This window comes from Gastrolobium bilobum, unplaced genomic scaffold, assembly GCF_033153095.1.
Source record: "Gastrolobium bilobum isolate Gb01-03AN ecotype WA unplaced genomic scaffold, APGP_CSIRO_Gbil_v1 utg5369, whole genome shotgun sequence".
NCBI classification, from domain to species: domain Eukaryota; kingdom Viridiplantae; phylum Streptophyta; class Magnoliopsida; order Fabales; family Fabaceae; genus Gastrolobium; species Gastrolobium bilobum.
The window spans coordinates 218,797-290,885 of NW_026899621.1; the positions used below are offsets into that span (position 1 = coordinate 218,797).

Here is a 72,089-nt window from a genome sequence, read left to right on the forward strand (position 1 = left end):
GGGCCTTGGTAGCATTTAAGGAGGAAAAGCCCAACAATTCTCCCTTTTTCTAACTTCAATGTGTCAGCATCAGCACCATCCCGACACCTTCACACCAGTCTTCAAATTTTCTTGTTGGTACCGGCTTGGTCATTGTGTCGGACCAATTCAGGTCGGTATTCACTTTTACGGGTTCGAGCTCTCCATCTTCCACCACAACCTAGATCCAGTGATACCTCACATCAATGTGTTTAGTGCAGGAGCGATAGGTCGAATTCTTCACAAGATGAATTACGCTTTGGTTGTCACATCTCAGCTCGCACTTGTGTCGATCGTGGTCGAGTTCAAAGAGAAACTTCTTCATCCACAACATTTCTTTACTTGCCTCAGTCGCGACTATATGCTCGGCCTCGGTCGTCGAAAATGCACACACTTCTGTAACTTAGATTTCCATGAGATAGCTCCTCCTGCAAATGTCATTAAATATCTCGTTGTTAACTTCCTCGAGTCATCCTCTCTTCCTAAATCAGCATTTGTATAGCCTTGCAAATCGGCTTTACCTTCTCTAAATCGGAGGCATAAATTTGTTGTTCTTCTGAGATACTTGAAAATTCATTTCACTACTTCTCAGTGTTTTTTGTCGGGGTTCGACAGATACTAGCTTACCATTCCAACTGCATACATCAAGTCGGGTCTTGTACAAACCATTGCATCCATCAAGCTTCCGACGGAGGATTGGTATGGGATCTTCAACATCTCATCTTTTTGTCATCATATCTCGGACACTGCTTCTGACTAAGCTTCATGTGTCCAGCTAAGAGGGTGCTCACTGTCTTGGCTTTGTCCATACTAAATTTCTTCAGAATCTTCTCAGTGTATTTTGCTTGACTCGACCACAGTAGCCTTTTAGGTCGATCTCGGATAATCGTGATTCTGAGTATATGCTTTGCAGGGCCAATGTCCTTTATTGCGAAGAACAAACTCAATGCCTTTTTTCAGAAGACTATCCTCATATTGTCTTGCCCTACAATCAGCATGTCGTCAATATATAACAACAAAATTAGAAAATCTCTGGCCTCATACCTCTTCATAAATATGCAATGGTCGATGTCTGTCTTCACAAACTTATGATCAGTCATGAAGAATTCAGACTTCTTGTACCACCGCTGAGGTGCTTGTTTTAAGTTGTATAGGCTTTTCTTCAAATGACAAACCAAGTCTTCTTGTCCCGGAGCTCGGAACCCTTTAGGTTGCTCTATATATATATATATATATATCCTCTTTTAGGTCTCTGTAAAGGAATGTCGTCTTCACATCCATTTGTTCCACTTCGAGGTCCATTGAAGCCGTCATGGCTAACACGGTTCAGACCGAAGTGATCTTCACCACAAGGGAGAATACTTCTTCAAAATCAACTTCTTTCTTTTGATTACAGCCTTTTACCACAATCATGGCTTTGTATCTCAACTTCTGGCCTCTTTCTTCGTGCTTAATTTTATACACCCTCTTATTTTTCAGAGGTCGTCTTCCTTGATGCAACTCGGTCAATTCATAAGTCTAATTTTCATGCAAAGATTTCATTTTGTCCTGCATTGCCTTCTCCCATTCTTCTTTCTCTAAGCTCATCATGGCCTCATAATAACTTCATGGTTCTCCCTCTTTAGCAACAACGATATATTCATTATGAGGGTACCTTGTAGAAAGTCGTCTCACTCGAGTACAGTGTCTAGTCTATTCTTCAGGTTGAGAATCCAGCTCATCATGTTTATCTCAGATCTCGTTATCCTAGACCTCAACATCTTGGCCTTATCAACTTGTTCATTTTCAACATTTTCTTCATTTTTTTTATCTTTCCCCCAGCTTCAGCTCAGACAAGAGGGTTAGGTTCTTCACTTCGGCCAGCAACCTAGACTTTAGGATTCGAGATGTCTTGAATAGTCTCATGAAAGATAATATCTCGGTTTCTCACTATTTTCTTATTGATTGGATCCCAAAGTCGGAACTCGAACTCACATCTCGAAAAACTGAAGTAAATACATTCTTTAGTCTTTGCATCAAGCTTCACCCTTTCATCTTTAGGAACATGCATGAAAGCTCGACATCTAAATACCTTAAGGTGATCATACGCTACTTTCTGACTTGTCCATACTTCTTTAGGAATTTCTCCTTTTATTGGTCGTGATGGTGAGAGGTTTATTAAGTAAACAACAGTTCTAATAGCTTCGCCCCAAAAAGATTTAGCCAATCCAGCATGTGATACCATGCTTCAGACCCTTTCTTCAATAGTCCTGATCATCCTTTCACCAACTCCATTCAGTTGAGGAGTCTTCTCAAGTCGGATCCCGACGCTCTACAATATGCATTAAATAGGCCGCAATACTCACCACCATTGTCAGATCGGACCACTTTCAGCTTATTGTCAGTCTCCCTTTCCACCATAGCATGAAATTCTGTGAAGGCTTGGAGTACCTGGTCTTTAGATTTCAACTACACACATACACTTTGAGGGAATGATCATCAATAAAACAAATAAAATACTAAGCTCCACCAAGGGATCTCTCCGACATGAAACATACATCAGTATGGACGAGGTAAAGAATGTACCTGTATCGTCTGGGTTGATCCGGTCTCACAAAAGAAACTCGATGCTGCTTTCCAGCTAGACAATGTGTGCAACTCTCCAACACTTGGCCCTTCAACCTGATTAATGATCATTGCTTATTCCAAATTTGGAGCCCTTTCTCACTCATATGGCCAAGGTGTTTATGCCATAACTCCATACTAGGTGCATCTCGGATAGAATTGACTTCTCCACCATTTATCTTTCTTTGCATCACGTACAAGGAGCCTTATTTCTTACCTCGGGTAACCACCAAATTTTCCTTGGCCAATTTCCATCTACCAATTCTGAAGTAGTTTACTAACCCGACATCGTCAAGCTTGCCAACCTAGATTAAGCTCAAACGCATGTCAGGCACATGCCTTACATCATTCAACACAAGTTGGCGTCTGACATCCGTGGTCAGGGTTACATCACCGACACCAATAATCTTACTCGTCACTTGATTTCCCATCTTCAAGACTCCAAAATCACAACCTCTATATAAGGAGAAAAAATCTTTGTGTGGAGTGACGTGAAAGGAGGCACCAAATCAACAATCCAGGTGCAGTCATCATATCCAACATTCAAAAAATTATCTTCACCGAGAATTTCAATTCATATTTTGGCCAAGACCGAGCTCTGGATTTATCACGTCTATCACGACCCCGACTCTTGCTACGAGCCTGGGTTTCAGACCTTCCTCTATTATTGGTCACATTTCCCTTAGATATGTTAGTTACACCTCGCTCCCTTATCTTGGATTCCTCATTCAGGAGACTGTCTGTCACGGTGTCTATCTTTAATTTTCCATCTAGAGCCGAGTCACTCAATGTCAATATCAGAGCATCCCAACTTTCTGGCAACAAGCTCAGTAGCAGCAATGCCTGCATCCAGTCATCTATCTTCATCTCGGCTTTAGACAATTGATTCACAATACCTTTGTAGGTGTTGAGGTGTTCAATTATGCTTATGTCATTCTTGGATTCCAGTTTCACAAGTCGACGAACTAGGTGTGCTTTGTTCCTGAGAGTCTTCTTTTGAATCATGAACTCCAACTTCGTCCATAACTCGTACGCGTTCGTGAAACATGCTCAAAAAGGCTTTTATCAATGTATTTTCTGATCATGGCCACCGCCTTCTTATTCAGGATCTCTCACTCCTTCTCGGTCTTGCCTTCAAGCTTCTCTTCATGGACGATGGACTCATATATGTCCTTGCAGTACAGGTGGTCTTCCATCATCGGTCTTCAATAAGTAAAGTTGTTTGCGGTCAGCTTGAACATGTTGCCGTTATGGGCTACACCACTAGTCTTCATCTCGTCTCCTTTAGAACCCATTGAACTCGGGCTCTGATACCACTGTTGGGACGAACTCGGTCCCTCAATGTCGATGCAAAAGCCTTTGCAGATGTTAAACGTCGAGCTATGAGTTCAGTACAATCAGAGGTCAACCTGAGTCACCAGGTCAGCCAGTGCAGCAGAAACGAAAAACGCAGAAGGAGAAAGAAATAGGTAAACATAGAAAACTTTTAACGTGGAAAAACCTTCTCCAATGTGAAGAAGTAAAAATCCACGGGACACTAGTCCAGAATCAAACTTTCGCTATGAAAATAATGGGTACAAGATATCAAACTTCACCAATAATGGTGATACACTCAAACCTCGCCTACAATTGTGATATTCTCTCAAACTTCCCTAAGGAGGTTTAACATTCAAGCTTCTCTTTAAATGTTCTCTCAAAATTGTTTTCAAAACAATGTTATAAAAATCGGACCGACCCGGCCGGGTCGACCTGGAAACCGGTGAACCGATCATGTAACCGGTCCGGTTTTCATATTGAACCGGCCATGTTACAGAACCAGTGTGACCTGGTCGACCCGACCGGTTTTCGTAAAAACCGGTGACTCGGTCGGTTCAACTGGTGACCCGGCCCGGTCTATATAAAAAAAAACTAATTTATTTTCATAAACTAATGTCTTCTATTTTTTTACTCTCAAACACAAATGATTTGTTTTCTTTTAAAATATTTGAGTGATTCGTAACTTATTAACTTACATAGATTATGTACCTACAACACTAATATTATCTTGATTATGCAATATGCATGAAATTTTGATTTGATTTATAGTTAGAGATGTCGTTTACTGAACCTAAAATACTAGTATCGCAAATATTATATGTTTGATTGATCTTTTGTTGGACAACATGATGTGTAATTTATTATTTTCATATTAAAATATTTGAATTGATATATTTTTTTACAAGTATTTAAGTATATTTATAGTTTTTTTAATATAAATTGTAGATTTACATATACTTATCGGGTCATGCGGTTGAACCAGTGACCCACTGGTTGAACCACTGACTCAGTACCTCGACCGGGTTTAATAACATTGTTTCAAAATGTCAAAATATCTAACTTTAACCTCTCACATAATACAAGCTTATATAAGAGAGGAGAGAAGATTTTAGAATATCAAAAGTGTGAATTAGGGTTACTTGAGCCCTAATTTCTTTGAGTTTCTTGAGCCCCATTCACCAACATTGAGCCTTGATAACATTTAAGGAGGAAAAACCCAATATATGGATTTGGATACTCTCATGTGAAAAATCACAAGACCATGTCATGTAGGAAATCATAATCATACAAAGATAGATCAATAGTAATAAAGGAGGAGAGAAAAAAAGGGTTAAAATAAGTAGTTACAAAATCATAACTGTTGATTTATCTTTGTATAATTATGATATTCTCACATGACCATATCATGTTTTTTTCTTCATAATATATATATATATATATATATATATATATATATATATATATATATATATATATATATATATATAGAGGAAGGATATTCTCACTACCAAAATTTTTCACTACCAACCGTTAGATTAACATTTTCTCTCTCTTCAAAAACTTTTTAACATTCTCTCTCTCTTTGATCCAATGGTGATGTGATGGGTAGTAAGTTAGTAGTAAAAAATGTTAGTAGTTAGAATATCCTTAGTTATATATATATATATATATATATATATATATATGAGGTAGGATCTTTTGACACCGGTGTCAATTTTGAAGTTTGACACCTCGTCTGAGAGCCGTTAGATCCTAAAAGATCTATGGTGTCATATGCTTACAAATCAGAGTCGTTGATCTTTTTGGATCTAACGGCTCTGAGATGAGGTGTCAAATTTCAAATTTGACACCGGTGTCAAAGGATCCTGCCTATATATATATATATATATATATATATATATATATATATATATAGAGAGAGAGAGAGTAGTTCGATATCATAAGGAAAATTTCTCTTTGATTGAGATTTATCGAAATTTAGTTTATGATTTCAAGATTGGTCCTTTGATGAATTGGACTTCATTTTTTTAATAATGGAGGATTTATTTATTTATAATTATTTTCCTGTTATCGATTCGGTTCTCTTGTAAAGTATTATTAAGAGTAAATACCCTTTTTAGTCTCTGGCAATATCCACGAAGGCGTTTTCAGTCCCTGGCAATAAAAAAAGGGACAAATTAGTCCATAAAATAACAAAAAAAAGAGCCACGTTAGTCCTTCTGTTAACTCCTCCGTAACGGCTCAACTAACGGTGCCCATGTGGCACGTTAGTGTGATGACGCAGCTTGGACGTTTGATAGCATGGATGAAGAGACGACGACGTTTTGTTGCAAATGAGTTGAAAAGCTTTCCAAAGTAGCTTACGACGTCATTTCTTGGTTTTTGCAAGAAAAGAAAAAGAACACAATTATCTTGCTTTTGTTTATGATCTTCAAGAATCCCTTCTTAACCTTGTGATTTTTCAAACTATAGCTGCATAGGTGTTAGCGTTCCTCTCCAATAACAAAATATCTTTAACCATCTGGTAAATTTGATCGTTTTCTTAAATCCAATAACAAAATAACCTTGTCATCAGTTACGTCTGACACTGTCTTCCAAGAAACGAACTCGAGCTTAATTTGCAGTGTTGCATTTGGTGGAACTACACCTTTGTCACTATGCGCTGGTTTACCCTTCTCACCAAATCCATCTATAAACCAACAAAGAAATGCATGAAACTTTGAACTAAAAGAGTAAATGGAGATAATATCAATATTACTTGTCATATAGTTTTCCAAAAAATAAAATAAAAAATAAAAAATTCATATCACCATTTACTAAAGCATTATGTAGATAACTTACATTGTGGCTTCACAGTCAAAATAACTCTCTCTCCCTTCTTCATGGTTTTAACAGCCTTTGACAAAGCAGGACAAAAATGACCTATCATAGAGTAAAACATTAATGTAAGATACCACACAAAAGCAAAATTAGAATAAGAGATTAACAAAATTTGTAGGCACTGACCTTCTTTAACTGTGAACTCCACTCCATCAGATTTCGTTACAAGTGTTCCATCATCAAGACGTGCTTCATACTTAACTGCAACACCAAGAGTACAGTTTATAGTTAAGACTAAGTTAAATAATACAGCGATAAAATATCAAGGATATATGTAAGAAACATGTATACCTAAGACCTCATCAGGATCCTTGGGATTCTCCCATTTCTCCCCCTCAGTAAGTATCTTCTTAAACAAACCTTTATCCTTACATATGTCCTTCACACTAGTCTAAGACAGAAGCTCAACATCAATTGGAGAGTCAGATTTACCATAAGCTAGCTCAGGTGGGATGGTGAAAATGGCATTTTCACCTTTCTTCATGGTTTTAATACCTTAATCCCATCCTTTAATAACTTCGTGGATATGAGCGTCCAAATGAGGGAGCCATTGTGAAATGTAATGCTCATTAATGTGAATGATGATTTTTGCTTTGTTAATGGACCTAGAATGTGTTTTTGGTATTTTCTTCCTCCTTTTTCATCTTTGCAGTGAAACTAATTGGTAAGCTGCAAGATGGTACTCTCTTTCTGAAGAAGGGCCATGATGATGAAGGGCAGCTGTTTGAATTCAAAACATATGAAGGTAATAGGAAACGTCCCAATGTTTCTTCCCACCTTCCATAAATTTATTTTTATGCTAACTACAACTAATGTTTGATGTGTTGAACAGAGCAAGTAATTGATGGGCTTGACAGAGCTGTGTTGACCATGAAGAAGGGTGAGGTTGCATCGTTGACTATTGCACCTGAGTATGCTTTTGGCTTGTCGGAGTCCCAGCAGGAATTGGCAGGAAACGTCATGTAAACATAACAGATGGATTTAAGAAAACAATCAAATTTACCAGATAGTTAAATATATTTTGTTATTGGAGAGGAACGCTAACACCCATGCAGCTATAGTTTGAAAAATCACAAGGTTAAGAAGGGATTCTTGAAGATCAGAAACAAAAGCAAGAGAACTGTGTTCTTTTTCTTTTCCTGCAAAAACCAAGAAACGACGTCGTAAGCTACTTTGGAAAGCTTCTCAACCCATTTGCAACAAAATGTCGTCGTCTCTTCATCCATGCTGTCAAACGTCCAAGCCGCGTCATCACACTAACGTGCCACATGGGCACCGTTAGTTTAGCCGTTACGGTGGAGTTAACAGAAGGACCAACGTGGCCCCCTTTTTTGTTATTTTAGGGACCAATTTGTCCCCTTTTTATTGTCAAGGACTGAAAAGGCCTTCGTGGATATTGCCAGGGACTAAAAAAGGTATTTACTCTATTATTAAATAAACAAAGACGTAAACCTCTTTCTTGAATAATGAATTCATGTCCAATCTCTTTTAATTGATAACATGTTTTGAATAAATCATTTCAAAGAATAACACATTTTTACTTCATTATTAGCATATAAAAATAGGTTCTCTTTTTCTGCAGTTACTGCAGATAAGTTATCTGCAGTAAGCCTAATACGACGTCGTTTTGGACGGAAATCATGGTATTTTTGTAATTTTAATTTATTTCAGGATTATTATAGTATTTATAATTATAATTATTTAATTTTTGAATTCCAAAATGACGTTATTTTGTGAATAAATGCAGATAACTTATCTGCATTAATGCAAAAATATTATTCTGTATAAAAATTAGGGTTTGTTTTCCTCGTGTTGTAGGAAAATAGTACCCCTTTCCTACACACACAAACATAGAGAGGAGAGAGAAAAGAGTGGTGAGAGAAAATAAAAAAAGTGGGATCCATGTGCTTTTGTGTATTTGTAGAAAAATAATACTGTTTTCCTATAACATGATACTTGACTTTCCCATAAAAATTACCCTACCCTCGTTAGAAAGTCGTACGTGAGACTCAAATATAAGAACAATTGAGCAATTTTTTGGTTTTAAGACAAACCAAAATGATAGATACGTGATTGTAATAAGAGAAGGCCATCTAATTAGACTAAGTACATGTTTGGATGTTTTTTTTTTTTTTTTTATTAAGTTAGAAGTTATTTATAAGCATAAGTTAGGTAAAACATATTTTAATAAAAGCTTCTACAATGAAAAACTCTTTTTTTTTATAATGAAGAAAAAAGTTAAAAGCTAAAAGCTCCTATGATGAGTTTTTTTAAAGCTTTTATCTACTTTTCTTAAATTGTGTGCTTTTTAAAAAAAATGAAGAGCTATAAAGATAGAAAGAAATAGTTTTATTGAAATATGTGTTTTTAAACTAAAATTTTTATGTAATTAACAAACAGCTTTTAGTCTTTCTTTAATCTTTAGCTTATAAATAGTTTCTAGCTTAAAAAAGAGAGGATCCAAACAGGCTCTACATATAAGTTTTACTTGCTTTAATTGAAAATTATTTTATTTATTATTTTTAGAAATTTAATATTTCATTTTTTATGATTTTAATTTTCATATTTAATTATTTATCTAGATAGGTTAACTCTCATAGGAAGTTAGCTTACCTGATTAACATAATCTTTCTAATAATCATATAACTTCGAATTTAAATATAAGGGTTTAAAAAAAAGTTAAGCTAATTCTCTAACTTTATAATATACTAAAATATTGTACTGCGTGTGAACTTTAAATATGACGCGTGGATGGATCAATCGGTCCATTTAGATGTAATATATATTTTTTAAATTAATTAACTTCATATATTAAAGGACATAGGATAACGATAGTTATTTATATAGCTAATGAATACATAATTAAGGTGTCCTTTGACTTAAGAGCAACTGTCCATATCCATCCATATCCATCGTATAAGAACATAACAATCGAATTTAGTGGACAATGTGTCCATATACGACGTAATAAAGAATTGCAGATCGAACTGATCTTCGCTGTATTCATCTTAATCATTTGGTCACATTTCCTTTTCTGTTATAAATCGACTAATCAAACCAAAAAAGGTATATCAATAATATTTCATTATCATACGAAAGTGTCAATATGCTTTTACTTACTGTAAAATAGAATATTTTGAAGGAATTATTAATTTTATATTTGAAAATTTCTATAGTGTTGTAAATATTCAAGCATTTTTTTTTGTAAATATTCAAGCATTTGAAAATTAGTCATACACTTAAAAAAATAAAAATAAAAAAAATATATTTTTTAAAAAAAAGAAGAAGAAAAGAAGACGAAAATCATACCCGTGAATCGAAATCTGTACAAAATAAAAAATAAAAAATCATACCCGTGAATATTTAAAAATGTGTGTTTTTGGCCATTCAAACTGATAGAAAATACGGTAAAAGACAAGAATAATAACATACTTAAAAAAAATCTATGCTAGTTAATAACGACTAATAAGAGTAACACCTATTCCCTATCACCAAACAAGAAGAAAAAATTTGTCTGTGCAATGAAAGCGAGCCTAATTAATAGGTCTCATTGACACGTGTCCCATTTTTATTGGTTGTGTACTAGGAAATACTTAATCTAGTAATCTACTCGTAAAGTCTTCAATATTTTAATAAGTGATAATGTTTATGTATTATTTCTTTTTTCCGTGGTCACATATTTTCTTCCTTTCTAAGTATATATATCTTTTTCAGTTTTCATATAAAATTAAATTAATATTTTTCTTTTTAATTAGTCATTCATTTAAAAGAAATTTTTTTAATTTGTTCAATTAAAATTAAATATAATGAAATATTTATAAATTATCAATAACATAATCTTCTATTAATTAAAATAATTTTAAAATTAAAATTTCAAACACTTACATTTTTATATTTGAATTTAATTTTTTTTCTTGCGCGCTAAAAAAGAAAAACAAAATTAAAGAAGATTAATAGATGCAGAGAAACTGAGATTCGTGAAAAAGAAAACGCTGGACGCTAGACCCACAACTCTCGTTTTTCTGTCTTGTTTGTACCAATTCCTACCACAAGACACGACACAGTCCTTTCCACTAAAAAATTATTAATAAAAGTTGGATTGAAAAATAAAAATAAAAAAATTACTTTTGTTGATGAAGAGCATTCAATCGCCATCGCTTCCAAGGCAAGTTAATGACCTCCTCTAACCTTTCTCAACTTCCTCTTTCTCTCTCTTCACTGTTATTGATGCAATGTTGCTGCTGAAGATGATGTGCTCTTTTTTTCTTCACTGACTGTACTCTCTGACTAACTCTGATTCCCACTCCCTCACACTTTCCTTTCTCTTTTGGATCTGTGTCTTCCTATCCAACGCGATCTCCTACCTTACTCTACAATGCGCCTCTGATTCCTTTTTTTTTTTTTTTTTCAGGTCAATTTTTCCATTCTTATCTTATCTTCTTGTTACGCTAATCCCTATGCATTCAAAACATTGACCGAAGCAATTCACCTTTTGCTTTCCTTTTCCTCTTTGTTTTCATGCATTTAATTACATAACAACGCCTCTCCTTTTTTCTCGCTTTGTACGTTTGTTTCTTCTGTGAATTTTCAATCAGCTCATGAGGCTCGCGAACTATTGTTTTTCTTATTTATCTGTTACTCCAACAAATTTGCAATCATATGCGTTTAATTCGGAATTGAGATGATACTTAACTTTTTTTTTTTAAACCTAATTTGTTGTGTTGATTGTTGAAGACTTGAGTGGAAGTGCGAATGGCATCGAAACAAGGTGTAAAATCGAAAAGATTCGGATCGAGTGGCTTAAAAGCTGTTAATTCGGCTTCGTCTTCGACCACATCATCTTCTAAACAGTTTCTGGAAACATCGGTTGATGGTCAGTGCTCGCCTGCATCATCATCAGCTCGGAGTAAGCCGCAGTATATTTATCCAGAAACTGTGTCTTCAGATGTACAAAGAGCCAAAGAAAATGTTACTGTGACAGTCAGGTTTCGGCCTCTGAAGTAAGTGTTGCTTTTTTCCGAATCATATATAGTTGTTGTGACTGTGTTCTGCAGATACCTGTTAATTTGACTGAGGTCTATGCGTGGAACAGTCCAAGGGAAATTCGTCAAGGAGAGGAGATTGCTTGGTATGCAGATGGAGAAACTATAGTGCGAAATGAGTACAACCCGTCCATAGCATATGCATACGGTATACTATGCAACACTGACATTTATGGATAGGATTTTTGTTGTTTACATTTATTCATTTGTTTACATTTAGAAGCATATATTATGAATATAGTGCTTTTGAGGTTGAATGTACAACATACACATGGTGATGATAGCTACAAAAAATGAAGAAATTATCACTTTCATAGTGATTTCATTGATGAAGTCAAAACGAGAAGCTTCTTATTTATTTAACTTTTTTTTTGTGGGGAGGGGAAGGGAGTTAATGAAAGAAACTTGTGTTAGAAGGAATCCACCTAAGATTAAACTACTAAGAAAGGCAGTCATCAAACTGAAACAAAGCAACTATTAACACAAAATAGCTCTTCCGTCCCTGTACAAATCTAGGAAATGTGCCGAACACCCAAGAGTGGCCAAAGTAAAAATTCTCGTCCCAATGCATGACTCGGAAAGAGACATTCTTTTTAGCAATCAGAGCTTTCCTTTTTAGCCAAAGGTACCAAAGTACAGTGAGCATAGCTCTCTGCCAAATAACATTTCCCTCCTTGCTGCTTCTGAAACCTTTGAAAGTAGTCATCAGAAAATGCTCCATGTTTTGAGGGCATAGCCAAGGATCACCTAATACTCTAAACGCAAGGCTCCCTCTAAATGTAGCTTGCTGCTGGACAATGTAGAAACATATGTGCGACTGTTTCTAATTAGAACATTATGTGATTAGCCCTTGTTAGGTGTACGGGGCCTGCTGCTTATAATTGGAATTAATCTTGTTGAGCACAGCTGCCAAACAAAAAAACTGGACCTTATAGAGAGTTTTGGATTCCAAACAGTTTCTCAAGGAAATATTTTGTATTTGGAAAATGAGTGAGAAATTGGAAGAAGGATCTACAAATTAAACTGAAAGGGACTCCAGTCCCAAACTATGTCATACAGAATCCTAGATAAATGGGAAATCCAAGAAAAGTTGGCACCGTAATTAATTTAAAAATTGATGATGGGGGATTGATGCAATGAAAAACTACCGGAGGCAAGGAAAAACTTTTGAAGAAAAATATCCCTACCCGTACATTGTCGGAACGTTTAATGCATTTACCATCACATACATCTAAGGGAGGTAGTGGTCCAAACAAAATAAGAAATATTCATCAGAATTGAATTTCCAAGGACTTGAAATGAGATGCTCTGGATTGGCAATTTGGAAACCTATTCTAATGTAAACCATATACGCTATTTATAACCAGAAGCCACCAGGAGGAAGTCTCGAGGGACATATCATAACTATTTACTAATCAAAGCAATGTGTTTGGATATCAAATTTCCAAGACCCAATCTCCCTTCCTTTTGGGCCTACAACAGATTTCCCACCTGACCAAATGATCATTCTTTTATTTCCTACACCTGATAAAAAGAAATATCTTTGAATCTTCTCAGACCTCTGATTAGTCCCCACTGGAGTTCTGATAAAGACATGCTAGACATACAAGCCTGAATCAGCATAATCTGATTTAAACAAAAACATGTTCCTTTCCCATTTTCCCATCTTTCACAGATCTTTTGGATCATGGTGCCCCAAAATGAAGCCACTCAAGGATCTTAACACAGAAGGATGCCTCACTAAGAAAAGGCCATTTGAGGACTTGGCAGTTGGCATCCAGCCAATTATTAGGGTAATGTCTATGTTAATTCTGGCATCCCACTCTTTGTTATGTTAATTTTCAAGCCAACAACATAAACAATAACAATCAAGCGGTATGCTGCTAAGTGGGTCAACATGTATAAATATTAGCCATTGGGCTTTATCTAACAAAAACCAAAACTTCTCTAAACCAGTCACTGCTAGGTCTTCTTTAATATTTTCACCTAATGTTTATGACATAGGCAGAGTAGTGATGTTTGAAGAAGAGTAATGATACTCCAAAGCTTTCGGGATCCTATCTGAAGTAAAAAGATTTTACATGTCATGAAATTGTGCAATTATCACAAATCAAATCGATTAACATGTGCATTTCATTCTCAATACATAGTTTTCCCTCCCCCTCTCTCATTTGTCAATTTTGTCCATTAAATTATTAATTTTCTTTTTCTTGTTTTTAGATCGTGTCTTTGGTCCCACAACCACAACTCGTCATGTCTATGATGTTGCTGCTCAGCATGTTGTTAGTGGTTCTATGGAGGGCATCAATGGTAATCAATAGATTGAACTTACTACTTACCCATTGTTCTAGGTCAAAGAATACCATATATTCTTGCTTTAATTTAATCATCCTTTCTTTTTCCTTAATATACAAAATTACAAATCGCTTTGGATATATGATTTGGAAATTGAAATAATACTAAATCTAAGTCTTATGTTAACCAGTTAGGTATTTGTAATATGATTAGTATAGTTTGATGTGGCTGATCAGCTCTTAGTTGGATACTAATGTTCATTGAAAATTGAAACTTTTATTTTGACTTTGGTCGTTACATCAAAAGATTTTAGAGTAATACATTTGTAGTCAAAGATATCCAGATTTTGCTTATCAAACAAGACAAAATCAGACCTATTTATGCCATTATGGTATTGAAAACCTTTTGAAAAGATTTCTGATGGACTTCCATGCCATGCATACAATTTTGATCCTTTTTCCTAGAAGTCATATGCTTTTAGCTTTGTTGATCATTCCTCTTATAATTGTTGATAAAATAAGATTGCAAACAACATGTTTGCTTAGGTTGGTAGTCAGATCATGATTTAACCCTTAGAGGCTTGAGATTTGACATCTTGGCAATCAGTTCACATAACACCTTTGTATATAGTAACCAGTAGGTTTGGACCTTTGTAGAATTCATGGAAAAGAAACTAAGGTAACTTCTTGATTCAGACCATGGAAATTTTGCGAGATTCACATCTCATTTCTCATATGGGTGGTAGTCGTGTAATTTCCTTGATATAGGAACTTATTCATTTTTAGCTCTCTTTTTTTCTTCTTGAAGGTTGTAAAAACAAAAAAACAAAAAGAACAAAAAAAATCAATTTTTAATTTTTAAACTTTCTATGATTTTTATTTATTTAATATTTATTAATATATATATATATATATATCTTTTTAGTATTTATTATTTAATAATAATTTTTTTTCTTAATTTGTTCTTGCTTTTGTATGGGTCCCATCCCAACTAGTTTGAATAAAGGTATTGTTGTTGTTCTCATCTTGAAGGTGACTGTTTCAATAAAAAGTCACTGTGCATGAATTGGAGACCGATTTGGCTGAGGAACTCCTAGATTGTTTTTTCACTTGCATACCTGGCATATTGAGTAATTAACAAATGAACTCCTCACTGGTTTTATACAGGTACAATATTTGCATATGGGGTAACAAGCAGTGGGAAGACTCATACAATGCATGTGAGACCATACTTATTTTCTACTTTCATCTTGTTGATCTGTATTTATGATAAATTTACCTATGTATATGCTTTTTAATGTCTTTCAATTTTACGATACTTAAGGTGATTAAACCACACTCAATTCACAAAAGAGCAATCCTGGACCTTTGAGATACTTGCCATTCTTGTTTCTGATATATTATTGATGGGTTGGTTGTTGACTTGTTTCTCCTTGTTGAGTTAATGATTTTTTTCGGATACGTAAATTTAGTTCCGTGATGAAGTATCTCAATAGACTTGCAACTTTATTCGGTTTTAGCTGCAGTTACAACTTTTAGCCTTGGCATATTATGAAATATATAAAATTACAGGATAACATAACCTCTTTCTGATCATTAGAATTAGATTTAATTTAAAATTGTTCATATCAGTGGGTTTTTCTAACTTAAAATTGTCAAAAATTGCCACTGGATACAGGATATGTTTTAACTTTCAAAAGCTCTAAACCTTTCTCTTTCATGCTAGCCTCTATTCTACTCCTTGTTTTCTTTGAAAACTCTGCTAGTCATGCATTGTCAAGGTTGATTTGATGGTACCTAATTGTAATTGTACTCTATTTTTATGGAATATATCTTCAGACATCGTTGTTGTGAGTTTCAATTGATTTTTTTGTGAATACATACACAAAGTACACTTGATAACAGGAGGAATTGCTTTCAGTACTTGCTCTAATTTCTGGTCTTATTTTGAGTCATAATGGTTCTACCTCTTGCTGTTAAGTAAAATTTCCAGTATTTGTTGTATTGTCTAGTTGGTTCCTTGTTGTCTTGAATTTTGGTAATTTTAAGTTGTTATATAGAATATCTAACACTTCCTTTCCCCTCTGATAAATGTATAAATGCGCAAGAAGTATTTGTGTTGTCTTTTGATTCTTAACATGTTAACTAGTATATTTGAAGCAGCTAATTTTGTTAGCTAGCTAATTGTTATATTATACTCGATCAAAATCTGCACAGCTTGTGTAAGTCTAAAATGGATTCGTTCTGTTGAGATATATAAAATCATTAATGTAACCTCACCCAACAGCTTAAGCTATTGGGTGAGGGCATCTTTAATGGTTTATATTATTCTCTAACATGATATCAGAGCCTCGATGTACCGGGTTTGATCCTCACCGCCCCCCACTTTCTTTCTAGTGGAATTTCTTTGTTCGCACTGGTAGGTGGGCCTGTGCATTGTCCACCCTTCAAGCCCAGTGGGCTCTTGTGTGAGGGGGCGTGTTGAGATATATAAAATCATTAATGTAACCTCACCAACAGCTTAAGTTATTGGGTGAGGGCCTCTTTAATGGTTTATATTATTCTCTAACACGTTTAAAACTGTAACTTGCCAATCTTTGATTTGTATAGATGGCCTTGAACATAGATTAGCTAGTGCTGTATTATATATATGCGCCAAACAAGTTTAAGGCTTTATGCCCATGCTCGCTTTTTATCAGTTGTTTATATGACTGGAGACCATTGTTAAGCTTTGCATTCCTTCTCTGCTACTTACTTTGTCATGCTGCATCATCAACAAATTAATTAATACTCTGTTACTGTAACAATTGCTGTGTTCAGTTCAGCTATGAATTCAGGTAGTTAATGTGACATTATATGCTCATAAGCTCATATCAAATCTCTTGCTGATAAGTTAATATTTGCAGGGTGATCAAAGGTCTCCTGGAATCATACCTCTTGCTGTGAAGGATGCTTTTAGCATTATCCAAGAGGTATGTTAAAAACCAGTCTGTTTGTAACACTTTTTAATATAGGAATTACATACTCTGATGTTTCTGCACACCAGACTCCAAACAGAGAGTTTCTCCTTCGAGTTTCATACCTGGAAATCTACAATGAGGTGGGCTTCTTCCTGCAATCTAGATTGTTTCTTGTGATGCTATATTCATGCTGATATTGTCTTCCACAAACTTAGCTATTTACCTCTGAACTCTCTGCATGAAGAGAAATTTGGTTTATGCTGCTTTGTTCTTCACACTGTTATTCTCAAAAATTCATTTTATTTTAGGTGGTTAATGACTTATTAAATCCAGCGGGACAGAACTTAAGAATCAGAGAGGATGCTCAGGTACCGATCATAACTTTTCTTTCCTTTTTTCTTGTTAGAATAGATATGATTAGATACAATTAGATTACTTCCTTATTCCTTTGTAATTAGTTCTGGGCTACTCACTTAAGCCCATTAGGGTCTCTATATATTGTAACTCTTTGTATCAGATTAATACACAACATATTATTTTATATTCAAGTTGGTATCAGAGCTCTTTTGTTCTGGGGACCCTCGCTTCCGCTTAAAACCTTGTTTTCGCTTTAAAACCTAAGCCCACTGCTTAGGAGTCATCTTTTCTTTGCCGTGCGTCCTTCCGGCAAGTCATCAAGGGCTGTAAGTCCCTTCTGGGTAATTTCCGAACGCTTCAGCACTTCTTACGGTCACGGTAACCACCGTCCGCCACTGTTCAGGCCGCCGGAGAAGTTTTCCGGCGAGTTTTCAGCCCGGACCATACGCGATCAGAACCCTCTCCTCCCGGCGACCAAGTCTGTGGAAGTCCGGCCACCATCGGAGCTCGCACGCGCCGTCACGCGCCGCCCAACCCCTCTGCGCGTGGGCCTCACGCGCCACCTTCTGCCGGCGCGTGTGCACTGTTCCGGCACCTTTTTCCGGCCGGTCTTGGACAGATAAGCTCGCCTTCTCCTCCTCTTTCCGAATCTGTGGTTGGTTCTTTGTGGGTCTGACTTTTTGTGCGCGCCTCTTCTTGATCGGTGATCAGGTTCGTTCCTATTTACTCGGTTTATATCTTTGTGATTTAATATAATGGCAGCAAATTCTCCTGTTCATTCGGAGGTCAGTTCTCCACCTCCTCCTGTCAAAAATTCTCCCAATATCATCTCCACCAATGTTGGGTCCATTACCTCTTCAAAGTTGAAGGGTTCGGTTAATTACAAGAACTGGGCCACCTTTGTTCGAGTTTGGTTCTTTGGACAGGGACATGGGAACCATCTCACGACTAAATCTACTGATGTTCCTAAGGAAGAAAAATCTGATTGGGAAAAGATTGACAACCAGCTTCTGAGTATCCTTTGGCAGTCTATTGATCCAGTTGTCTTGGACATCTTCTACTCCTTTCAAACTTCTACTGAAGTGTGGGAGGAAGCTAAAAACCTCTACACTAATGATGTTCAGCAGCTCTATTTCATCATCTCTAAGTTTATGGAACTGAGCAAATCATCCGACATTCAGATGGAGACATATGTTGGCAAAAGTCGATCTTTGATGCAGGCATATTTGGATATGTTACCTTACCCTTCTGATGCTTCTGCATATCGGAAACAGGTGGAACGTCTCTTTATGGTTGCCACACTGTCTGGTCTCCCCGAAGAATATAATAATGTCCGGGATACTATCTTGACTAGTGGGGAGCCTGATCTATCAATGACGTATCAGCGTCTTCTGAATCTTAACAAGAAATCTGCTCCTGCATCGTCTGCTGTTGTTGATTCCACTGCTCTAGTTTCCCGTACTGACTTTCGCGAGAATACTGACTTTCGCGGGAACATTGGAGGTGGACGTGGTCGTGGTAGAGGCCAGGAAGGACGTGGCCCAGGAGGACGTGGTCAGCGACCTCGTTGACATTATTGTCAACAACTTGGTCATTATGAGGAACGTTGCTACACAAAGTATCCTCACCTGCGACCTTCTCATGCTGCTAATATAGCTCAATCGGATTCTGCTTCAAATGGTACAGTCTCTCTCTCCTCTGAAGACTATGCAGTATTCCAAACCCTTCTCAGGAAGGTCTCTCCTCAGTCTCAGGCCTCTGCTTCAGAAACTGGTAATCCCGTTGCTTGTGTTTCTCATTCTGCATCACTTGGCCCTTGGATATTTGACTCAGGTGCTACTGATCGCCTCTGTGGTAATAAGGAACTCTTTTCATCCCTTACATATTATGATAATTTACCCTCTTTTACCCTTGCTAATGGCACTAAGGCTCCTGTTCATGGAATTGGACAAATCTGTCCAACCTCCTCATTGACCTTAACATCTATCTATTACATTCCTAACATCCCTTACAATTTAATATCTGTTAGTAAATTAATCAACTCTCTTAACTGTATTGTCACCTTCTCAAATCATTCTGTTTCTGTGCAGGACCCGGGTACGGGGAAGACGATTGGAGTGGGTCGTGAGTCACGGGGTCTGTTCTACCTGGTTGTGCCGAGTCCTTCCGTTGCTTGTCCTCTCACAGAATCTCCACAACTCATCCACAGTCGCCTCGGGCATCCTATTCTTTCCAAATTACAGAAGATGGTTCCTCTTTTGTCCGGTCTTCAGACTTTAGATTGTCAGTCATGTCAGCAAGGAAAGTACATACGCTCCTCCTTTGCTAATCGAGTCAATAAACGAGCTGATGCTCCTTTTTCACTTATTCATTCAGATATTTGGGGTCCTAGTCGTAGTGTGTCTGTTGTAGGTTTTCGGTATTTTGTTACCTTTATTGATGATTTTTCACGTTGTACTTGGATTTATTTAATGAAAAACCGTTCTGAGTTGTTTTCTATTTATCAAAAATTTCCTGCTGAAATTCATACTCAATTTGGTGCCTCTATTCGTATTTTACATAGTGATAATGCTAAGGAATATGTTTCTGTGGACTTTTCTAATTTCTTAGCCAAACAAGGTACTTTACACCAAACTACTTGTCCTCACACTTCACAACAAAATGGAGTAGCTGAACGTAAGAATAGACATCTCATTGAGACTGCACAGAATCTTCTTATTCACATGCATGTTCATCTTCACTTCTGGGCCGATGCAGTCCTTGCCTCTTCTTTTCTCATCAACCGTATGCCTTCATCTGTGTTTGATAATGACATTCCTTATAACTTATTGCTTCCAGATGCCCCTCTCTATCCTCTATCCCCACATGTCTTTGGTTGTACCTGTTTTGTTCATGATCTCACCCCTGGTAAGGACAAGTTAACATCCAAAGTTTTTAAATGTATTTTTCTTGGTTATTCTCGTCTTCAAAAGGGTTATCGTTGTTATTCTTCCGATCTTAAGCGTTACTTAGTTTCCGTTGATGTCACTTTTCTTGATCAACAACCCTTTAATTCTATCCCATCTCAGTTGTCACAGGTTGATCATGTTCTTCCTGTCCCTATTCTTGACTTGTCTTTGCCAGCTGCAGGTGCTTCTATTCCAGATGAGCAACCTATTGCTTCTATACCTGCGGAGCGTCCACTTCTAACCTATCAGCGTCGCAAACCTGTGCCTCCTGTCGACTCGACTCTTGATGACTCATCACCCACTGCTGTTGCTTCTTCCCCTCCGGATCCTTCACCAGAGGCTCTTCCCATTGCTCAAAGGAAAGGTACACGTACTACTCGTAACCCTTATCCTTTTTATACCTTTTTGAGCTATGACCGTATTTCTTCACCTCATTTCACCTTTGTTTCTAGTCTTTTTTCTATTTCTATTCCTAAAACCACAGGTGAAGCACTTTCCCTTCCAGGGTGGCGCCAAGCGATGCTTGATGAGATGACTGCACTTCATTCCAATGCACTTGGGACCTTGTTTATGCTCCTCTAGAGAAGTCTATAGTTGGTTGTCGCTGGGTGTTTACTGTGAAAGTTGGACCTGATGGCCATGTTGATCGACTCAAGGCACGCCTAGTTGCAAAGGGTTTTACTCAAATATTCGGCCTTGATTATAGCGATACATTCTCTCCGGTCGCTAAGATGGCGTCAGTTCGCCTATTTCTTGCTCTTGCTGTTGTTTGTCACTTGCCACTCCTTCAACTTGACATCAAAAATGCCTTTCTTCATGGTGATTTACAAGAAGAAGTTTATATGGAGCAACCACCTGGTTTTGTTACTCAGGGGGAGTCTGGGAAGGTGTGTCGTCTTCGCAAATCCTTATATGGTCTCAAGCAGTTTCCTCGGGCATGGTTCAGTCGCTTCAGTTTTGCTGTTCAGGAGTTTGGTTGAATTCGCAGTAAAGTTGACCACTCTATATTTTATAGGATCACATCTCCTGATAAGTGCATCTATTTGTTAGTCTATGTTGATGATATCATCCTCACCGGGAGTGATCAAGCTGGAATTCGTCAGTTAAAACAGTATTTATTAAGTCAATTTCAGACAAAGGACCTCGGGAAGCTGCGTTACTTCTTGGGAATTGAGGTAGCACAATCTAGACGTGGCATTTCTATCTGTCAAAGGAAGTATGCCTTGGATATCCTAGAAGAGACTGGTATGTTGGGGTGTAAACCAATTGATACACCCGTGGATCCCAATGTCAAGTTATTGCCCGGACAGGGGGAGCCGTTATCTGATCCTGGTCGTTATCGGAGACTAATTGGGAAGCTCAATTATCTTACAGTAACTAGGCCAGACATTTCTTTCGCTGTTAGTACGGTTAGTCAGTTTCTTGATTCCCCTTGTGATTCTCATTGGGATGCTGCTGTGAGGATCCTCCGATACATCAAAGGAGCACTAGGAAAATGTTTGTTGTATTCAGATCAGGGAAATACATAAATTTGTGGTTATTCAGATGCTGATTGGGCAGGATCACCCTCAGACAGGCGCTCTACTTCTGGCTATTGTGTTTTCTTTGGAGGAAACTTAATTTCTTGGAAGAACAAGAAACAACCTGTTGTTGCTCGATCTAGTGCAGAAGCTGAATATCGTGCAATGACAGTTACTACATGTGAGTTAATCTGGTTAAAGCAGTTGATTCAGGAGCTTCGTCTTTGTGAACAGAAACAACCCATGACACTCATTTGTGATAATCAAGCTGCGCTACATATATCCTCTAATCCTGTATTTCATGAGAGAACTAAACATATAGAGATTGATTGTCACTTCATTCGAGAAAAGATTCAGTCAGGAGAAATCAAGACCGCTTTTGTCAACTCTAATGGTCAACTAGTGGATGTCTTCACTAAAGCTCTTAGAGGTCCTCGGGTTGAATTCATTTGTAGCAAGCTTGGTGCTCACAATATATACCCACCAGCTTGAGGGGGAGTGTTAGAATAGATATGATTAGATATGATTATACCTTTGAGGTAGATTCATACTTGATCCAAGTTGGGTAGTCATATTGTTTTCAGCTGCTAAAAAAGTTTATGGTTAGTTTCCTAGGTTCTTTATTCTGGTCTGACATGTTATTGTAATCATTTCTTCAGCTTAAGTACTCAGCATGGATGAGGGATACGTGGCAAATACCACTGTGAACAGTTTTCTGTCAAGTTTACTTTTAAAGCATATTTATGGCTTATGCTGAGCACTAAAGTTTTATGAGATGAGACTTTTCGTTTCTTAAATATTCCCAGGAAAAGTTCCCAGACAATTGAGCCAAATAATCATTTGATGCATAAAACAACTTTTGGTCTACAAACGATGATTACTCGTGCTTGTTTCATGAATGATTATTAACAATGCTTGGATTTTACTGTTGAAACATCAATGAGATGTGTTTTGGAGAAATCAATCTTCTGTTCTCAATCCGGGTGAAAGCTAAAACTTAAATCTAGAGACAAAATGATGTTTTTTATGTTTTGGATAATAATTAACAAAATTGTTTCTCATACACCATTCCAACTAATTTTAATAATTCCTACTCTTGTATATTGAGCCATGAGCTTTATTTCTTGTTCTTTCCTCATATAGAATGTATGATACGATCTGAGCTGTCTGCATGTTAACAATAGTCAGACATAGTTGTTGAGATACTTATTCAAAGCTCTATAAATATAATTATTTTGAAGGAAAGCTTGTGTCTTTTGCGTATTGATTCATATGTAGGGAACCTTTGTTGATGGAATAAAGGAAGAGGTTGTACTCTCCCCTGCTCATGCACTGTCCCTTATTGCCGCTGGAGAAGGTAAAAGTTCTAGCTAAGTTTGTTTTGTTGTGGATTATTTTTGCTGGTGTGGATGTACTATATTAATGTGGGTTTTGTATTTTGTATTTTTTGGTATATATGTGGGTTATTTTGTTTTCTGCTTGTGTCTTTTGTAATTAATTAGTGATGTTTACGTAATTTTAAAATTGGGTATTACTATAAAGAGCGAGGGAGAAACAAATTATCTCACTCATCTCTTTACTTTTCTCTGTTTGGCTGCTTTCTTCTGGGAAATCGGGTATGCTTCTGCAATAAAGTACCAGGCATATTAATAGACAAATCTTAATATGATATTCTCAAAAAGTAGCTGCATATATAATGTTTTTGGCTGTTATTAAAAATTGAAAAATCTTTTTTTTTTTGTCCTGTGAATGATCATGAGAATTGGGTTCTCCTACAATATTCTACTTGATGTGTCCGACTGTTTTCTGTTATTCAATATGTCCTTTTATTTATCCTCTACAAAATTTTATTTTGGTAACAGAGCACCGACATGTTGGGTCCACAAACTTCAATCTACTCAGCAGCAGGAGCCATACGATATTTACCCTGGTGGGTTTATACAATCTTAAAGGAAGAATCATTTTGTTTTCATTGATTAACAACATGCTTCTTATATTATGTACTAGCTTTACATATTTTTTTAATGTATTTATTTTTGTGTTTGCATCTTACACCTTTGGCATTTACATATGTAAGTTGGTTGTTCTTGTAACCAACAAATGAATAAATGTGGAGAAATTCCAGAATAAACAGAGACCATCTTCCCATCCTAAACTTCTTCATCAGAATTCCCCTTATTATTGATTTATTTTCCTTTCTAAGATTGAAAAGGACCTGTTTTATTTTATTTTTTTGTTTTAAGGGGGGGTGGGGGAGGGGAGTGTTAAGAACTATATCCAAAATATTCAGCTAGATCATCACTTATAACATTCTCCAACTTTTAAGCAATTCAGGAATGAGAAAATGGAACATCAGAGTAACCTGTTTCGTTCAATTGCTTTATATATATATATATATATATATATATATATATATATATTCCTTTTATTCTTTTTAATTTTATACTGTTTTGTAACAGACCATAGAGAGTAGTCCATATGGTGAAAATAGTGAAGGAGAAGCAGTAACGTTGTCACAACTGGTAATTATTTTAAACTTTGGTTGAACTTCATTTGCTTTGTACATGTAATCTCTACTTCTAAGCTTTAACTTGGGTAATGAATTCATGTTCATGATTTGTACTTTTCTATTTTTTTACTTACATTTTTTTTGATATTTTTCTTATACATGCAGAATCTCATTGATCTAGCAGGTTCTGAGAGCTCAAAAGCTGAAACAACTGGCATGAGAAGGAGAGAAGGATCTTATATCAATAAAAGTCTTCTAACTCTTGGAACTGTGAGGTCTCAAACCTTTTTTCTGGGTATATGTTAGAGATACAATATAAAATTGTTCATGTGCCTTTACCTAACAACTTCAACTTTTGGGTGAGTTGATCTTTGATATGGTGCCAGAGCCTCTATGATCAAGTGGTCTAGACTTTGATCCTTGCCGCCCCATTCTTCTAATAAAAAGTTGAATTTTTGCACATGATAGGTGGGTGTTGGGAATGCAGCAAGTATAGCAGTCGTTGCAAGTAATAAAGTAGTGAATAAGTATCATCCCACGATAATTAGTAATTTCTAGCCCCAATTTTCTATTTTTCAATATATTTTGACGAGTTGTAAAGAAGTGAATTGGGTATGAGAATAATGAGCTTGAGGGATTTTAAATGCAAAAAACATTGAATAACAAAGCCAAGACGAAAAGCAAGAAAGACTAATTAAGGAAAACATCTATTAATACTAAAAAGTTGCAGCGATATAAACGCTTAGGGTTTCAACTTCCCTCAATTTTTGCTTGTGTAACCTAATTTATTCCCTTTCAATATTGTCAATCAGTTCAACACAATAGTTAAAATCTAATTCCTTGGTATCCTTACCCTTTACTCCCTTCCCTAATCCCTTATCATCTCTTGGAAGGGCATAAGCATTATAGTCAGTGAATTGTCAAGATTGTATAATTTCATATCTATTCCTATAATCATACAAAGATATGGTAGAATTATCCAAGTCTAGTTCATATACCTACATTCCTATTGTCATACATAAATGATAAACCCAAAATCAATCTACAACAAGGCAACTCATAGAAGCATTATAGGATAATTCATTCAATATGGAAAGGAAATATTGCATTGAAAAATATAAATCAAGTCACATCAAGTCTCAATTGGATTCCATGTAACCCTAACAATAAAAAATTAGAAATACAAAGAGAAAAAAGAAAAGGAGAAGAGGGTTGCCCCCAAGGGGTATATGATATGATATTGGTCATGCAATGTGTCTCCCTTGATCCCTTTTTATAGTGTAGAGAATCCCTATATTATTAGGATTTGGTTTCCATTTAAATTAAATTCCTAATCTCATTAGGGTTATGTAATCTCCAGGGAATTTTATTTCCTCAAAATCTTCTCTTCATTAATCTGGAAATTTCCTTTTTAAATTTTAAAACGTCTTCAACATTTCACTACTTAAATATCTTTGCGTTCTTGAGATATATTTTCTTAAAAACTTTTCCTTGTGATTTAGCGCTCATTATACTGGGGAAATTCCTGATAAGGAAATAATGAAAAATAGGAGTGAATTACCTGAAAATTCTAATAAAATAGGAAAATAATTTGTAAATCCTAAATATATCCTAAATGCATGAAATAGAGACAAATCATGATTTTGTCAATAATTTTGGAGTTTTATGCTTCTTTTTGCATGAGAAAGAGATAAAGTAGGGCCGTAGGGGATTATCAATCGGTTTGTGATCCAAAATTTTAGCCCAAACAACTGTTGCATAAGGAGCTGTGTTAAAGATGTAATATAAAATTAGTCATGTTCCCTCACTTAGTAATTTAAGCTTTTGGTATAGTTGATCATTGAGAGTTAGGGCTAGCAGATGGATGGATTGTGGATTGGACAATAATGAATGGGTAAAAATCAAAGTAATTGGTAATCGAGCTATGGATCATGCTATACAGTTACCCAAGGACCCAAAGTTTGGAAGATTAAGAACTGGAACTTTGTGACAGTGGCAGATCACAATTCAGAGAAGGGGAATTGCAATAGAGATCCCAAAATCAAAGAAATTGATGAAATGGAAGCCCTAAAACTGAACCCAGAATGCTGCAAAATGTGTGAAAATAATAAGGATAAAGAGTCCAAAATAACAATGATTGATGGAAGAGTCACTAGTGGCAGCGCTATAAAACTGATACCTTTTCATGGATGAGATGTAGAGGAATTGAGATGGAGATGGGTTTGTACATGATCTTTAAAAGGAAAACATTGAATAGTATGGTGCTGGAAAATGGAGAGAATGTGGCATTGATTAGTGTAGAAGTTTGAGTGAGTGACAAAGAGAAGGAGGATTTCTAAGAGAAAAGTTGGGAATATTTTTCAGGAAAGCAAGAAAGGAAGCTGTAGTGCAAAATTTTGGTTTAAGCTTTTGGCCTGGATTGCAAAAGGTCAATTCATTTTGGTCTAATGGTTAAGAAATAAGTTGGATGAACCAAATGGTGGCAGCTCAGTTGGCACATAGGAGCTGTTAGTAAATAATATAAACCATTAAAAATGCCCTCATCCAACACATAAATGTTTTGGGTTGAAGTGGTTCTTTACATGGTATCAGAGCTTCAGTGACCAATAAGGTCATGATTTCGATCCTCACCGCCTCCTATTTTCTAGTGGAATTAAAATAATAACAAGGTAAACCAAAAAAATTGGGCCTATGTAATATTCACGCTTCAAGCCCAAAGGGCTCTTCCGTGAGGGGGTGTGTTAGTGGATAATATAAACCATTAAAAAGGCCCTCGTCCAACACCTTAAGGTTTTGAGTTGAAGTGGTTCTTTACAGGAGCTGAGCAGGTGGGGTGAGAACATGTATTCGATCCTCTCCAGTACCACCTTTGGGAGGGGTTTAAAGCCTTAATTCTGGACCTGTCTCGAATCGGACTAGTCGCGAAACAATGAATCGATGGAATATTTCCAAAAAAAAAAAAGGAAAAAGAAATAAGTTGGATGATCTATTAACCATCCAATAATAAATGGATGGGCTGGCTAGCTGGTGTAGTAATGAATCCATTTGCCAACCATATTGACAGTGTACATAGGATTCTAAAACCTAGTGTGGGGAGGGGAAGAGTAGGCTGAAGTGCAAGCAAAGAGGTCGGCCGGGGTATTCAAATTTTGGGATCAGGCAGTCCCTGAAGGGACACGCAGCACTCGAGCTATGGCTTTGGTTATGAGGTCTTAAACTTTGTTAGCCAAGCTTGCCAGATTGTCTCTGTGTTTTATTTGCCAGTAGAGATATCTGTTTCTTTTTATTAACTTCTGTATGATCCACTGGCTGGAAATTAGTTGCCATAATTTAATCACTATTTTCTTATTTTATATTTATGTTGCACTGTCTAAAATTTCATAGAAATTTAGAAACCCTTGAAGTCTTGAACACTTCCATACAAGCATTAAACCAAAAAAACACCATAAATGTCTGTTACTAAAATTTTAAAAAAGTACAAATTAAGCATAAATTCATGGTTTTAGCAGCCTGGCACACACAGCCATAGAATTATTTTTTCTTTTTAATTAATTTATAAAATTTCTTTATTTGGATAGTCCAATATCCATGGAACATTTAAATGGGCTTCAATTTTCCCAACCAAGCCTTATCCCAATAGGTGGAGTTGGCACATTGATCAATCGACATTGGGCTCTAGTAAAAACTGAATTTTAAATAGAACTATTTAGATCAAGATCATGATTATAAGTATCGGGAAAATAATAGCTAGCTTGAGCTTTACCCAGTTTTGAAATAGCCAGCTAAACTTTATTAAATCTGAATAATAGGTTCATAAAAAAAAAACCACTCCCCATTAAACCTGACTAGCGAGTGTGGAGTGGAGGCAATCCTTGTACACGGCCTTATTTTTGCATAATTGTAAAGAGGTTGTTTTCTGGATTCGAACCCATGACCTTTTAGTCATGAAAGAAAAGCTTTACCACTGTTCCAGTTCGCCCCCTTGAATATAGGTTCATAAACCAAACCAAAATTGCAAAAGACCATTTAGTCCTCCAACTATACAAAAAAAAATATTATGCATGTGTTCATTAATAATCATGACAGTCTCTCCTTTGTCTACATTATTTTATTTTAATTTTTGAAATGGAAGACTCCATTTTTTTCAAATAAGCTTAGAAAAGCGAAATTATATTGAAAGGAGAAAAATATTTTTTTTTTCATTTTCAATTAAATGACATGGACAAATAAAGCAGCATGATATGTTTGGAAAGAAGGGGAAGAAAAGTAACAGACAGCTACATTATACTTCACAAAATATGATTGCATTGATGGTTGATTATAGTTCATAGCTAAAATATTGAAGTTAGATAGGACTTATGATACTTTTTCTCCGAACTGCTTGGATCATAAGTCCTCCTTCTCAACGAGAAACATTTTGGGTTTTATACAAAATTAAATACAATAAATATTTTTCTCTTATACCATTGATTCAGGAAATAGCCTTTTTCCAATTATGCAAGGGTAAGACTGCGTACAAGGATTTCCTCCACCCCACACTCGCTAGTCGGGTTTAACGGGGAGTGTTTTTTTTTTTTTTTTTTTACCATTGATCCAGTTTACAAGCTCCATGGTCTTCCTTTTCTATATTCTAAGGCTTGGGCCTTCTCTTTCTTTTATGAGTTTACTTTTAGGTTAGGACATGTTTGTCTTGCAATGGCCACCTGGCCTTTCTTTAGAATGTTTACAGTTCTTCATCATATTAAGGCTTTCAGCAGCCAGTTGTGTTTTCTACTGTTATTATAATGTCCTTTCTGTTATTGATAGAATGATAGTCCACTCTTTTGAGAATGATCTCTGTGCAGTAGTTTCCAAGCATATATAATTCACTGTTTGCTGTTGTGTTCCATGGACCTGTGTGTTTATGCCTGTTTTGAAGTGTAATTATCTTTTTTGCACAGGTTATTTCAAAATTGACTGAAGATAAAGCTAGTCACATACCTTATAGGGACTCCAAATTGACTAGAATACTTCAGTCTTCACTCAGTGGTCATGGACGTATATCTGTAAGGCTTCCTTTGTGTAGATATTTGTATGCTGCAACATAAATTAGCAAATCTGATAGTTTATTATCATTTAAAATACAGCTCATTTGCACAGTAACTCCTTCATCAAGTAGTACTGAAGAGACACACAACACATTGAAGTTCGCCCACCGGGCAAAGCACATTGAAATACAAGCTGCACAAAACAAGGTAAGTTGAAATACAGTATCTTTTGATTGCATTGGGAAGAAATTATATGAACCTGCAGATTTTAGAAGGGAAGGTATTTTGGGAAATCTTCTGTGTTTGCTGTCGTTGGTGATTGAAATGAGATGCCTGAATTTTTAAAATTCAGTATTATATTTTTGTCTACTTTGGAAACAAGGTGGTGTTCTTCACTTCTCTTCACTTTGCTGCTCTGCCTCTACTGTTTCATAAGGAGTTCTACATTAAATATTTAGCATGATTGGAAAGTATGATGATTGATGTTTGTCACTTTGTTGTAAGTAAAAAAACCACTCCCCGTTAAACCAGACTAGCGAGTGTGGGGTGGAGGAAATCCTTATACGCAGCCTTATCCTTGTATAATTGCAAAGAGGCTATTTCCTGGATTCGAACCCATGACCTTTCAGTCATGAAGGAACAATTTTACCACTGCTCCGGTTCGCCCCCTTTTATGTTTGTTGTAAATAATTGTAATTATTTATTTATTTATTCATTCTAGAATCTTCTTTGGGCTTAGCCCATTAGGTCGTTTAGTCTCTTTAAATATAGAGCTCTTGTACAGTTGTAAAACACAATTCAATAATATATTTCACTACCTTTTTCAAGTATGTTATTCTTTTCTACAAACCCTTTTCCTATGGTTGATCTCATCCTTTAATCTTGTAGTCTCTCTGATCCCTTTATAATTTCTTGTTTACTTTAAATTGAACCTGCAGATAATTGATGAGAAGTCACTTATCAAGAAGTACCAACAAGAGATTCAATGCTTAAAGGAAGAATTGGAACAATTAAAGAGGGGTATTGTCACAGTTCAGTCAAAAGATACTGGAGATGATGACATTGAGCTCCTAAAACAAAAGGTAGGTAATGTTACATATAAATCACAGCCTTTTCCTAGAAGTTGAGGATAAATATTAAAGGTAAAAAGCTAATTAGTTTTTTTTTTACTCCTTTAAAGGCATGGTGTATGGATTTCGAAATGAGCGTAATTAATTATTGGGAAATAAATTAACTGCACATTGAATTCATTGGTATTTTATAAAATTAACATTCTAATTTTGAATGTTTATCAATTGTTGTGATTATGTAAAGTTAGAAGACGGTCAAGTTAGGTTGCGATCCAGATTGGAACAAGAAGAAGAAGCTAAAGCTGCTTTGCTAGGCAGAATTCAACGGTTGACTAAGTTGATTTTGGTCTCCACAAAAGCATCAGAATCAACAAGATTTCCTAACAGGCCTGGTCCTCGTAGAAGACATTCCTTTGGGGAAGAAGAGGTATTTTCTCATTTTGCAATTACTCCCCGATCCACCCTTTTTTTCTAAGTATCAGGATTTTAGATTACTTTTACATATTTTGTCTCAATCCCTACCTTTTTTAATTACCAATTATGTTTGCAGCTGGCATACCTTCCATACAAAAGGCGGGATTTAATCTTAGATGAGGAAAATATTGATTTATATGTTAAACTGGAGGGAAATGCTGCAACAGCTGATCATTCTTCTAAGGAGGAGAAAAAGATAAAGAAGCATGGACTACTAAATTGGTTCAAATCACGTGTAAGTTTTCCATTGTTGCTTGCTGATGTTAGGGAATTATAAGAACATTATTGAAATATATGTTATATTTTAAGCTCTATAGCTTGCATATATTGATTATGAGGTTTGATTTGGATTCTTTCACTTTCTTCTTTTTTAAACCTATCAGACTTAAGTGACTGATCCTCTTATTCGTTGTCTGCTTCTCCTACTCTTTATGAATCTACTTTTTTTGGCAATTAAGAACTTTAAAATCTCTGTTTGACCTTGTATTTAAAATAACGTGACAGGTTGGTTTAGCAATGGCTTTTTATGCATTCATTGGTATTATTCCTTTATTCTTATTGAAACTTTAGAAATTGAAATGCATTTTGCTTCTTTATTAGGGATTGTTTTGAATTTGTATTTGACATTTGAGAGTTTTAATCATCATTCCAAAACCTACTTGACTGCATTTAACTACACAAAAATTCAAGCTTTTTCTGGGCCATGCATTTGTAAACCCGAGTTCTACTTTGTTGCAAGTTTATAATCATCATTTAGCTCAAGTAACATTTATTTTGATGCACACTGGGGGTGTGTTTGATTAGGTACCTTGTTTTTAACATCTAATGTATCCCAAGTTGCATAATGGATCGTTTTATTTTTGAGTATGAGTTAAATTTCTATTTGTTTAAGCTTGTGTGTTTCACTATTTTTATCAGAAACGAGATAGTGGCTTGACAGGCACTAGTGAAAAATCTAGTGGAGGAAAATCTACTAGCATACCTTCCACGCCTCAAGCAGAAAGTGACAATCATGCGGAATCCAGACTTTCCCATTCTCTACTTGCAGAAAGCTCTCCATCTGCTGATCTTATATCAGAGGCAAGAGAGGATAAAGATATTCACGAGGATAGTTTATTGGGACAAGAGACACCTTTGGTAAGTAATTGACCTTTTTTTTTTGGAGCCCGGAAGCTGCTCTTTTGTGATTGAAAGGTTACAGGTTCGTATTCGGAAAACAGTCTTTTTGCAAATATGCCAGGGTAAGGCAGCATACAAGTATTGCCCTTACTCCTACCCTTGCTAGTCGAGTTTAATGGGGAGTTGTTGTTTTTTTCTTCCCCCTTAATGCAGATCTGGAGAAAAATGTCTCTTTCTAGCATTTGGAAAATCTCATATTCACTCTAGTAATGAACAGGACAAAAAACCAGATTTTATGTACTACTATATGTTTTGCCAAAAGCCAGTAAAGTGATTGTTATATCAAAGGTCACTTAAATGCTTTGAAAACCACTAGAAACAACCTCAATCGTGCTAGTAATGCATTTGTGTTTTAGTATCTAGGGTTGCCCAGTTGCCCTCGAGTGTAGTTTAGTGCACAGATGTCCTTGTCTTACAAGAAAAGTTTCTCCCGATGTCAGACATTGTTTATTTGGTTTGTGGCCAATTATTGCTTCCTTTTTGTTTTCAAATATTACCATCACTTTTTCATCTGGTGATCGTTTTACTTGTCTAAGTGTTAGAGTCTAGACCTAAAAGAGTAACCATGTTTTGCATTCAGTTTGAGAATATCAAATCTCTCTTATTTGCGTGATGATATCTCTGTTTTACCTTAAAATGGATAAATATGGTGGATTCTTGGCAAAGATGTGTGATGAGTGTATATTATGTGGACATCTAAATTTTTACCTTATTAGGTATCACTTTTGTTTTTACTTTCTAGACAAGCATCAAATCAGTTGATCAGATTGATCTTCTGAGGGAGCATCAAAAGATTTTATCTGGAGAAGTGGCACTTCATTCAAGTGCTTTGAAGAGGCTGTCTGAGGAAATAACAAAAAATCCTCAGAATGGTCAGATTCATGTAGGTTACCATCTCCATCTTTATCTCATTAGATGTGTTTGTGTGAATAGAATTGTTTCTCTGACTATTGTGCCTAAAAGTTGATTTTTGTGTTTGATTCATACTAAGGTGGAGATGGAAAGGTTGAAAGATGAAATTAAGGCAAAAAGTGAACAAATAGATTTGCTGGAAAAGCAAATTTCTAATTATTTCATTACTTCAGATAAGATGGATCAATCAGGAGGTTCACAGGTATGTTCACTTGACAATATTGTTGCTTTCCCCCCTTGTCTGTAGTCCAACTTAATGCGGGTTGTTTTGTATGGCAGACTGTTACTGAGGAGCTGATGGCACAATTAAATGAGAAATCCTTTGAACTTGAGGTGACAATTATTTACACCTTGCTAATATTTTCCAACATACCATTGCATTAGACAGAAAGTCCAGATGGAACTCAATTGAAAAGTAGAAATCAGCAGTCTTCTTATGGAACATGTTGGAGGTCAAATCCATTTAATTAGTTCTTAAATACAATTGTATTGTAGTACTTTCCAATCAAAATAAAATAGATAGTAATTATGTCAATAATTTTATGATATTTTAAAAGCCATAATTCCAATCATGCAAGACAGTGGTGTTTCTTATATTATAATGTAGCATAGACATTTCAACTGCCAAAATTTATAGCAGTGCATGAACATGTGGCCTTGCTGAGAGTTGTTTTCTGATAACCGCAGTATTAACTAATATGCACGTTATTGTGCTAATTCAGGTCAAAGCAGCAGATAACCGTATAATTCAAGAACAGCTTAATCAGAAGGTGAAAAATATAGCTTAAACTTTTTATGAAATTCGTATTATTCTTCTTTGTATCATGTTCTTAGCTAAGTGATTTGGCATCGTCAGATCTGTGAATGTGAAAGCATGCAAGAAACAATTGCCTCTCTGAAACAGCAACTTGCAGATGCATTAGAGTTGAGAAATTTTGGCCCTGTAGTCAATCATTCACAACATTTTTCTGTAACCAAAGACTATCGTGGTGAACTTCACCTTGACAAGGGAAATGTGATGAAAAAAAATACCAATGAAGATCTTTTGCAAGCACAGGTATATTTTTTACCTTGTCTTTCTTTATCGGATGCTATTACAGATCTTAATCTTTCATTCCTCTCTAGAAAGAGTGGGCGTGATTAGTCATTATTTTTTCAGCAAATGAAAGGCTGCCTACATTGTCCCCTATGATACAATACCATTGCAAACTACTTGCTATAACTTCATTATTACTGTGCAAATATTTATTTCAAGTGAGAGTTCTATCTTATTATGAGAAGCCAGGGGAGCAAATCTTAACTATTGGATTTCCATGGATACTTCTCATCCTAGTAAACGTGCATGGGTCAAGATTTGTACATATTTAGAACCTCAGCCTGTCTACACTCCGGATACTTATTGAAGTTTGAAATGGTCGCAACCTACTCATGATTCCATGCATCCAATTTTGATACTGGAAAACACCTATTCTCTTACTTATTTCTGACATAAGAAAATTAAAAATGATGAGCGTATTCTGAGATTGGTTTAGATCTCTAACACCTGTTTGGGTTTGTTTTCTACTTTTCATAAGAACTTTTAGTTCGTGAAGGAAACCTTTTAAATAGAGATTAAGTTGCAAATTTTACAAACTAAGAAGTGAAAACTAATATCTTCAGTTATTCCTACGAGACAAGAAATGTCTATTAACTGATTAATTGTTTCTACCTGCCTTCTATTCTGCTGTTAATTAAGTTACAATCTTCAAACTGTATTATTTATTTTGTATATAGTCAAGTCATCATTCCCACTGGCCTTGTGCATTTCTTAATTAGATAAGTGAGATTGAAGAGCTGAAGCAGAAGGTGACAGAACTAACAGAATCAAAGGAGCAGCTAGAACATAGGAATCAGAAACTGGCAGAAGAGAGTTCATATGCTAAGGGCCTAGCTTCGGCTGCTGCTGTTGAGCTTAAGGCATTGTCAGAAGAGGTTGCCAAACTCATGAACCATAATGAGAGACTAGCTGCTGAGCTAGCTGTGTCCAAGAATTCACCCAACCAACGTAGAACTAGTGGAACAGTCCAAAATGGACGAAGGGAAAGTCATGCTAGACTTAGACGAAATGATCAGGGTGGATCAAACTTAGATATCAAGAGAGAATTAGCCTTGAGTAAAGAAAGGGAACTTTCATATGAAGCTGCCCTTTTAGATAAAGATCAGAAAGAGGCCGAGCTTCAAAGAAAGATTGAGGAGTCCAAGCAAAGAGAAGCATACCTGGAAAATGAACTTGCCAACATGTGGGTTCTGGTAGCAAAGCTAAAAAAGTCACATGGAGCTGAAACTGATATCTTAGGTTCGACTAGAGAGAGTTTGCAATTGGATGGTTTTGACATTTGATGTGATCCTGTAATAGTGACTTTTGAGTTGATCCATTATTACAATTTGCATTTAGTAGGAGTGGCTTGAGAGAGAGGTGTGTAAAGATTGTTGTTCGCAGGAAAGTGTGTTTTTCTCTTCCCCGTCACTGTCCTTTTTGGTTCATAGCAAGGGTTTCCCATTTGTACATCCAAACAATGGTCGTTTCCCTTCTCCCAGCCTTCTTTACTCCATTCCTTCAAATTTTGTGCTAATTTGGTCCCTTTTTTTATTTGGTTGGCATCTCTAGGGGGATAACGTTTAAAGTATTGAAAGTAATATTGGCTTCAAATGTGCATTAATAATGAAGTTTCGTTTGCGTTTGTGTCCCTTTTACCTCTCTTTATGCTGCTAATTGGTGGACAAACAGGTTGACACTTATTATTATGTACAACACTAGCATCTAGATTGAACAAAGTAGTTCTGTTGGAGGTTATTCCAAGCGCTTTGCTTGGGCTGTTTTGAGTTGTCCACGAGAGAGGCCGGTTGGGAAGTAGGATTCGAGCTAAAATTCCTTCAAGGTACATAGTACATGGTCAAAGAGCTTTAAGTACTTAAAGGATATCGAAGACAAGGGGATGCTAAATAAAACACTGTTCTATACGTCCAATTCCAAAGAGAAATGCATTGCTCTACTTACCTGCTATGCAGGTGCATGGCATTCTAAATTTGATTGACTCTTTGATCCCTCTTGCCTAGGTTCTAGTTTCAAGAGAGAATTTTATAGTAGGTCGTCTCATTACAGTTAGTTTCTTTGTTTCTTTCTTTTGATTTGATGATAATTTCTTATTGGGTATATGTAGTTCACGTCATGTATATCAAACGCATAGGACATCGATTCAATGTAACAATTAATAGCTAAAAGTGTAATGTGTAAGATGAAATAGTTTAAATTTTTTTGTGAGAGATGGCGTAAATGTGCGGTGAAAGAAGTAATATGAAAATATTATTAAAAAAAAAGGTCTATTTGTTTTTGCCCGTCATGTCACCAAAATATGAAGTTGAGAGCGAGTTTGGGACGAAACTGATAGTGATAGTCTGCAGGAACCTACGCTCAGAGAATATTTCATAATTCATGTATGCGAACAGGAATACTGGACCACTTGGATCTGGGTATTGTTGGCAAGTGACTGTGAAAAAGTATGTGCATACAATATTTTTCCAAAAATAAAAAAATAAAAGCATACAATTAATATACCAGAAAAAATTCGAAAAACAATCCAATAAATGTAGTTCAATTGGCAACCAGACTGAGTAGGATGGGAAAGAACCTGAGTTCTCGCCTCAAGGAAGCAATTGAGATCCGTATACCCAATTTTTTTCTCTCGAAAAGCACAAGAAAAAAGCAACATACAATTGTGTCCTAGTACAACAGGTCCAGTGACCAATTCATCCGATCATTTATAATTTTTTTCTTCCAAAATCTCTTATGCATTTACCTTTTTAGGATACATGACAAGTTGCTTATTAAGTAAGATTAATGTTATGTGAATAACATTTTATGTATATATAAAGATTATATTATTTTAAAATTTTGGGTTTGTGCAATGTCATATAAAAAATATTTCAACGAAAACTCTAAAGTTCTGCACACTTATTATCATGCTTATCTTATCTCAAATTAGAGTAGTTCAAATAACATTTTCCTTTATATAAGCAAAATACTCTCACAAGCTAATAGTGAGATTTGTGCTATAAACACATTGTGTGCCTTTTCCAACTCACCCCCTCCATTTTGCAATTTTGTTTTAAACTTCGAACTCGTAAAATACAAAAACTTGGATGGAACCATTAGATAATACTAGAAAAACATAGTGCCACGCAGAGAAAATGAGAAATTATGATTATGGTGAAATGTATTCAAAATGAACAAAATTAATACATATAAATAAGAGCTACTCCTTTTATGGAGCTATGCATTAAGATTGGTATAACTAATGTTATTAAATTCATATAGGTTGTTGATTTGGTTGAAGTGCTAGATCAATAAATTCATATAGGTTGTTGATTTGGTTGAAGTGCTAGATCAATGGATCACTAGTCTAACTAATTACTCGAATTAAATATATAATAATATATAATAAATATAAAATTAGAAATATTACAACCAATAAATAGAGTTGGTCTAGTGACAAACATGCAAGCTTCAATCTCCGAAGTCCATGTTTGATCCCTAGCATCTTCACTTTATAAATATTTTACACAAAATTCTATTGAACCGATTTAATTAAAAAACTAATATCGATTATACTGGCTTAAGTTGAGAACCAATACAATGCCTGAACCGGAACCTTAACAAATTCGGTTACAGTAGTTGCTCACTATATCAAATATTATTTGATACGAAAAAGAAACGAAATTTTATATAAATAAGAGCTAGAATTATACTTAACCCTGTTAAAAGTAAAGAATTTAATTTTTACTATGTAAATATATAAAGGATGAATTTATAAGACACTTACATTTGCAAAAAAAAAAAAAAAAAAAAACCACAAAGTTCTTTGTTGAAATTTCATCTAGTGATGTTTTAATCAGGAAGTACATACGCTTCCAAATGATTAGCATATCTTTATTTGATACATATCTTATCGTATAGTTTTGTAATACTTTTAAGGTTTTATTAATCTCATGTTAAAGGAGATAAGTTATATCATGTAATAGAGATAAACTTGTGGGCTCCACCACCTGAAAAATAAAAAGAAAAGAAAAGAAAAATGTGGCACAGTTAACGAAGGGTGTGTATGAGAAAAATTTATCACATATAGCATAAGAATAGTTTTTCCCATACATTTATATACTTGTAGCCTATAACTTTTAATTATTTTTGAATTATTATATTATTAAAAGTGGAATACTGCATCGATTAGATAAATAATAATTTATCTTTTGTTTATAATGTCTAAATTCAACTTATGTAATGTTATTGTTTTTGCCAGCACAAATATCACTATCAATATATTAAATTATATCAATCACATCAAGTGGATCTAACATCATGTCTCAATCTAAAATCTTAAGATATTGGTTTCATGGGTTCTCCCACAGTAGTCCCGCTCTCTCCCTCAATTGTGAAATCCATATTGATATGCTCCTCCTTCTCTTGGAGTACCCTAGGACCAAGTACTCAACCCACATCTACCCAAACATCAAGCTAGCCCAAGCCAAACCTGCCTCTGATACAACTGTCAGGCAGCAAGGGGGCGATCAACCATATCAAGTGGGCATGCAAATAATTATTTCAACCCAAAAGCTTAAGCTGAGAAGTGAAGACTCGTCAATAATTTTTATATTATATATCTCTAACGCACCCCTTCACGCAAACCCTTTGGGCGAAACATAGATAATACACAGACCCATTTTTTTGGTTCTACTGTGTGCTAACTTAATTCTTCTAGAAAGTGGGAGGTAATAAGGATCGAACTTGTGATCTCGTGGCCACCAACCATGTAAAAAATTATTTCACCCAAAAACTTAAATTTTGAGGTTGAATTGGTTCTTTACATGGTATCAAAGCCAACATCACTAAGTGGTCATGTGTTCGATCTTCACCTCCTTTATTCTATTAATAAAAAATAATTAAATATTATGGAGCTTCTTAACACAGGTAGATTAGACCTGATGCATCATCCACTCTTCAAGTCTAATGTGCTCTCGTGTGAGAGGGCGTGTTAGAGAAATATAAAATCATTAAATGTGGCCTCACCTAGTAGCTTAAACTTTTAGGTTAAATTGATTCTTTACACCCATTATCAACCAATGTGGAACTCTATCACACTTGAATATCTCAACAATCTTCCCCCTCAATGTGGGACTTCACATGAGTTTGCACAACCTACAAACTCAGACACCAACCATCATCATTCAAATACTCAATATACCCAGCCAATCAATCATTGGCTTTGATACCAAAATCATGCGGGCCAAAGGGAGCCCATAATTAGGGAAGACTATCATCTACGCATTAAATGGACCCAAGCGGTAAACCCACAACAATGAGAACCAAACCACATCTCAATGCAAAACATCAAGTCATTGAATTTATAGGCCATTTCACTTATATGTATCATGCTTAGCTCATTTCTTCTTGATGTGAGACTTTTTTTATCACTTACACTTGAATTCCCCACCGCATACGGGTTGAAGTGGGTTGAATGTATCATGCTTATCACTTTTTTTTAGCACATTTCTTCTTGCATCATCCACATCTCAATGCAAAAGGCGGGACAAGACGAGCCCGTTTTTTACGGGTTGAAGTGGGTTGGAGCGGACCGACCCATTTTGCCACCTCGCATACGCTTCAATCGTTTAGGGTTCTGGTACATCTCTTTTCTTTTCTTTTTTGATTTACTTTTGCTGTCTTTTTTCTTTTGGTCCTTTTTGGGACCAAACACTACTGCTTCCTTTTTGGGTTGTTCGTTTTGAACTATGGTCTATATGTGAATATTAGCATACATTTAGGCTTAAATTTGGGGGGGGGGGGGAGGGGCACTAAGGGGAGTGTGATATGAAAATAAGTAATATTATAAATTTAATAAAAAATAATTAAATTATATTTTTTAATTATTTTTTATTTTTTAGGTGAGTCCACAATAAAATGGAGCGGGTTGAGATTTTCAGCCCACATTCAAAAGGCGAGACGGGACGAGCCCATTTTTTACCGATTGAAGTGGGTCGGAGCGGACCAACTCATTTTGCCACCCCGCATACGCTTCGGTTAGGGTTCTGGTACATCTCTTTTCTTTTTCTTTTCTTTTTTGTCCTTTTTGGGGACCAAACACTATTGCTTCTTTTTTGGGCTGTTCCTTTCGGACTATGGTCTAGATGTGCTCAACTTAACTACTGCCAAACAAAAAAAATACTGCAAATATCTAATGGGCTTGACGACATGCCAATCCAGACCAATTTCAGTAACTAGCCCAAACAATATAATATATGTATAGTAAATTGACTTCTTCATCTTCCAAAATGTAACAGAATCCAACAAAACGCACTTTATTTGCAAATTTTTCCAATCGCTTCGCCTTCGCTAGAAAATTATTAATTTCCCAGAGATTATATTTTTATAACAACATAATAAAATTGTTCCAATAGCTTTATACGCCAAAAATATCAGCAAATGAGAAATAAAAAAAAATGAAAAAGTTGAAGTCCTTTTCGATGGATATATCTACTTCAAATTTCAGGAAAAAAATAACAAATTTTTTTTATTATAGAACTTGAGTTACTTATTGTTAAGCCAGCGATATGTAATAATTTTATTATAACTTTTTGCTAAGGTGGATACACTGTTATAACTTTATACGAGGGTGAGACTTCTCTTAATATAATTTCTTTAAAAAAAAAAAAAATACATGCTGAGCTTGTGACAAACTATGAAGATAATTATTAATAAGAAAATATATTATATTTAAATAAATTAATTTCATTTATATAAGTTCAATTATTAATTTTTCAATAATACCCAACATTTTTATTAGAGTAAATACCATTTTCGGTCCTCAGCAAATTTTATGATATCTGATTTAGTCCTTAACAAATAAAAAGGCTATTTATGGTCTTTAAGAAATTCAAAATAGATCCATTTTAGTCCTTTTGAGGGACTAATGTGGGTCTTTTTGAATTTGTGAGAGATTATAATTTTAACTAAATAGATTCATTTTAAATTTTTTAAAGATCATGAATAGTCTTTTTATTTACTAATACTAAGACGGACATCGTGAAATTTATCGATCACCAAAAAAATATTTAGTCTTTTTATTAGATAATGCATTTTAATGTTAATTTACAATAAGGTAAGTCAGCGGCACCATGTCCTCTGCGCTCTATATCCTGATATGCTACCCTCAGCTTTTTCCACCACCATTGGATGCAAATTAGTCTTCATTCTTCAACCTGCAACTAATATTTAATTTCTATTGCCTCTTTTAGGTTTTTATTTTTATTTTTTGGAGCTTTCCCAATCTCTCACATTTGAACCAGCAATCACTCCCAAGTGTAGAACTTTGTTCGTTTTTCAATGAATTCAGTTTCTTTAGGTTCGTTCTTCCTTACATCCCCACCAGTATGCAAGTTCCGCCTCCGTCTTCAAACGAAACACCAACCCATTTATCACCATTATTTATATGACAGTGGTGTGAATCTATCTCCCATTTCTCTGACATCAAAATCCACTAAGCACACTTTTCTGCAAGCCACTGACTCAAATATTGATGCCCCAGTTTCTTTCCCTGAAGGGGCTTCATCTTTTGTTCACATTGAAGAAATTATTGAGAAGGATTGGTCTGTGCTTGATTCTGATGAAACCAGTTTCGAAGGGGAATTTAAGGGAAGCATTGAACGCATTATATCTGCTGGAAAGGTTGAAGAGAGTTCAAGGGTTTTGGTTTCAACTGGGTCTGAAGGGTTTGTGGATTGCTTGATGGGTTCTTATTCCTGCAAGTCTCTGTTTGTTGTCCATGATTCACTTTTGATATTGGCTTGTATTAAAGAGAAATATGACAAGGTTAAGTGTTGGCAAGGAGAGATTATACAAGTTCCAGAGAAATGGGCTCCATTTGATGTTGTGTTCCTTTATTTCCTACCTGCTTTGCCCTTCAAACTTGACGAAATTCTGGGGTCTTTGGCTAAAAAGTTTTCACCTGGTGAGTTTTCTCTTTAAATTTTGAAAACGCTGTAATCAGTTTCCTCTTGTAATAGCATATTGTTCTTTCCTGTTACTGTCCATTTCATTGCATATTGGAAGGTAGAAAACCCAATAAAGCTGCTTCTGTTATTTATAATTTCATATTACCCAATCTAATATATGAACTTCATTCAAGTATAAGCAGTCATTTTATTTACTTTTTCACACTTCTTGTATCTCAAAGTTTGCCTTTCATGAAGCTTTGAGTAATGTATTTTCTTGTAACTAATTTCATGAAACTTTGAGCAATTTTGCCTCTCGGGTGTAATATTTATTAACACACTACTTGCTTACCAGAATTTCTACCCCTGTTGTTTGCTTGTAAATATGTCTGTATTAGATGTTTATGTGTAAAAATGTTTGATGGATTTTCTTAGTGCGCCATATATTCAAAATTTAGCTCAGTGCTCCCAAGATGCTTTATTCTTTTTAATGTTGGACTTGACCTTTAGGTGGAAGGGTGATTATCAGTCATCCCCAAGGGAGAGAAGTATTAGAACAGCAACGACAACAGCACCCAGAAGTAGTAGTTTCTGAACTACCTGATAAAACATATTTACAAAGGGTTGCAGCTGCTTATACTTTTGATGTGGCTGAATTTGTGGATGAACCTGGCCTTTATTTAGCTGTTTTGATCTGCTCGGGGGCTTAAAAACTATATACATTTGAATACACAATATGATTGGACTCTTTATATTGTTTTTAGCTTTTGGTCTGTTAGTTTGAATTTTTGGATGAAAACTTCAATTATAAAACGACTTAATTTGATTGGTATGTGAGGCTTTCCCTTGTAAAATCCTGTGTGTGGCGGTGGGAAGGTTTTTTTCCTTACTATCCTTAATTTTTAGGTTGTATACTATGACTATATTTGCCCTTACAAGTATCTTAGATAATGCCAACAACTTGGTATCAATGTTTTGGTTTTGGCATCTGCTCTGTATTGCATCTTGGAACTTAAGTTAGTCGTATAAAGCTATTGGAGACAAATTGTTCTTATGTTAGTCGTACCAGCAGAACACAAATAGTTCTTTAACACAGTATAAAACTTAAGGATGTTTTCTTATCACCTCTTATAATCATAGTGGTTGAAGGCTTGACAATGCAAGTAGTAAGTTTGCTCTAGAGTTCCTACTGATTCAACCACGTAGCAAGGTGTTATATCGAAGACGTTGGATAGGACGGGATGGTTCTCAGTCATTCTTGGTATAATGGTTGAGTCGTTAAATGCTGCTTCTCTCCGTGCTCTTGCTCCTGTGTACAAGAGGTGATGTGCATATGCAAGGATCTAATGCTCAAGTCAGTAAGAGATTGAGGTGGAATATGCAAATGCGAGGAATGTGTTTACATATAGGCTTGAGCCTCGTGACTCGTGAGACGCGTGTGCCTGTGTGTCACCCTTGAGGGAAGAGGACATGGTTAAATTTTTTTTTAAATTCAATCCAATTTTATTCGGTTTAGATTGGATCGATTTTTGATTTTTTGAAAAGTTTAAAATTTCAATTATACAAATCCCTACCTTATAAAAAATAAAGCCATTCAAATTTATAAATCACCGGAAAATTTAAGTTTTCAGACTAAAACAAGTCTTAAAATTCATAAAAAGTTAAAATAAATTAATAGACAATAAAAAACTAAAACAAGATAGTTTGTTATTAATAACATTCAAAATTTCAAGTCTATAAAACAACAAGATTTCAATTCACTATATTTTTTTAAAATAATAAATACATAATATATTGGATTGGATTAGATCGGTCTTCACCAAATAAATCAAAAATCGATCGAATCCAATTAAAATATGCGATTTGTTTTCGGTTTTTAATTTTTCAGTTTTCGGTTATCGATTATCAATTTTTCGATTAGATCATTGCGGTTTGAATCGATTTGAATCAGTTGATGAATACTCCTAAAATAAACATCTTCATCCAACTTGCATATTCCACTTCAATCTCTTACTACCGAAAGAGTGTTGAAGTCTTTGCACGTGCATATCACCTATTCCCACCTGGAGCATGAAGAGAAGCATTTAACGACTCACAACCAATGAACTCAGGAGGATCATCTTCTCGTTCTATTCATCATCTTGGATAAAACATGTCTCTCTCCATGACAAAGTTATGTTTGAGATTGACATTAAAGGATCTAAATTTGATTGAATTAGTCCACTTTTCTATCGGATGAGAAAAATCACCAACCTGAGTAAAGCAAATATTTTATCTTCTTTTTCTTTTTTTCTTTTTTACATGGATAAGACTAATTTCCTTCGTGACATAAAACATGAAAAAATTTGTCCCTTACCCAAATTGGTTCGCCTAGAAATTAAACGAGACCTTTTAACCCTAGCAAGACTCCTTGGGCATAGTCCACTTACCAATTTAGCCACCCTTAGGGTTAGTAAAGCAAATACTTTAATCATCATGATAATTTCCACTTTCCCAATACAGTTTTCACTATGAAGATTGCTTTGGCTTCAGCATGACGATAAGAGTTGCGAAGAACAAATGCTTCATTGAAACTTTAAGGTGATTATGACCTCACACCCTCACACCAAAAAGAAAAAGTTAAAAATACCAACACTGTCAATCTTTCTCTACATCAAAGAAAGAAATAAAGAGACAATCTGGACAACAATCAACTAATCAAGTTATAGACTAAAATTGGAAATTGCTGTAGGAAACTTATTGTTTACCGAATTACAAGGTACTCAAACCTCCATTGCCATATATGAAGATAGGGACTGGATTTCACAACAGCCACCTTACACTTCTCACTTTATCATTTTAGAAAATTGAAAACCTTAGGCTACTACTTGCCGCAAACAAGTTGTATTCCTCCACGGTGGTAGCGTCTTTCTTATTGCAAGTATGGACTTTTTCTACATGATCTGCTGAGCTTTCTGATCTAAAATCGCCAACAGCACCACCATTTGAAGATGCAAGAGTCGATTTACAACCCGTTGAAAGGGCTACAGGCCCACCAAAATGAAACAATGAAAAGTCACTGTTATTCTCTTGTGACTTAGCAAAATTATCATGTCTAACTTCTCCATTCAATGCTGGTATTTTGGAATTAGCTCCAGCTGGAACAGCATTTTCTGCAATAGATCCATTAAGATGCTCTGGCAAGGAAGTTGGCTTGGAAACTCGAGTTCGTTGCTCTGCATTTAAGACATTAGTTCTGGAAACTGGCTGATAGACTGGAAAAGCAGAGTTGAACAAGGGCGCTGGTTGCTGTAAGGCACCATACTGCAAGCAGAAGCGTGGGTCCTCATTTAAACCATATCCAAGAGGGCCAGCATACATATACTGATTTGGCTGTGGGAAGGGCATCAACCCGTTGGCGGGACCAGCAGGCCATGAGACTGGATTTTGATGGAAATAACCCATTGTTGATGGAGGTTGAAACACTCGAAATTGTTTATTTTGGTTTGACATAAGTGGAAGCATGCTTTGAGGTTGAGAACACACATTAATGGTGGAAAAACCATTGTCAAAATTTTGGACAATTTCCACAAGATTCCCCAACGCATCATTTCTTGTACCATCCAAGGATGGACCACCTAGTGAACTTGAACTTCTTGCCAAACCTTCACCAATTGCATTCTGGTTATTCTCCACGCCAACTTCATGACATTCAGACAAGCCATTTTCAATACAAGCTGAACTATCTCTTACTTCAGATTGTTGGCTAACATCTTCTGAATCTGATGTGGTTGAGGATTCTGCATTTTCACGGTTCGATGAGGTTGAATTATTATCACCTTCACTTGGACATGATGAGTAGTTATCAGAACTAACAGTACTGCTTTGAGTTGGATCAGAAGAATTATTCAAGGCAGAGCCTCTAGTTGGACATATTCCAGATTCCTCAGAAGCAATTTCCATAGAGCTACAACAACCTTCAGCTTCCACATGAAAATCATTTTGACAGCCTTCATCCATTCCACTTAATCTCTTCGAATTACAATCCTCATAATTATTCTCACCTGAACGAACAGCTTCCCTAATAGATGACTTGATCAGATCAGACTGAACTCCTTGAACTTTAGTGGACATCAAAATGACATTGGAGTCTGAATTAATACAGCGATATTTCTTCTGAGATTCCATTGGCTCCCAAACTTTCTTTGATTGAAACAATTCCCTTCCAGGATAGTTCCCCGAGATGATTTTGCTTTTGGATCTACCATTACTCTCATGAATATAGTCCACTTGATTGTACTTATTACCATGATAAAACTGCTTAGATGCATCTCCTGAAGATTCAGACTGACAGGCAGGTTTTGTCTCCCTACTAACTCTAGTCATAGGAGAACGTTGCTCAACCCTTATCTTATATTCATTATTCAGGCTACAACTGCAGGAATGAGTATCACATCTGTCACTCATCCGGTTCTTAGTAGTACTATAGAACTTCTCATTATACTTAGGACCAACATTTCGAGCATTGGGTTTTGTTGGAACATTTATTCTTGATAGCCTATTCAATCCATTGATTACCCTGGATGATGCCACACAACTCTCTCCATAATGTCTTGGCTCAGATCTGCCATCCATCACACCATTTTCTGAAACAACTGCATGTCGGCGTTTGTCAGACCACTTCATAGGCATACCCTGTTGAAATTCTTTCCTACATTTTAGTCTTCGATGAGAATGTACTGATTGTTCAACTGTAGACTGACCTGTCTCGTCTTTTGTATTGGAATTTTCTTCATCATAAGAGTGATCTTGTGTTCTCAAAGTATTACACTCACCAGAGAATTCTTCATCTTGGATGTTAGGAGAATCATCCCTCAATAGATTAGCTTCATCTGTTTCAATAACAGAATTCCTGCAGCTAATAGGATTATTTTGCTCCATATCAGCAACTACAGACAATTCTTCACTTGAGATTTCAGGAGAGCCAAGAACATCATTTGATTCAGAACACCTTTTTTCTCTATCTTTTTCCTTTCCTTTTAGTCTTTCCTTCCTACGAAGTTTTTTCTCCCTTTCCTTTGTCCTCCTCCTCTCCTTGCGTTCTTCTTCTTCTCGTTTTTCCTTTTCTTCTTCTTCAAGAAGTTTGATCTGTAGACAAAATAATATAATTAGGATCCAGGAAGTGTAATTCCAAAATAGAAACAAGAGTTCTTAAATCCTTTTTCCTAAAAGCATAATATCTAATACCTGCTTTTCAAATGTAATGATTTCTTTGCATGCTACATGCACTCGTTCCTCCAGCAATTTTAGTGCAAGACAAACAAATATGCTGTGTGCATTTTGGCGAGCTGTTCCTTCTCTGAAAGCCTTTTCAACCTGAAAGGATAACACATAGTCAGCAGTTGAACAAGACAGACAGACACAGGAAAATAGTGTTAACGCTAAACATGCCTGTTCTTTAAAAATAACAGTGGCAGCATCTAGCAGAAATTCCCGAGCAAGTTCAGGGCTTTTTGCATGCTTTTGGGGACGTGAGCATTCTCCATCAAGCTCATTTCCATCCTTGTCAATCGAATCATCATCCTAACGGCACACATTATATAATAACATACAAAACTTAATCTGACAGATTCCTCACGAGATCATATTGATTATGGATATTTAGCAAGAAAGTTTATTTCCTAAGTGAAACCTGCATTACCTCTTCTTCCTCTGCCTCTTCAGCATGCTCAAAGAATCTTTTGATACTTTCCCCTTTTGTGATTGTAACATAACCATCTCCAACAATTAGCCTGCAATGGACACACTGTTGACCCTTCAATGAATGAGCTTTAACAGAAAGTTCAGTACAGCGTCCATCTAGTTTCCAAGCTCGGAGGGTGATGAAACATGCAGTCAAACTGCCAAGATCCAGGCCACTGGCTTGAACACATCCATTCAATCCAACATTTTCAAATTCCAAAATGTCAGATTTTCCATCAGATGTCCCCACAGCCCACTCAAAGTGCTGATAGGATCCCGAAGTATCAGCGAAAGCCTGATGCCAATCAGCTTGGATTGAGTCATCAGATACCTGATAAAAGCAAATGGATTAATATCGGGTTAGATAGAATATCTACTCTAGTTGTCAATGGTAACTCGATAAAAGAATCTTTTCATAAGAATGATACTCTGTAGACTCTGCCACTGAAATATAAATCACAACATATTTTACAGGACAGAAATATGAAAGTCACACCTCATACTGAAAGGCTGAGTCAGCAACACAAAACCAGCTGGTGCAACGAGGTTCTCTGCGCATGCGTTTCAGTTCTTTTAGTTCCTTGAATTCTCGAATAACATTTCTTCTACAATCTCTGCAAAATCTCTTGCTATCAAACCTGATAGATAAATGGTAACTTATTAGTAAAAAGAGAAGCATAGAACATCCTTGAAAAACACAAAGTCAAGTATATGAATATAGGGCAAGAGAACAATAAGTATGGAACATTAAATAAACAGATAATAACATGCCAGCAGCAGCAGACACAACGTTTGAAATTTTAAATAAACAGCATGGAACATAACGCTTCACTCAATACCTTTTGCTGACACATCATGTAACTCCAGAGACAAAAACACTGGCTGGGAACATTAAATAAACAGATAATAACATGCAAAAAGAAAATACTGCACTAAATCTATAATAAATTTTCTTATATAAAAAAGATTAAAAAATTGTTAATATTATTATCTACCAAGGTGCCTACGTCAAAACCACTTTGAAAGAGCAGAAGCCTTGCCTATTACTCTACTCCATAATTCATATATAATAGACTGTTAATCTACTATTTCTTTTCCTGATTCTTTGTCTTTCTTAACTCAAGTTCCTTAATTAAGAATCTCGATATACTCACTCCACTGTGTTACTTTCAACAAATCTCCTGACAAACAAATCACCATATCCTTAAGAAAAGGTAAGTGGACATTAATGTTTAACTAAATTAATGCCTTAAACCTCAATGAGAAACAGTAATCACATTTGAGTGGAGAATGCAGTAGGGTTCAATCCTAACAACAGCTTATCTGTTAATTTATCTTCTCAATGATGGCATGACAAACAATTCTTACGCAGCACCATCCTTTTTATCTAATTGTGCATGTCTGCAGTCTAAAAAGTCCCAATGTATTTAATTGTCTCCAACAAAATCATCCATTCTTATCTACAATAATCACGCATGTATCCGTCCACATGTCCCTAGTATCCAATTGCCTAAACCTTGCACTATGTCATACATGAAGGCTGTCCCATAAAAGTCTGAATCATTCTGCTTCTCCAGGTCTTTACGTCATACTCATAATTCTAGCATGAACAATAATTATTATGTGGAATGGTTTTTAAATTTTTATCATGCAACACCTAAACTATCCTAAGCAAGAATTGCGACAAAACCTTCAATATCATATGGGCTATGACAAGGAATCCGTTGGCTGACCCCTGGGTCAGTAGGTTCCAGCACATGGAAGCAGACAGAATAGACATATCCAAAACAAAGAACTGAAGGCACATCACATAATTTTTCAACTTAAAAATCCATGAATCATTAAAATGTTTCTCATTAATCTGACAAAATTATGTAACACATTTCCATAATACAGCATTATTTATTCTTCATCTACTGCAGCTGGAGTATATTGCTAAACAATTTTTTAACTCCATGTGTACTATAAGAGTTCCCTGTTCATCTTTTTAGCATCAAAAAAGCAGCTCAACTGTCCTAGAATCCAACAGATAGTCTATTACAAATCACTAGCATATGGAAGGTAAGAATATCAAATTTCTTTTTCTCTTTTTTTCCACCTAAACTTTTAAGAGTGCAAAATAGATAACTTGGACCCCAGCAAATTTAGCCATGTTCAGGAAATTTAAACCCTTCAAAGGCATGTCCAGATTCTCATTCTTAATATATCAATTTCAAATGTCTGACTGATTCTAAATTATATTAGAATTCCACCAACAACAATCTTCACCCATCTAAGGAATAACGCAGTGTAAGCAATGTACAAATAGATAGATACCTGTACATAAGTCTCTCAATAAAATCTTCTTCTTTCATCCTTAGAAGAGAAAGCCGAGTCTCCTCTCCCAGTGCTGACCAAAAATCCACCAGAGTATCACATGAAAGTCTGGAAGTGTGCAGAGCACACGTTTCTCTTGTCCCATGTCCTCTGCCATAACTCACTATTCCTTGGCTTATCCAACCACGGCCTCCCCCACCACAGGCATCAGGATAAAGCAATTCTCTTTCCCGCTCCCTTGCTCGGCCCCCATCAAAGACCTAACATGAGCAAAAAGTTCAGCTACCAAGCAGGAAAAATAGTTACACGAGGGTCCAATATAAATGTGCTGCACTTACAATTTGCAGTCCTTTCAGAGACTTTGAGTATAAGTAGCAGTCCATAAGTGTCAATGAACCATCACGAGTTGTGGTCAGACCTCCCCAAGGAAGGACAGAAGGATCTTGAATTTCGTCTTGGCACCCACTGATAATGCTTGATCCACCATTATTTTGTTTTTTCAAACCCCCAGGTCTGTTGCAAGGAAAGTTAGCACCAACCCCTTCCTGCTGCAAAGATTTCCCATACATAATAATCTGCAAAAAACCTTCAAGAAGCAGCCCATTGCATCTGGAGCAGTACATATTTTTACGAGCTTGCTCAAAAAGGGATTGTTTGTCTATCCTCAAGAGATCTTGGCGAGTTTGCGGCAACAGCTCACTCCAGAACTGTATTGAAAGAATGTAAACTACCCAATAAGAGACAAGGAAAGCATGTTACAAGTTGCAATTTTATCAAGATAATAGGGGCAACCTAGTGCTATAAAGCTCCTACTAAGGGTTAAACTCATTGTGTGGATCTATTGTAGGCAGCCTTACCTTGCATTTGCAAGAGGCTAATTACAATACAATAATCAAAACCTGTAACTCCTGGGTCACATGGTGACAACATCAACCTTTGTGCCAAGGTTCCCATTGCAATTTTATCAAGATAACAAGGTAATATGTGCAACATGACCTCAGGTCAAAACTCATTCTATGTCATTTAATATAAGTTCCAATGGATGCTCATTCCTTTTCTTCCCCCTGTAGTCCCGCAATTCAGATAGTTGCTTACAATCATTGATAAGTTAGGAAGCACGGATGTGACATGGACACGAATACGATATGAAACACCCAGCGAAGTAGGGAAAATCTTTAAAATTATAGGACGAGATGCAACAAGGGTATAACATACAATTAATATAATATTAGCACAAAAACACAAATACTAAATTAAAATAAAGATACTAATGTTTCAAAAGTCAACATTTGTCAATGTAGACACAATAAAATCTATAATCTATCTCGTTATTGTGGTATCCCAACAATTATAACAATTTAGAACAAATAAACAAATAAAAGTAAAAACTTGTGGTATACAAGTTAGGAGTATCCAATAATGTTGGAGAAGTATCTAACACCGCCAAGTGTCCAACACCTATATTTGAAGTGTGTGTGCTTCATTGTTGATCAGCCCCCTCAGCTAGAAATGTATCATTAATATAAACCTTGAGGGAGGCAATGCTTGCAGAAATGTGGAAGAAGTATTTAACACCAATACGAGTCCAACACCTATATGAGACCATTTTGAAGTGTGTGCTTCATTGTTGATAAGTCATTGCCTCAGCTAGAAAATTATCATTGATATGTACCTTAAGGGAAGCAATGCTTGCAAAAATGGGAAATATTGCTCAATGCGGCAATAAAAAAAAAAGTACCTAGAAATATTAGAATCCACATCCAACATCAGGTTTTTTTATTTCATAACCCTTACCAGGCACTAATGTGAAGATACGAAAGAGTAAACTGAATGACATTTATCAAACATAAAAATACTGAATTAGAAAGAAATATTTATATATAGCATCTAAAAATGATAAATCCAAACCCAGCGAAAGAAATCAAAGGCTTGCTTCAAAAGTAAGATCCAATACAAAGCCAAACAAACCATCACTATGATAACACCATAATCAATACAAATCAGTGATCTAGATTCAATCTAAAAACTAATATGGAAAAATAAAAAAGAGAATCCAGTACCTTCTGGAGCTGATTGTAGCTAACGTCGTCACGATTCTTAGACCAGAATCCATTGGTAGAAAGTGAGCACGGCGGCGTCGATGAGTCATTAGTAAATTGTTCAATCCTTTGCGCTAATCCTGGCATTTTCAAACTCTGCGAGATTCATTCACTAATGCTTCCACCGTTCATTTCAATTTTAATCGATTCTGAGAAAATCATATCAATCGCATGCGAAACAAAATAAGCATAAATCAATAAACTGAAACCAGGGAAAGCATGAAGATCGAAATGGTTATCGTTTCGGATTGTAACTGAAATTAAGATACAACAGCGATCTATTATTATGTGCGAGAGAATTGTGTGTGTGAAAGAGAAGAGAGGTAAGGGTTTTTCGTTGATGAGGATGAACACGAAGACGAGACGATGAGATTTGGAGGTGTGTGCGACAGCGTTTGTGAATTTATTTGTGGAGAAAATGAAGGAGAGACGGATTTGGTATTTTGGTATATAATGGTAATGTTAATGGTTGCTCGCTTTAGAAGGCGCGGTTAAAACTTAAAAGCAATAAAGCCCATTCTTATTCCTCTTCAACATAAACCCAAAAAATAAAAATTAAATTTAAAGAAGTATTTGTAAAAATAAATTAATCAAATCAAATAAATATAACTAAAAGGTAGTTGCAATTAATAATTTTTTACTTAAAAGCAATCTTATGTATTAATCTTTTTTCATGTATTCTGTTACAAATAAACATATTAGAAGATATTTGGATAAAGTTTGTTGAACCGTAATACGTCTCGTGTATTGTTTGGTCGGATTTTTGTATTCGCATCGAATCATAAGATATAGAAACATAATAAAAAATAATTTAAAATTATATATTAAAATATTTATTTAATTGTTTCCTTTGTTAATACCGATTTTTTAGATTATTTTTTAGTTTAAATCACAAATCATTATTTTATTTTTCCTTATTAACAATACTTTTTTAGATTTTTTTAATTTAAAATCATAAATCAAATCTTAATTTTTTTATACTAAAAATTATAACTTTTTATTTAATTTCTGTATCGTATAATACACGATACGTATCGTATGATAAATGATATTTTTATCGTATCGTACAATACAAATCCATTTTCGATATACCCTATAATACATATTGTTGTGCTTGTGATCGTATCATATCGTACAAATTATATTGTGTATTATATGATACTGATAACCATGATTTGGATTAGGGGTGTTCGCGGTCTGGATTGGATCGGTTTTAGAAGCAAAAATCATCAGATCCAATCCTTTCGGTTTGATCATGTAATCATCTATTGGGTTTGAATTTTTTTTCAAATTCGATCTGATCCAATACAATTTTTTTCGGTTTGAATTTGATCGATTTTTGATTTTTTAAAATTCTTAAATTTGTTTCATAATTATTGTGCAAATAACATCTTTTGTATATATTGGCTTTGTAAATATTTTTCTTTTGAAATACAAAAGCATTAGTTAACAATAATATATATATAATTTTTTTGACAATTAAATATGAAGCTCTACACAGATAAAACTTTGTTGGTGAGATGTGACTGGATTTTTTCTTGAGTTTAGTTGATGGGTTAATGAGTCTTTGAGTTTAGAAATTCTTGGGATATGATTGGAAAAAGGCCCAAGTAGGTATAGGAGAATTAATATATTGGATCGATTTAGATTCGATCGGATTTCATCAATCAATCCGAAAACCGATCCAATCCAATTAAAATTTGCGATTTTTTTTTCGGTTTTTCGATTTTCGGTTTATTTGGTTATCGATTTTTCGGTTCGGTTACCGGGGTTTGAATCGATTTGGTTCGGTTGATGAACACCCCTAATTTGGATGCTCATAATTTTTTTTATATAGTATTGATATATTGATGAATGATAAAATAATTATTTGATTTGTTAGATTGTATATTTTTTTGTAAAAGCTAATAATTAATAAATATTAAGTATCATAGTAACTTCTTAAAATGTTCTAAGGACGATGTAATGAAAAAGAAAAATTAAACCGAGTAATATATATAGAAGAATATTTTTTAATGTTTGTTAATTTTATTTTATTTTGTTATATTGAGACATTATTATCTAAATCTTCATTTTTTTTGGAAATACAATGAAAACTAAAGCAACATCAAAAAAAGCTCTATACTGGGCACAATCTTAGGAGACTAACTCCCCTCAAGTCATTACGAAGCAATTCCAAACAAGTCGTTGGAGGGACATCCAGCACAATCAGCTGTCCATCCTGATGAGGTGCATGAGTAGCAAGCCAATCAGCAACAAAATTGCCTTCTCTATAAGTATGACTAAGCTGAATAATCCAGTCTCTTTGAAGTATGCTACGAGCTCTGATGATTAAAGCAGAAAGAAGATGACTTACGTTACACCCTTTTCTTATAAATTCCAAAGCCACCTTGGAGTCACCCTCCACAAAGACTCTCCTAAATCCCTTATGCCAAGCCAGATCCACACCTGTCAAGAACTCCCAAATTTTCGCTGAAGTAGAAGTACCACTCCCAAGGAATTTTGTAAAACCAGTTAACCAGTTCCCAGCAGCATCCCTTATGACTCCACCACATGCAGTCCTTTGCCCACTGTCTATGCTGGAACCATCCACATTAAGTTTAACATAACCCTCAGAGGGAAAATTCCAGATGACCAATTTTAATAAGGGTTTCATTAGCCAATTGAATATTACCGCAAGTGTAGGTAATGCGTCTAATGAGACCATACTTCGAGGTGCTAGTTTGATCAAAGATCGTCTTATTTATTTCCCCCCACAAACACCAAGATATCACCCCAAAATACAAAGGCCAAGTTCGATCAGTTTGAAACGGATCTTTTAATGCTAGATTTGTCTGAATCCATAGGTGAAGATCCATGGAGAAAAAGTCACTACGGTTATCAGAAGGAACCCAATGCTCCTATAATTCCCTGGCACCAGGACAATCTCTAATGGCATGTAAACTATCCTCAAGATTATAATGACATCTCAGACACGCTGCATCTGTAGCCATGTGACGATGCACTCTACAAACATTAGTTAAAAGAGAACCTTTGTAGAGAAGCCATAAGAATTGTCTAATACGTTCAAGACCAGGCCAAGCCCAGATTACCTTCCAAATCCTATCCTGATGATAATGCGAGGTACCCATGAGATAATTATAAGCTGATTTCATTGAAAAAAAACCCCATCTTGGCTACCTGCCCAAATAACACGGTCCGGAGAAGGATCCACTGTAGGAGAGATCACACTACGAATCTTGTCTAATACTGGAGTAGGAAGAAGGTGCTAGAATAAAGGCTAGTCCCAATTACCATAACAAGTTACAAATTGAGACGAGACCAATGAGTCATAATAGGATGAATAGGTTGAATGGCCAGAGAAACAAGTTTAGGACATCCTGGAACCCACGAATCCATCCAAAAAGACATATGAACCCCATCCCCTAAAATGATACGAGAATTCTCTAGAGTTTGAGGCCAATACTAAACAATAGCTTTCCATAAACCAGAATCATTTGTTGAAGCCGAGATACTTGGAATGAGCCGCTTCTCCACCTTATACTTGCTACGAAGGACCCGAACCCATAACAAATTACGATCAGTCATGATACGGTGACCTAGATTCATGATAAAAGCCATATTATTCTCTTTAATTTTACGAAAACCAAGCCCCCCTACATTCTTCGGCAAACATTGTCTCCCAAGAAACCAGGTGAGCTTTCCTTCGTTCAGAAGTTGATCCCCAAATGAAATTCCTAGTTACACTCTCAATACGATTACACGTACCACTAGGAATAATACAAGTTTGCATAAGATAATGAGGAATTGCAGTAAGAACTGACCTAGCCAAAGTTGATCTTCCTGCCAATGAAAGAGTATGTTGATTCCAGGCATTTAAACGAGCTTGCATCCGATTTAAGATATAGCCAAACATACTCTTTGTAACACGGCTATGATGAAGAGGAATACCCAAGTATTTACCCAAGTCATTTGTAGGAGAGTAGCCCATTAACTGGCTTAGATTCTGCACTCGGGTATGATTAACGTTTCTGGAGAAGAAGAATTTTGTTTTTTCCTTGCTAACCTTCTCACCAGAGCACTTGCAAAAACAATCAAGAATCTTATTAATAATAACAGCTTGTCCTTCTGTGGCTTCTGTAAAGAGCAGAAGATCATCTGCAAAAAATAGATGGGAAAACAGTGGTCCCCTTCTATTCAATCTTATTTCGATGCACATGATTGAAATATATATATATATATATATGGAGCAGGATATTCTTATACTGGTGTAAGAATAAAAAGTCTTATACTAAATCTGATCATTGATTTGCTCGCATCTAATAACCCTGTAATTTATGCCGATGTAAAATGATCATGACCTTATATATACATATATATAATATTTTAAAAGATTATACAGGACATATCTCATACGTCACCATGCGGGATTTAATATCAACGTGGAAGTCTTGTACATTGACTATTTAAGTTTTGTACATTGACCATAAGGGACTTGGTATCAATGTAGAAGTCGCTTATGATAAACATAGGGTTGGCAAAACGGGTCAACCCGGTCCGGCCCGACCCAACCCGCATTCAACCCGAAAAAATGAGCCGGGTTAGGGTTGGCTCAAAAAAAAAAAAGAGCCAGAAAACCCATCCCAACCAGACCCAGTGGTATTAATGCACTAGCTATGTGGCTTCCATCAGCTTAAACAAAGGGTTACAAAATGAGAAATAAAAGCAAAATTTTTTAGTTTCGAATTTTCTTCACAACAAATCTGCATCAACATCGAGAAATAATCATAACCACTTGCTACCAAGTGGGTAAGATATTTGAACCAAACAGAGTCAGCACAGCCTAACAATATAAAAATGGCAGGGATGTGAGAAGATTAGGGAATTAGGTTTAGAGAATGAAGAAAAATGATGACAACATGTGTGGGTTTTGTCCATTTTTGTATATTATATTTTGTATATTTTTATTAAAAAAAAAACTCAACCCGCGAGCTGGCTCGTTTGACCCGCGGGTTGGCTCATTTTTCACGAGCTGGCTCGGGTTGGCAGCATTTTTGCCAACCCAACCCGACTCATTTTTGACGAGTTACAGCCAACCCTCGTTTTTGCCAACCCTAGATAAATGTATGACACTTTAAGCCCTTGATTACAAACGTACAGGAGTTCGACATGTTTGCTCCATGCTAGCATTAAGTTCGTATGGTTAAAGAGTGAGACTTTTTTTTTGTAGGGTCAATGTATAAGATTGATTGTATTAATATGAAATATCTTTTGAAAAATAAATTATATATATATATATATATATATATATATATATATGGGGTAGGATATTGTAACAACCAATCAGTGTTACTACCAATGTTACTACCAATCAATTTCACCGTTAGATCGATTATGTTGATCCAACGGTTATATTTATTTCCATCTTTGTATGGTTATGACTCCCCAAAAGCATTAAATATGGGAAATCATAACCATACAAAAGTGAAAATAAATATAAAGTATTAAATATGGGGAATCATAACCATTCAAAGATGGAAATAAATATAACCCTTGGATCAACATAATCGATCTAACGGTGAAATTGATTGGCAGTAACATTGGTAATAACATTAATTGATTGTTACAATATCCTGCCGCTATATATATATATATATATATATATATATATATATATATATATATATATAGGAAAAATATTTCTACAGCCACTTTAGATAAGGTTGTCTATAGCTACATTTTTTCACTAAGTACGACCGGTCGTTCTTAGTGATAACAATAAAGCTGTTCTTTTTTTCTCTTTCCTCTGACATTGTAGGCTGACGTGACGGAGAGAGAAAATGCAATTTTAATGTACGACCGATTGCACTTAGTGAAAAAAGGTAGCTGTAGAGAAGCTTATCTAAAGTGGCTGCAGAAATGTTTTCCCCTATTTATGTATATATATATATATATATATATATATAGGATCTTTTCATATTTGTATAAGAATAATAAATCTTATACTCAATCTTAATAGTTGATATAGCATATTTGACAGTTATAATTTATTAGAGATTAATAACTAATTAATAAAAATCAATTCAATTAATTACAACCATTTGATGGATGAAAATCAATTATTAAGATTGAGTGCAAGATTTATTATTCTTTCACTGTATAAATTGATTATGTCTCATATATATATGTTGATCTTTTATCATGTCATTTGACATAAAATTATGTCATGTTAACCCAAAACTACGTCATTTTGAAAATTAGAAAAAATAATGAAAAGTGATTTGGTGAAATTCATATAATAAAAAAAACAAATATATCAAAACACCATTTATTAATGAGTTTGTGTTTTCTAAAGTTACTTTAGACAACTTTATCTAATGTTCACCGAAACGACGTCGTTTTAGGACGGAAATCATGGTGTTTTTGTAATTTTAATTTATTTTAGGGTTATAATAGTCTTTATCATTCTAATTTTTTTTAGTTTTCAACCTTAAAACGACGTCGTTTCAATGAACATTAGAAAAAATTATCTAAAGTAACATTAGATACATTTTTCTCTTTATTAATTCCCATAACTTTTAAAACGTCATAGTTTTTAGATGACATAATTTTATGTCATGTGACATGGCATACAATAAACCAAATATATATATATATATATATATATATATATATATATATATATATATGGAAAAAGTATTTTTTTAGTCATAGGAGATAAAGTCATCTTCAGTGAGCTCAAAACGGCGTTATTTTGGAATTTTAAGATTAATAAACTATAATGATAAAGACTAATATAACCCTGCAATATATTAGAATTACAAAAATATCTTAATTTATGTCCCAACACGACGTCGTTTTGGGCTCATCGGAGATAACTTATCTTCATTGGTTGGAGAAATTATTTACCCTATATATATATATATATATATATATGGGTTCATTTTTGCTACAGTCAATGTAAATAACTTATTTACATTGAGCCCAAAACGACGTCGTTTTGAGGCAGAAATCAAGGTATTTTTGTAATTATAATTTATTTTAGGATATAATAGTCTTTTTTATTATAATTTTTTAATTTTTCAACCCAAAACGTCGTCGTTTTAGGAGCGAATGTAGATAACTTGTCTACGTTCACTTTAGAAACATTAAAACCTATATATATATGAAAAATATTTTTTTATTTTAAAGGAGAACTTTTTTTTCTACTAATGACTCAAAGTAAGTGGGGTCTACAAAATAGTGTAGAGAAAAAAAAATTCAAGGTGAGATTCACTTATATTATGAGTCACTAATAGTAGACAAATTTTCTTCTTTAAAAGGAGAAAATATTTATATATATATATAGAGGTAGGATCCTTTGACACCGGTGTCAAATTTGAAGTTTGACACCTCATCTGAGAGTCGTTAGATAAAAAAAGATCAATGGTGTCACATGCGTACAAATCAGAGTCGTTGTTCTTTTTTTATAAAAACGCTCAAAAATGATGTGTCAAACTTCAAATTTGACACCGGTGTCAAATGATCCTACCTCATATATATATATATATTATTTTTTCAAAAACAACAGTACAATTAACAAAAAAAAATCCTAACCCCGCGTGCTCCTCTTATAAAAAAAATACTTGGACTTAAAAGGGCTTTAATTGCCACTAAGTTATCACTTGACAAAGGATATCACCGTAAAATCACATTCTCTAGAGCCCTTCTACATGCATGCCAATTTTATTAGAGAAACAGGACAAACACAGCACAGAGGGGAGGAGGATCAAAGTCAATTCTAAATTCTTTACCTGACATGGGACAGAGATAGTAACGTGTACCTCATTATGCTCTGGCAGCTCTGCATTTAATTATTCGAACTTTTATAATTAATAATTAAAATTTCTATATCACATTATATTTTATAGTTCCTATTGAATTATATAAACTTTTATATAGTATGTAAATAAATCATTTGATTAGTAATTGGGGATTGTTTTTCTTATTATGTTGCATAAGATAAAACTATTTTTTTACTCACACAAATCTTATGTGGGATTCACTTTAATTTTTTCTCTCTTTTTTTCTATTCTCTCTCCTCCCTCTTCCTTTGTGAGTGTAGGAAGATTACTTTTATCTTATACAACATAACAAAAACAATTCCGTAATTTGAAAAACTGCTGAAGTTTGTTGCTAAATATTTATTTCATTGCATTAATATATTTCACATTTTGGGGAAAATATATTTTTCATTTTATCAATCATTTATTATGTAGGTGATATTCAAATTTAAAAAAATTAAATATATATATATATATATATATATATAATCTTAATTTTTCACTTAAAGCGCTGATATGTGTCTAGGGGATTATAAAATATATATATATCAGAAAGCACTATATTTTTATAAAATGTTGATGTTGGCGGATTGTTAGAGGAAATGGGCAACTGAAGTGCTATAATAAAAATAAATATAAAATAATAGTAAAAATTAATATTTATATTAAGAAAATAAAAAAAAAATAGTAGATTTTTTCTTAAAGTCATCGTCATAGGTTAGATTTTTTCTTATGTCAAGTCAAAAAGAGAATTTTTATCTATATGTAATAATTAGTTATCTAAATATTTAGTTACAATCTTATGTAATGATTACTTAATTATATTTTTATTAAAAAAACGAAAAAGAAAAGAAATAAATAAATTGTGAAAAAGAAATAAAGAGAGAAGGAGAAAGCATGTAACATTGAGAAGTAATAAATAGGAAGAGAAAGGCAAAAAAGAAAAAGAAAGAAAAATATAGGGAAAATAAACGAGGAAGATAATATTGGGAAAGAACCTCATTCTCATAGTTTTATTTTTTCATCTATTTTTAAAGTTGGTATTTCTAAAATTTTCTTTTAAAATTGTGAAGGTATCGTTACTCTTGGCAAATTATTTTTTATGAATTTCTTGTACTCTTTTATTTTATTTTCTATATTTGATTTTGTGGATTTGATGAATTTATTCATATTAGTTATGAGAATGATCTTGAATCAAGATTATAGAATTAAGGAATTCCTTTGGTACCAAATGAATATTAACGAAATATGTTATCTTTAACTGAATGATTGTGATGTGGACTGACCTACATAGGTTTGAGTTCAGACAATAACATTATAAGGAACGTCTTATTTGACTTGAGCTCCGTCAAACTGAACTTTTCATGTGTATAAATTCATAAAAGGTTTGGGCTTTAGTAATTTCAGTTAAAGGCTACACATTATTTTCTATGTTTTTATGGAGAAACCCACAAAAATCTGAGTTTTAGTAGTTTCAATTAAAAAGTTAAATATCATTTTCTATGTTTAATATTCTAGTTATTATTTTCTTATTATAAACATGTCATCGGAGGATGATATTTTCCGTTTAAGGAACTGGACTGATTATAGTTTAAAAATTTCAATATTACTTAGATTTAGTTCACATGTTTTTATGTTTATGCTAACTTTTCCATAAAGTAAGCATATTAGTATACGAAAAATGTTTATCATTTTAAATCACATAACTTATATCATTTCACTCTCACAAAGAGGTGGGACCCACACCTTTATTTTTTTTGTCAACTCTCTCTCCTCCTTTATCTATCTCTTTCTCTCTCTTAAAATGATATAACTTTACATCCTTTAAAATGACACACACTTTACCCTATTAGTATATGTATATTTGTAGTAGGATGAAACACCATGGTTAAAAAGACTTTGAGGAACGTACGAATTGTAGAGTGATTATGTGTACCTGTGGAGTGATTATGTGTACCCATGGAGTGATTTTAGTTTTCTACCTTGATAGAGTAGAAACTTTTTCTTTCAATTTAGATGATGACGTAATCTAGTTTATTTCAGATGTACTAATGAACTTGACTTATTGTTTAATTTATAGTTAAATTTTAAGAGAATTTCTTTTATATCTGCTATTTTAGAATCTTATATTCTTTTTTATTTTATAATTCTCGTTCTTTTATTAAAAATAAAATTTAAGAAATAATGTGATATCTTCTCTACTAGCCAGTTATTGAAGATGTTACATTATTCTAGGCTGTAATATGTTTAGAAAAGTCTTTGAAAAAATTTTAAAAGCTATAATAATTTAAATAGTAGGCATTTTAGATAAAAAAAAAATTAAAATATAAATTAAAAAATAAATAAAAGATTTTAATTTAATAAAATATGCATTTATTAATTAGGTATAATTTTAATAATATGTTTAAAATTATGAATAAAATATACATAATTAATTTAAAAGAATTTAAATTTAAAATTCAAAACAAGAAAAAAAGAAAAAAAAGTGAAAAAGACACATGTCACTGTCTAAGGGAAAGTAAAATAGAAGATTAAACTACTCTCAAAAAAATGTGATGTACTTTATTAAATAAAAAATAACATAGCATAACTCAATATTTTAATTTTTAAATTCCGTAATTTGCGGTCGTAAGAATACAATAAAAAATGTTGATTTTATTAGACGAAACAATAAAAATTTCCTAATTTTATGTCTATTAAATTTGTTTTTATGATTATATAGGGCAATAATTTTTTTATTATTTGCATTTATAACTAATTAATATGAAGGAGAAAGATCCGTTTACAAATTTTTTATTATAAATTTTTGTAAATTATACTATGTACTCACGATGTAATTTAGTGTACTTCTGAGAGTACGTAAAAGTTTGTAAACAAAAAATTTATAAATATAATCCTCCCCTAATATGAATACTGCTGTTGAAAATTTAATCAAGGATAAAAAAATTCTTTGTAAATAAAAGGTCAATTGAAGATGATAAGAATAAAACTAAAATAAGGAGACATAGTAGAAAATGAAAAAATGCAAATGATTATATAAGAGAAAAAGCACTTAAAGAAATTAATTTAGTCTAAAAACAAGGACTCAAATTTGTTAACAAGGCGGAAATGTGTATGATGATTTTTTTTTTTTTTTTTTTGGTACATAATGATGATCCTTTTAAGAGAAAAAGAAATAGATCGTAAGGGAGGGGAAAAAAAGAAAATTTCTCTCTCCCTATGATTTTTTTTCTCTCTCTTAAATAATAAAATTTTATATATTTTAAAAGTATATACATTTTTCCCTAAAAACAAATAAGTTTGTATAGATTGTGAAAATAAATTTTAGATTCAAAGCACGATTTACTTCTGTCGCAATTATAAACTACTAATTTAATAATGGAAAAGTAATTTTTTTTTCTGTCAAACTCATATCATATTATAATAAAAAAGAATAAAAGAAATAATAATATAATGAGAACCATTCACTTTTTTGTGAGTGTGTCATAAAATAAAATTACAGAAAAAACGAAAAATACTTTTCCTATTTAATAATAGCGATTTGAAAATTCCAAAACTGCAAAAATAAAAATCAACATTTTTTATAAGTCTTCATATATTTTTAAGTGAAAAATATGTATCATTTTAAAAGATGTAAAATTGTGTCATTTTAAGTGAGAGAAAGAGATAAATCATGAAAGGGAGAGAGACTGGACAAAAAAAAATGAAGATGTGAGTTTCATGTCTTTATGATAGTGAAATGACATAAATTATGTCATTTAAAAGGACAAATATTTTTCTTTCTTTTTAAATATGACAATGACAAAAGGATTTTTTTAATTCTATTCTTTCTGTTGTTTGGGATTTCTGAATATCAAAAAACAAAGTGACATGTTGCATCATACTTAGCCAAAAGTTTACTCAATCTTATTTCTTTATGCAGAACGTGACCGATAAGGGCATTCCATCCTCCATTCATTCAATCAACGTCTTACATACGTGGTTTATTTGTGGTACGTGGAGATTTTATCTTTGGGAGTAATGAATTGATATCCTTAAAATTGACAAATAAGTTTTCTCAAAAAAAATATATATATATATAAAAAAGGATGAACATTGAAATAAAAAATAAAAAATAAAAATCTTAAATCTTATTTTATTAAAATAGAAAAAAAAATCTTAACATTCTCAAAGATTAAAATTAATGGTCGCGCCAAATTCCCAATCCGTTTAATGGCATTCATTCTCCTTTAAACTAACCCAATTTTAATTATCTTTTTAAGTCGTATTAGTGTTATAATAATATCTCACTTTTTGTAGCTGTAACTTAGCTTTCATGTATCAGCTGTAGCTGATTATACTTCCTATATTAGCTGTGTATTAGCTGTCATAGTTGTTGGGGTTGTTACTGTTTGTTAGATCTGTTTACACAGTTAGTTAGATGTGCTGACTCACCCTTGGGTTAGCATTGGACTCTATATATAGAGTCCTAGTTATATCTTGTACGATGGATTCATTTTACTGATTAAATACAAAATGTACTTTCAGCTCATTCTCTCTCATTTCTCTCTCTCACTGTTCTTCAGTTTCTTTCGTTCTCCTTCAATACAGAAACTCTAATATGGTATCAAGAGCCTTCAAACATGTCTTCCGCATCCAACTCTGACACAAATGCAACTCCAGTAAACAGATCTGGAGAATCCGCTTCTAGATCTACGATGGAACTCAAAAATCCGTCTACACTTTTTAACTTTCAAGTCTCTGCAAGATTATCCGAAGATAACTACCTTTTTTGGAATCAGATCATAGATCCAATCATCACCTCTCACCAACTGCAACGATTTCTGGTGAATCCAAAGATACCTTTGAAGTTCAACTCAGATGAAGATCGAGAGAATAACAATCTCAGTTCAGCCTATACTGACTGGTTGATGCAAGATCAAATGCTCTTAACCTGGTTGCTATCTACCATCTCTGAACCAGTGGTAAATGATATTCTTCCAGTTAAACATTCCTTTGAGGCATGGAACAACATACACAAGTTATTCCATGGTGTAATGAAGTCACGAGCCAGACAACTCAGATCTGAGCTAAAGACGATGAAGAAAGGTGCAAAAACAGCGAAGGAATATATTGCAAGAATCAAAACAATATGTGATTCACTCAAATCAATTGGAAGTCCAGTTTCTGTTGAACAGCATACTGAAACCATACTCGAAGGACTGTCCTCAGACTACAACTCCTTCGTGATGATGATACATGGTAGAGAAAATGCTTACTCCGTTGCAGATCTAGGAGTAGAGCTAATGGCTTATGAACAACTTCTTATCAAGCAGAATGAGCAGCTACTCGCAGAAGGAGCCTCAATAAACTTAACCCAGCGTGTTCAGACACCTCAGAAGACTGGATCTGATGAAGAAGATGACATTGTTCACGAGTTCAGAAAACAGAGCAGAACAAAGGAACAACATTTCAAACAGTTTAACACCTCAAATGGCCAAAACAGGGGAAGAGGAAGATCTAACATGAGGTTTAACAGAGGTAGAGGTAGAGGAAATAGATCTAATGTACATTGCCAACTTTGCTACAAGTATGGGCACGATGTGAAGGACTGTTGGCATAGGTTCGAAGAAAACTTTACTCCAAATCTACCTCCACCACAAAATACTTCTTATCCTCAATTCTTTCTTCAGCAACAGTCTCATCCTGTCAGATCCTTTCAGTACAACAGACCTCAGAACCAAGGACAAGCCTATATGACAATGCAACCTTCTCTGCCATCTGCATCAAATGCAGCTTCATTTCTTGAGTGGGTTCCGGATTCTGGTGCATCAAGTCATGTTACTACATCACCTCAGAATATTGTACAAGGTCAACACCTCAGTGGTTCAGATCAAATACTGATTGGGAATGGTCAAGGTTTGCCTGTAACAGCCATTGGATCTTCATCTTTCATATCTCCTCTTCATTCAAACACACACCTACACCTTAGAAATTTACTTTTGGTTCCTTCGATTACCAAAAATCTTGTCAGTGTTAGCAAATTTGCCAAGGATAACTCTGTCTTCTTTGAATTCCATTCTGATGTCTGTTTTGTAAAATGCCAGGATTCCCATAAGATCTTGCTTTAAGGTGCTGTTGGCATTGATGGTCTATATCACTTCCCAGATCTGAAGCTCTACAAAAATCCAACCTCTCAGACAAATACCAGCTGTTCCAGTACATATCTTTCAAGCAACTCTGTCAATCTTGTTGAAAATTCCAATACTGCCTTAGATACTAGGAATAAAATGTGTATTTCTTCTAATTCCTTGTACTCTCTGTGGCACTGTCGTTTGGGGCATCCACACCTAGATGCTCTTAAAAGTGTTCTGAAATCTTGTAATATACATGTTAGTAATAAAATGACAGAGTTTTGTTCTTCTTGTTCTTGTGCAAAATCACATAGACAACACTCTTCAGCCTCTACTACAGAATATAATGAACCATTCAGCCTTGTGTACAGTGACTTATGGGGACCCTCACCACTAAAATCAACTCTTGGTAACACATACTTCATTTCATTTGTTGATGCTCACACTAGATATACATGGCTTTATCCTATCAAACAGAAATCTGATGCCATTGGTATTTTCAAACAGTTTCATGCAATGATAACTAATCAATTTCAACTACCCCTGAAAGCACTTCAAACTGACTGGGGTGGTGAGTTTCGTGTCTTTTCCTCATACCTCAAATCACATGGCATAGCTCATAGAGTCACCTGTCCCCACACATCTCACCAAAATGGAGTGGTTGAAAGGAAACACCGTCATGTAGTGGAAGCTGGCTTAGCTCTCCTATCACAGTCATCACTCCCAATGCAATATTGGGATTATGCCTTTACCACTGCCAGTTACCTCATTAATAGACTCCCATCAGCTGCTATACACTTTGAGAATCCTTACTCTAAGCTCTTCAAGCAGCCTCCTGACTATAACTTCCTAAGAACCTTTGGTTGTGCATGTTTTCCTTTCCTCAGACCGTATAACAAACATAAGTTAGAGTTTATATCAAGAGAATGTATTTTTCTGGGCTATTCACCAAATCATAGGGGATACATTTGCTTGAGTCCTGACAATAAAATCTTCATTTCAAAAGATGTGTCATTCAATGAATATAGATTCCCTTACAAAGAGTGGTTCCCCAATAAGTCTTCTTCCACCCCCACAGGTATCTCCTTCTTCATTTGTTCCCTTACCTACCTTTTCTCCCATAATTTCCGGGACTGATGTCTTACCTACTGAAATCATCTACCCCTCGAACTCTACAAGTGCATCCCATACTGCTATCACACCTCACATGTCACCTACTGTCTCTCACACTGATTTGTCTATCTCTCACAGCAATTACTTGTCACCTACACCAATATCTACTTCACCCTCTAGTCACAGTACCAGTCCTGAATCTTCCCACTTAGAATATGCTCCTTCCAATTCCTTAAGCTCATCCTCCCCTGCCCACTCCATTACCACTAGATCCAAATCTGTTGCTAGGAACCTTGTTCTATTAACACATTCTGAACCTGCATCAGTTAAACAGGCACTGAAAAGTCCTCATTGGTTCAAGGCAATGGAGTTGGAGTATGAAGCCTTACAGAGGAACAACACTTGGTCACTTGTCCCTTTACCTCATGGTAGACGCGCTATAGGGTGCAAATGGGTGTTCAAAGTTAAGGAGAATATTGATGGAAGTGTCAACAAATACAAAGCTCAGTTAGTGGCTAAAGGCTTTCACCAAAGACCTGGTTTTGACTATAATGAAACCTTCTCTCCAGTTGTTAAACCTGCCACAATCCGAGCTGTACTTGCCATTGCTCTCACATATGGCTGGTCCTTAAGGCAACTTGATGTTAATAATGCCTTTTTAAATGGGGTCCTAGAGGAAGAGGTCTTTATGGAACAACCCTCTGGTTTTGTATCTCAAGACAAATCCTTAGTTTGCAAACTCCACAAGTCTCTCTATGGTCTCAAACAAGCACCAAGAGCTTGGTTTGACAAACTAAAGAGCTCTGTTCTGTCCTTTGGGTTTCATGCAAGCAGATGTGACCCCTCTTTGTTCATTTACAAAGCTGGAAACTTGAGAGTCTACATGCTTGTATATGTAGATGATATCATTGTGACAGGAAATAGTGTTCAATTTATTCAGCAATTTATCTCTCACCTTAACACTTCCTTTGCTTTGAAGGATCTTGGCAGTCTTGATTACTTCCTTGGAATTCAGATTAAACGCCTCTCTACAGGTTCCTTGTCTCTCTCTCAATCAAAGTATATAAAGGATCTTCTTACTAGAGTGAACATGCTTGAAGCCAAGCCTATCTCCACTCCTATGTCTTCTAGTTGCAAGTTATCAAAGTTTGGCTCTCATGCTTTTGAAGACCCTCATCTGTATCGGTCAGTTGTAGGTGCACTGCAGTATGCAACTATCACTAGGCCATAAATTTCCTTTTCTGTGAATAAGGTCTGCCAATTCATGAGTCAGCCTTTGGTGGACCATTGGAAAACAGTCAAACGGATTTTACGATACCTTCAGGGCACTATTTCCTTTGGACTTCATTTTCAACCTGTAAAATCAACCACAGGCTCCTTTCCTCTTACTGCCTTTTGTGATGCCGATTGGGGAAGTGATCCTGATGATAGAAGATCAACCTCCGGTGCATGCATTTTCCTTGGCCCGAATTTAATCTCTTGGTGGTCCAAAAAACAACCTCTTGTAGCCAGATCTACGGCTGAAGCTGAATATCGGAGTATGGCTTTGGTTTGTACAGAAATTTTATGGATTAAATCCTTATTTCAGGAGCTGGAACTCTCTCTGTCAGTTCCTCAAATTTTGTGTGACAATCTTAGTGCTGTAGCTATTGCTCACAATCCCATCTTGCATGCTCGCACAAAGCATCTTGAGTTGGACTTGCACTTTCTTCGTGAAAAGGTGGTTGCTAAGGACATTCTGGTTTCTCACATCCCAGCTACAGCTCAGCTAGCTGATACATTTACAAAACCCCTGCCTCTTGCCTCATTTGCTGCGTTCCGTGACAAGTTCAGAGTTTTGGACACTCTCTTACCTTCTCAACACTGCTGAGCTTGAGGGGGAGTATTAGTGTTATAATAATATCTCACTCTTTGTAGCTGTAACTTAGCTTTCATGTATCAGCTGTAGCTGATTATACTTCTTATATTAGCTGTGTATTAGCTGTCATAGTTGTTGGGGTTGTTACTGTTTGTTAGATCTGTTTACACAGTTAGTTAGATGTGCTGACTCACCCTTGGGTTAGCATTGGACTCTATATATAGAGTCCTAGTTATATCTTGTACGATGGATTCATTTTACTGATTAAATACAAAATGTACTTTCAGCTCATTCTCTCACATTTCTCTCTCTCACTGTTCTTCAGTTTCTTTCGTTCTCCTTCAATACAGAAACTCTAATAAGTCAAGTTGGTTTTCCTCGTCACAAATTTTTGGGACTAATCTAATATGCGGAGTGGATAAAGAATGAAAATATTTAAATTCCTCCAAAATTAACATATGAGTTTCGAATCGAGACTCTTTCCTTTACATTTATTCAACTCATTTACTACCACCCTTGTGCTTTGCATCACTACTTTGGTCCTCACCCTGTTCTAGTGCTCAACGTGCATCAATGTAGCATTGTTTATATACAATATAAATGATAACTATAACAAATTAAATAACAAAAATGCTAAATATTGTTACCAGGCTCTAATGACTTGGGCCCAAAAGATACAACAGGGCCCAATCCAATTTAATCGTATTAGTAAGTTTCTTTTGTTTATTCTGTTAGAAGTTAGTTAAAGGTTTAATTACTGATTACTTCTTTTAATTCTTCTTGAACCAGTTGTATAAATAAACTGGTTCCATTCGTTTCTTGTACATAATAAGCTAATTCAATACAAAGCAAAGGACCTTTAAGTTCGTGTTCGTCTTTTCTCTCTGTTATGTTTTTGCATGTTGAGCATCACATTCTGATCTTGCATGTTGAAGATCCAATATCATAAGATGGTATCAGATTTCTCCTTCCGCTGAATTTTCTTTCTCCTTCACTGTTCTTTGTTATTGTTCTTCACCGATTCGTTTTCTCCATGGCGAATCTGCATCATGCTCTTCCAGATTTTTACACTAATCCAGGTAATCCTTTCTTCCTGCATCCAAGCGAGAATCCAGGCTTGGTGCTGGTTACTCCTCCTCTTGATGAGAGGAATTATCATTCTTGGGCCAGATCCATGACTACGACTCTTTTAACTAAGAACAAATTAGGTTTTGTTGATGGTTCTATTGCACGACCACTGGAAAATGATCCTACATTTCCAGCTTGGCTACGATGCAACATGATTGTTTTGTCTTGGATTCATCGATCAATAAGCAGTTCCATTGCTCAATCCATATTATGGATAGATCGAGCCAGTGATGCTTGGTCTGATCTTCGGGGAAGATTTTCTCATTCTGATATATTTCGCATTTCTGATTTGCAAGAAGAAATTTATAAGATACAACAGGGTGATCGTTCGGTTACTGAGTTCTACACTCAAATGAAGATAATGTGGGATGAACTTGACAACCTAAAACCTCTACCTACCTGTAGCTGTGATGATCCATGTACATGTGGAGGATACAATTTGATGAGAACATATAGGGATCGTGATCAAGTGGTTCGGTTCCTCAAAGGTCTCAATGAGCAATATGCTTATGTGAGATCCCAAGTGATGCTGCTAGATCCTTTTCCCAGCTTAATCAGAGTTTTCTCTATGATTGTTCAACAAGAGAGGCAAATGCTTCGTGAAGTTCTAGTTGATTCAACCACAGAAACCAGAGTTTTCAACAATTTTTCTGATAATCATCAGAAACAGAATTTTGGAAGAGGCAGGGGTCGTGGATTCCCTTCCTTCTTCAATAAGGGACGTGATTCTGGTAAAGTCTGCACTTACTGTGGCAAGCCTAACCATACTGTTGATACTTACTATCAAAAGCATGGATATCCTCAAGGTTTCAAACCAAAAGGTCCATCGAATGCTAATTTTGTGGCTCAAAATGATACTGACATCACTGAAGGTGGTGATAATTCAGATTCCATGGTGACTATTTCTCAGGATGAATATCAAAATTTGATCAAGGGTTTGCAATTGGGATCTTCAGTTGAAGAAACTCCAATCAGTTCCACCAATCTCATTCACACTACTGCCATGAACACTAACACAGGTAGTCTCACAGGTAGTTTTCACTCCAAATGGCTTCTTGATACTGGAGCCACTGATCACATCAGTTATGTCTCCTTTAATTTTTCTACATTGACTAAAATCAGTCCCATTTCCATCACCTTACCTTATGGTTCACACACCACAACTCATTTTTCTGGCACCGTCAATTTTTCTTCAACCTTAACTTTGTTTGATGTACTGTTTGTTCCCTCTTTTCATGTCAATTTAATATCAGTCACAAAATTGATCAAAAGTCTGTCTTGCTACCTAATATTTCGTGATTCCTACTATTTTGTGAAACAGATTCATACCAATGTGATGATTGGTTCAGCTGATTTGGTTGAAGGATTGTGATGAAGTCCTCAAGTAGAGATCAAACCACCAACACCAACCTCAATTTCCATACAAAATTTCTTCTGTTTTTCATCATTCTGTAAATAATATTGATGCCTCTATCCTTTGGCATCATAGACTAGGTCATGTACCTTACTCTACCTTACAGCAAATGGCAATAAAATTTCCTTTCATTCTTGCTAAAAATATTGCTCCCTGAGATGTTTGTCAATTTGCTAAACAACACAAATTACCATATCCACATAGCAATACCAAAACAACTTCTAATTTTCAATTGATACATGTTGATATTTGGGGCCCTTATTCGACTCCATCTATTCATGGTCATAGATATTTCTTGGCCATTGTTGAGGATTTTTCTCATTTTACTTGGGCACTTTTGTTAAAATCTAAAAGTGAAGCTAGGAAGGCTTT

At 35.0% G+C, this 72,089-nt stretch overlaps 3 protein-coding genes and 1 long non-coding RNA gene across 8 annotated transcripts; 2 read left to right on the forward strand and 2 right to left on the reverse strand.

Annotated features, from left to right (window-relative positions):
• Positions 1–6,600: 6,600 nt before the first annotated feature.
• LOC133292003 (uncharacterized) lies at positions 6,601–7,027 on the reverse strand. Its single transcript, XR_009748853.1, has 3 exons — positions 6,946–7,027; positions 6,781–6,861; positions 6,601–6,628 (listed from the first exon to the last, which is right to left on the reverse strand). It is a non-coding gene; the product is annotated as an uncharacterized LOC133292003 (long non-coding RNA).
• A 3,986-nt stretch (positions 7,028–11,013) lies between these two features.
• LOC133292058 (kinesin-like protein KIN-7K, chloroplastic) lies at positions 11,014–35,799 on the forward strand. Of its 3 annotated transcripts, XM_061490440.1 has the most exons (24): positions 11,014–11,230; positions 11,554–11,819; positions 11,912–12,009; positions 14,082–14,171; positions 15,323–15,375; positions 17,062–17,127; positions 17,202–17,255; positions 17,424–17,483; positions 23,219–23,297; positions 23,803–23,870; positions 24,400–24,462; positions 24,615–24,719; positions 29,390–29,494; positions 29,576–29,683; positions 30,415–30,558; positions 30,791–30,973; positions 31,097–31,255; positions 31,939–32,157; positions 32,942–33,082; positions 33,191–33,313; positions 33,391–33,444; positions 33,834–33,881; positions 33,968–34,168; positions 34,927–35,799. In XM_061490440.1, the coding sequence occupies exons 2-24, from the start codon at positions 11,572–11,574 to the stop codon at positions 35,488–35,490; spliced, it is 3,033 nt and encodes a 1,010-aa protein (XP_061346424.1). In that variant the 5' UTR covers positions 11,014–11,230; positions 11,554–11,571; the 3' UTR covers positions 35,491–35,799. The 3 variants fall into 3 exon arrangements, with proteins under 3 accessions (XP_061346424.1, XP_061346423.1, XP_061346425.1); XM_061490439.1 differs by lacking the exon at positions 11,014–11,230 and having other exon boundaries at positions 11,248–11,819; XM_061490441.1 differs by lacking the exon at positions 11,014–11,230 and having other exon boundaries at positions 11,248–11,819; positions 33,968–34,054; positions 34,936–35,799.
• A 5,534-nt stretch (positions 35,800–41,333) lies between these two features.
• Positions 41,334–43,071, forward strand: LOC133292060 (uncharacterized). Its single transcript, XM_061490442.1, has 2 exons — positions 41,334–42,149; positions 42,643–43,071. Exons 1-2 carry the CDS (start codon positions 41,525–41,527, stop codon positions 42,840–42,842), a joined length of 825 nt encoding a protein of 274 aa, XP_061346426.1. The 5' UTR covers positions 41,334–41,524; the 3' UTR covers positions 42,843–43,071.
• A 1,655-nt stretch (positions 43,072–44,726) lies between these two features.
• LOC133292040 (uncharacterized) lies at positions 44,727–52,670 on the reverse strand. Of its 3 annotated transcripts, none has more exons than XM_061490412.1 (8): positions 52,230–52,670; positions 50,508–50,876; positions 50,170–50,429; positions 48,350–48,491; positions 47,813–48,184; positions 47,563–47,694; positions 47,359–47,487; positions 44,727–47,259 (listed from the first exon to the last, which is right to left on the reverse strand). In XM_061490412.1, exons 1-8 carry the CDS (start codon positions 52,353–52,355, stop codon positions 44,971–44,973), a joined length of 3,819 nt encoding a protein of 1,272 aa, XP_061346396.1. In that variant the 5' UTR covers positions 52,356–52,670; the 3' UTR covers positions 44,727–44,970. The 3 variants fall into 3 exon arrangements, with proteins under 3 accessions (XP_061346396.1, XP_061346397.1, XP_061346398.1); XM_061490413.1 differs by lacking the exon at positions 52,230–52,670 and having other exon boundaries at positions 50,508–50,682; positions 50,756–50,876; XM_061490414.1 differs by lacking the exons at positions 50,170–50,429; positions 50,508–50,876.
• Positions 52,671–72,089: the final 19,419 nt, after the last annotated feature.

Bases quoted from the DNA above. Each gene is read 5' to 3' on its own strand.
- LOC133292058 (XM_061490440.1), top strand. From the start codon at position 11,572: ATGGCATCGAAACAAGGTGTAAAATCGAAAAGATTCGGATCGAGTGGC. The intron at 17,484-23,218 runs GTACCGATCATA...ATTCATATGTAG, and splicing joins GAATCAGAGAGGATGCTCAG to GGAACCTTTGTTGATGGAAT. The intron at 24,463-24,614 runs GTAATTATTTTA...TTATACATGCAG, and splicing joins CAGTAACGTTGTCACAACTG to AATCTCATTGATCTAGCAGG.
- LOC133292060 (XM_061490442.1), top strand. From the start codon at position 41,525: ATGAATTCAGTTTCTTTAGGTTCGTTCTTCCTTACATCCCCACCAGTA. The intron at 42,150-42,642 runs GTGAGTTTTCTC...CTTGACCTTTAG, and splicing joins GGCTAAAAAGTTTTCACCTG to GTGGAAGGGTGATTATCAGT.
- LOC133292040 (XM_061490412.1), bottom strand. From the start codon at position 52,355: ATGCCAGGATTAGCGCAAAGGATTGAACAATTTACTAATGACTCATCG. The intron at 48,185-48,349 runs GTGTGACTTTCA...TGCTTTTATCAG, and splicing joins ACTCAGCCTTTCAGTATGAG to GTATCTGATGACTCAATCCA. The intron at 47,488-47,562 runs GCATGTTTAGCG...TTATCCTTTCAG, and splicing joins CTGTTATTTTTAAAGAACAG to GTTGAAAAGGCTTTCAGAGA.